The sequence below is a fragment of the Chiloscyllium plagiosum genome, unplaced genomic scaffold (assembly GCF_037043375.1).
Source record: "Chiloscyllium plagiosum isolate Xiang-an unplaced genomic scaffold, Cpla_swu_hap1 HiC_scaffold_14, whole genome shotgun sequence".
NCBI classification, from domain to species: Eukaryota; Metazoa; Chordata; class Chondrichthyes; order Orectolobiformes; family Hemiscylliidae; genus Chiloscyllium; species Chiloscyllium plagiosum.
In genome coordinates, this window is record NW_028270152.1 from 87,549,226 (window position 1) to 87,621,314 (window position 72,089).

General features: G+C 48.4%; 1 protein-coding gene across 1 annotated transcript; it reads left to right on the plus strand.

The window, feature by feature from the left end:
• Positions 1-6,420: 6,420 nt before the first annotated feature.
• LOC148148012 (putative G protein-coupled receptor 139) lies at positions 6,421-37,814 on the plus strand. Its single transcript, XM_087993987.1, has 2 exons — positions 6,421-6,637; positions 36,904-37,814. The coding sequence occupies exons 1-2, from the start codon at positions 6,421-6,423 to the stop codon at positions 37,812-37,814; spliced, it is 1,128 nt and encodes a 375-aa protein (XP_087850113.1).
• Positions 37,815-72,089: the final 34,275 nt, after the last annotated feature.

The window sequence follows — 72,089 nt, forward strand, 5'->3', positions numbered from 1 at the left end:
ACGACATCGTAGCCCCAAGTACTGATCCATGCTCTAAGTTCGTCACTCTTATTTTGGATGTTTCTTGCATTAAAGCAGACACATCTTAACCGATCCCTTTGTTGCATCGCGTGAGAAACCATCCTGATAGATTCAATATATTCTGTCACTATCCCGTCTGCAACTAACCCCCTCTCAGACATGTGGTCTGATTCCTACCTCCCTGACAAACTAGTTTAAACCCGCCCGAGCAAACGACCCACCCAGGACATTTGTGCCCCTCCAGTTCAGGTGCAACCCGTCCTTCATGTACAGGTCCCACCTTCCCGATGGTCTAGGTATCTCAAGCCCTCCCTCCTGCACCAGCCTCTAAGTCACGTGTTAAGCTGCATTCGCTGACTGTTCCTCATCTCACTACCTCGTGGCACTGGCAGCAAACCTGAGATCACTGCTGTACTCGTCCTGCTCTTCAGCTCCCAAACTAACTCTGCAGTCACTTTTCAGATCCTCAGTCCCTTTCCTGGCTATATCATTGGTGCGAAATGATCTGGTTTCCACAGTCTTCTGTGGCAAGGAATTCTAAATTTCAACACTCCTTGGCTAAAGACATTTCATCTTATCTCCGTTCTAATCGGTTTTCCCTTTACTCTAAGCCTGTGCCATCCTGCCAGTGCACACGTCCTCACAATGTTGTGTGTATCCAGGTCATTCAGTATTCTGTAAGTTTCAATTGGATCCCCCCTCATCCTTCAAATCTCCATTGAGTATAAACCCAGAGTTCCTCATGTGTTAAGCTTTTCATTTATGGTGAACCTTCTCTCAATACGCGCCAAGTCTAATACATGCTTCCTGAGGTATGAGGCACAAAATACTGGAAACGTGGTCTGGCCAGAGCCTTCGACAGCCTCAGAATCCCCAACATTATATCCTACTCCTCTCGAGATGAATGACAACATTGTATCTGCCTTCTGAACTGCTGACTCAACCTGCAAGTTTATCTTCGGGAATCCTGGGCTTGGAATCCCAAGTCCCTTTGTTACTCAGATTTCTGATTTTTTTTCCCGTTTAGTAAATAGTCCATGCCTGTATTCTTCATATCAAAGTGCATGACCTCACACTCTCCCACATTGTATTCCATCTGCTACTCCTTTTCCCACTCTCCTAAACTGTCGAAATCTTTCTGCAGGCTCCCTGCCTCCTCAATACTAAATGCCCTCCCACCTGTCTTTGCATCATCTGCAAATGTAGCCAGAATGCCTTCTGTCCCGCCACTCAGATCATTAACCTATAAAGTGAAATGTTGTGGTCCCAGCACTGACTCTTGTGGAACACTGCTAGTCACCGGCTGCCGTCCTGAGAGGGACAATTTTATCCTCATTCTGCATCCTGGCAGAGAGGCAACCTTTTATCGAAGCTACTACCTGGCCTCTGATACCATGGGTCCTTATCTTACTCTGCAGCCTCCTGTGCTGTACCATATCAAAGGCCTTCTGTATGTTCAGATAGGTAACTCTCTCTGGTCCAACCCGTCATTACCTCCTCAATGAATTGTCATTATATTGAAAACAATGTAGGTTATTGAAATGGGGAACAATCAGAAGGCCAGGATCATTTCTACAGACAGAGTGGAGATGTTCCTCAAAGCAGTTTCTAATTGGCTCACTAATGTAAAGGAGACTGCATTATGAGCAGCAATGACAGGAGACTGGATTGAAAGAGTACAAGTGAAATGCTGCTTCATCTGGAAGGTGTGTTAAGGGCCTTGGACAGTGAAGAGGGAAGAGGTGAATGGGCAAATGTTGCAGGTTCTGCATTTACTTGGGAAGGTGCCATGGGGGGTTGGTGGGGAAGTGCTCGGTTGGTGGAGGGTATCACAGAGAGGATTGTCCCTGTGAAATACTGACAATGGACAGGAGGGGAAGATGTGTTTGATGGTGCTGTCCTACTGGAGATGGTGGAAATGGCGGAGGATGATTCTGTGAATGCAGATTCTAGTGCAGTAGGAACTGAGGCCAAGGGAAGTTCTATCATTGTTCTGGGAAAGAGGGGACGGAGTGAGGGCAGAATTGAGGGAGACGGGACAATCACAGCTGAAGGCCCATTAGAGTGAGGGGATTTCTCGTTTGACATGTAGGAAACCTCCTCCTGGAATGTGACATCATCTAACAGAAATCACAGAGCCAGGGAAAATAGGACAATGGAGTCACTCTCAGCTGATCATGCGTTCAGCCAAAAACGTAGGTTCCACCTGAAAGACTGAAAACAGCTAGGCATTTCAAATGCAGATTTATGTCATATATCGGGTCAAATACGGAGTGTGAACATAGACATAGGTGAACTTCAGGGAGACATTTAAACAGGTACTGCTTAGTAATGCTCAGCAATGATTGACTCTGGTAAAAAAAAAATGATATGAAGATGTGAAGATGGCTCCCCATGATGCACAAAGGCTGTGAAGGATGCTAATCAATCACAAACTAAAGAATTCAGATTGGCGAGCACTGGCGTCGGCTACATTTGGGAATTTACTTTTGGAACCAGAAGCAGATTGTCTCAAACAAAATGCAAAGAAAAATGTTCCACAATTGTCAAGAAATATGAAAAAAAAACTAACCACAAGAGTTTTCCCACAGCGAATAAAAACCGTTCATGATGTGTGTGTGAGACAGTTGGAAGAAAGTTAGGAAAGTATATGTGGGACATTTGGAGATTTGGTTTCAGGGAACAGGCAGAGAATTTAAAACAGTATTTTACATCGTTCCTCACAGGGGAAGGCTCAAACAGTTTCAATATGAGAAACAAATGTGTATTCAGATGAAAGTTTTGCACTGTCTCTGACAAAACGAACAAGGCTTTTCTCAAACATAAAAGACCAAGTGTAAACAGCTCATCAGCAGTTATTAGCCAGTTTCAATCGAAGTCATTACAGAGTGACTGGTGGCACTATGTGAAATATTATATACCTCTCGGGATTACAGGAGTGTCCCAGTGAAACTGGCGAAACTCCAATGTGGCGCCTGTCTTCAAGTAGAGAGTGAGTCTTCAAGTGTTTAGGTGCTCCCTTTGTCTGAATAGTGGAGCATATTTGAGAGGCTTAATGGCCTTAAGATGTACGTCCCTCCTAAGTGATTTAAAAACAAGTAAAACTCTGCTCCATCCTCTGATGCGTTATATACTGGGGAAATGAACATTTTGCGAAAGTTAAATTATTTTGAAAATTATCTGGAACATTGTACAAAAGGCATCATCCAGAGAATTCTAGAAACAGCATTCATAAGAACATTTTATAACCATGTGGGGATATTGCGTAAGAGAGAGAGAGAGAGAGAGAGAGAGAGAGAGAGAGAGAGAGAGAGAGAGAGAGAGAGAGAGAGAGAGAAAGAGAGAGAGAGAGAGACAGAGAGAGAGAAAGTGCTTCATTACAATGGTGAGAGTGATGGAGCCTTATTCTAGGGAAGGCGCTATACAGTGAGTGTGAGAGAGCAGAGAGAGTAGTGGGCGGCACGGTAGCACAGCAGTTAGCACTGCTGCCTCACAGTCCTAGGGATTCAGGTTCATTTCCCGACTCAGGCGACTGACAGTATGCAGTTTGCACATTCTCCCCGTGTCTGTGTGGGTTTTCTCGGGGTACTCCGGTATCCTCCCACACTCCAAAAATGTGCATGTCATGTGAATTGGCCATGGTGAATTGGCCATGTTCAATTGCCCGTCGTGTTAGGTGTAGGGGAATGGTTCTGGATGTGGTTGTTCTTTGGAGGGTTGGTGTCGACCTGTTGGGCGAAAGGGCCTGTTTCCACGCTGTTAGTAATCTAATACGGTGACCCTTATCCTGACAGAGCGGGGAAGGTTATTGGTGCTTGTCCTGTACTGCTGGACATTTCTTCAGACCGCAGATACTGCACTGAGCTGGGGGTTGACTCAGACCATGCTGGGTGAGTCTGGTGGTTCGGCTCCCTCTGGGAAGTGGCCTCCCTCTGTACTCGATCATTCACCAGGACCTCCGTGCCCCTCTCGACAAGCTGTGGTGTAATTTCATCTTATCTGCCATGCTCAGGTAAACTATGCAGGGCAACTCCAAACTGAGAAATCTCAACCGTGTGTCCATTGGCCTTTTAAAGATGGCACCAGTGCCAGTGGTAACAGAATATCCAGGGGTAACTGGACGATGGTGAGTACCACCAGCCATGATGGGTGGGAGAATCGGGCTGGCCTAGAATGAGAAGGACACCATGGGGTCGGGTGGATAGTTAATGAGTTGGGTTCGAAAAGATAACACCAGAAAACTAGCTCTGACTGGTGGAGACAATCCTTCTGTCACACTCAATGAAAATGGCACTGAGACAAATTATTGTCAGATTCAGCCCAATGAGTCGAAGACTCTTCTGACCCTACTGCCAGTTACAAAGCTGCAGGACAAATGCTTCTCCAAAACACTCCAACATCTTAACTTACACCGATATCCTGCTCACCCATCATTCCTGTAAACAGTGGCCTACATTCAAGATGCTGTTGAAATGTTTTCATTTCACAATTTTTAAACATACCATCAGATCCTTCTCTGAAATTCTCTCTCAATCTCCCCCTCCCATTTAACAAAGCTCCTCCCATTTGTTGGTATTTAAACTGATTTCCCTACCATCTCTCTCTGGCAGTGCGTTTCACACCCACAGCACCCCTTGTGTCATACCACAATGGAGGTATAGAGCAATAAATGGAGGCGAGCTGCACATCCTGTCATTTCCAGCATGGGTGCAAGTTTCCCCTTGTAGGGCAATAATCTAACGCAGTGTTACTCAACAATACAGTGATTGGTGTACACAGCTGAGTATGCTGGGAAGGTAACGACTCGAAATTAATAGATAAATTCCCGGCTATTCACTGCAAAGCTTCCCATGCTGCACAGATATCCAGTCCGCGTGTATGGAACAATGCCTTTGTGTGTTCTTCACAGCGCCCTGTGCTGAACAGATTATCTAGTCCAAGATTATAGATCAGTGCACAGTTGGACAGATAAGTAGTGAACTGTTGAGCTCTAAACAGTGTTCGATTCTGGATGGATTGCTGAGCAGGACACTAGCCTGGTCTACGCAGTGCTTCATGCTGAGCAGGTATCTCATCTGGGCTCAGACGTGTCCGGGCTGGATCTGTGAGGTGGATTGAGTATCCGATATAATTCCTGACATGATTTTCACTCCTCCAGCTCGGCCCATTCTGCCAATAAATGTGAGGTGCTGTTTTTCAGGTAGAATTTACTTGGTCAAAATATTCGACATTAAGCAAAACGCAATTTATTTGAACACTGTCGATAAAATACATCAAAAGGAAGAAGAAATTGCAATAATGTAATTCTGTTGGAAAACTTGGCAGAACAATAGTTTACTTAACTAGTATACAGTAACTGCTCCAATATGGTATCATCCAATAAGGACATAAGTCAAAAATCAAATGCAGGAAACAGATAGTCTCACATGCAGTTCTCCAATCCAGGAGGAAAGAAAATCAAAAGACAATTCTGAGAGAAATCTCAGAGAGAGTGTGTAGCACCCGGGAGAGATTTACTGCCTTCTAACCCTGCTGAGACCCCAGCAATAACTGGTGAAAGGTATAACTAAGACTCCTGGTTCTGTGAGTGTTTGACCATCACACCACAGGACCAGGCTGCGGCTGCAAGAACACAAGGAATGGACTGCATCTGCACCGTCTATGGCTCTGTAGGTGTCTCCAAAAATGCCGAAACCCACCTAAGCCGTTTAATGCTGGACAGATAAATGTCAAAGTTAAACATAAATAAATACAACGAAAAGATGCAGCAAGCCTGGTGAACAGACACAGACGGCCTCGGGAGTCCAGCAGTGCCTACCCTGCCAAAACACAGCAGATACATCGAGCTAGTTAAAAACAATGATTGCAGGTGCTGGAAACCAGATTCTTGATAGTGGTGCTGGAAGAGCACAGCAGTTCAGGCAGGATCCGAGGAGCAGGAAAATCGACGTTTTGGGCAAAGGACACTTGCCCGAAACGCCGATTTTACTGCTCCTCTGATGCTGCCCGAACTGCTGTGCCCTTCCAGCACCACTAATCCAGATACATCGAGCTTGTGAAGAGAAAACATTATCTCTGTCCCTCACCTCTATGTTTACAATTGGAGATGTGCCATTAGCCCAATAATCAGCGATATCAAAATCCCACCCACACCAAGTATTATTGCGATATATCAGAGTTAACCGGAGCTGTTTGTTCAGTAACTGTGATTAATATCAGTCTTTCTGGACCTAATTGGGTCACTGGAGGACTTCCGTCTTCCATAATTAGGGACTTCTTTCAATTTGCTATGCCATAGTATTCGGGGTGGAGTCAACCTCAACAAGATTGGGATCAGCAGCTACAGAGAAAGAGAGAGAAATCAGAGTCAGAATCTGAGAACATTAGAATGTTCCAACAATGGATTTGAATTTGAGAATATTAGACATGAATCTCCCAACAATGGATCAGAATCTGAGAACATTAGACTGGAATGTTCCAACAATGAGTAAGAGTTTATCCTGGGGTCTTTACTTCCTTTCTCAGGATTGGACATGGTTAGATTTGCGGATAGAAGCCGTATTGATGATTAGTCAAGTTGGGTACTATCCAATCCTCGCTATTATTGGTATTCCTGGTAAGTCTATCTCTGTCAATTCCATAAATGCTGCTGAATTTTATTGCTATTCTGGTTGATTATATTTAACAAATACGTAAACTTTCCGTCACAAACGCCACTTCCTTCTCATGCATTTCCAAACTACTTAATCATAAATATCTGAGAAGGAATAAGACTGTTCAGAACATTGAGATTCCTATTTACCGTCAATTATTTTATGTCTCCATATTCTCTGTGATTAAACCTGCTGACGCCCACCTTCATAATATCCCCAATCTCCAGCTCTGCCTGAGTTCTGTTGCTGATTTCAGCATCATCTACCCCTTCATTAACGACAGATTTTATGGTGTCAGTTCACTTCTGACCTCTCTTCCAGTTACAAATAGTTTGAACACAAACTATTTCTTGTATCTACAGTTACTTCACAACTGGGACTCTTAAACAGGGTAATAATGTCACTAACTGTGTAATTCAGAGGCACAGGTTATGACTCTAAAGGATTGTCTGAAATCCTACCACAGTCAATGACTAAATTTAAATTCCAATGACAAAAATTGGAATGAAACCTAATTTCATGGCAACCAAAAACCATTCGGATTTCTTTTCTTATTTTATTGATAACATTTGGTCAAGAAAGCTAACATGTTTGCCCTGTCTGAACTAAGTGTCATCTCAGATCCCCAACAATAGGTTTGCCTCCATATTGCCTTGACATAGGCCACGTGGTCAAGGGCAGTTAGGATGGACAACAAATGCTGCCCTTGCCAGTGATGCTGGCATCCCGGGAAACAACAACATTAAAGGTGAAATAACCAAGGAACTGTGGCAGCTGGCGATCTGAAATAAAATTCTCCACTGTCTGAAAGAATGTTGGAGAATCTCAGAAGAAACACAAATAACGTTTCGAGTTCAGTGAACCTATCAAAACTGAATGCAACTGAGAAATAATATTATTATATCAGGGATGGTTGGAAGGGTGAGCAGGAGGTTTGCGTTGAGTGGATGATGTCCAGCAAGAGAAAGAGAGAGGAAAAGCAAGCAAATGCATTGCTGATGATGGACCGGAAGGAAAACAGAATGGGAAGTTATTCTAGCGTTTCCCCTTTTCACATATTCCTGAACATCATATTAATTAAGGCATGTCCCTGCTTACCGTGAGTTATGTTCCTCTATCTCTCATCTCTTAGTGTGGTGATCAACTCCATCAGCAATACTTTTAGTCGCTGAGATATAGAAAAACATAATGTTCCATTGTCAACTGCTTCTTTGGAGAGAGGAACTGTTACTGTGCCACTGTGTGGAGATGTAAGAGCTTTCTCAGCCAGGAAGCAAAACTGAAGAGACCGAGGCATTTTCAACACTGAATGGATGCACTATGGGTGTGGGGAATTGACTTGCTGCTGTCATCTAGAAAGTCAGTGAAGGCTCTGTGGATGGTGTTCTCAGGATTGTAATGTCAGCGACTGGTTTCATTCAGGGAGCCCCGAGGGTCTGGGGACCCCACTGTGAATACTGCATTTACATTGTACACAGAGCATAGAACATAGAAGAATACAGCGCAGTACAGGCCATTTGGCCCTCGATGTTGCGCCGATCCAAGCCCACCTAACCTACACTAGCCCACTATCCTCCATATGCCTATCCAATGCCCGTTTAAATGCCCATAAAGAGGGAGAATCCACCACTGCTACTGGCAGGGCATTCCATGAACTCACGACTCGCTGAGTAAAGAACCTACCCTAACATCTGTCCTACCTACCTACCACCCCCTAATTTAAAGCTATGCCCCCTCGTAATAGCTGACTCCATACATGGAAAAAGGTTCTCATGGTCAACCCTATCTAAACCCCTAATCATCTTGTACACCTCTATCAAGTCACCCCTAAACCTTCTTTTCTCCAATGAAAACTGCCCCAAGTGCCTCAGCCTTTCCTCATACGATCTTCCTACCATACCAGGCAACATCCTGGTAAACCTCCTCTGCACCCGTTCCAGTGCCTCCACATCCTTCCTATAGTATGGCGACCAAAACTGCACGCAATACTCCAGATGCGGCTGCACCAGAGTCTTATACATCTGCAACATGACCTCAGGGCTCCAGAACTCAATGCCATATGCCTTCTTCACCGCACTATTTACCTGGGTGGCAACTTTCAAAGATCTGTGTACATGGACACCAAGATCCCTCTGCTCATCCACACTACCAAGTATATGACCATTAGCCCAGTACCCCATCTTTTTGTTACTCTTACCAAAGTGAATCACCTCACACTTACCTGCATTGAACTCCATTTGTCACCTTTCTGCCCAGCTCTGCAGCTTATCTATATCCCGCTGTAACCTGCCACATCCTTCCTCACTGTCAACAACTCCACCGACTTTCGTATAATCCGCAAACTTGATCACCCAACCTTCCAGCCCCTCCTCCGGGTCATTTATAAAAATGACCAACAGCAATGTTCCCAAAACAGATCCTTGCGGAACACCGCTAGTAACTGCACTCCAAGATGCACCTTTACCATCAACTACTACCGTCTGTCTTCTTCCAGCCAGACAATTCCTAATCCAAACCTCCATCTCACCCTCAATGCCAAACCCCCGTATTTTTTGCAGTAGCCTTCCATGGGGAACCTTATCAAACGCCTTACTAAAATCCATATACACCACATCTACCGCTTTACCCTCGTCCACCTCCTTCGTCACCTTTTCGAAGAATTCAATAAGGTTTGTGAGGCACGACCTGCCCTTCACAAAACCATGCTGACTATGCTTGATCACATTATTCCTATCCAGATGTTCATAATTCCTATCCCTTACAATTCTCTCTAAGAATTTGCCCACAACGGAAGTGAGACTCACCGGCCTATAGTTACTAAGATTATCCCTACTCCCCCTCTTGAACAAAGGAACCACATTTGCTATCCTCCAGTCTTCTGGCACTATTCTTGTAGACAACGAGGACATAAAAATCAAGGCTAATGGCTCTGCAATCTCCTCCCTTGCTTCCCAGAGAATCCTAGGATAAATGCCATCAGGTCCAGGGGACTTACCTATTTTCACCCTTTCCAGAATTTCCAACACCTCTTCCCTACATACCTCAAAGCCGTCCATTCTAATTAATTGTGACTCAGTGTTCACATCGGCAACAATGTCCTGTTCCTGAGTGAATACTGACGAAAAGTATTCATTCAATCTCTCCCCAATCTCTTCAGCCTCCACACGCAACCTCCACTACTATCCTTGACTGGACCTATTCCTACCCTAGTCATTCTTTTATTCCTGACACCCCGAAAGAAAGACTTTGGGTTTTCCCAAATCCTACCAGCTAAGGACTTTTCATGTCCCCTCCTTGCTGCTCTTTGCTCTCTCTTCAAATCCTTCCTGGCTACCTTATATCTCTCAAGCGCCCCAATTGAAACTTCACGCCTCATCTTTACATCGGCCGCCCTCTTCCATTTAACAAGGGATTCCAATTCCTTATTAAACCACGGCTCCCTCACACGACCCTTTCCTCCCTGCCTGACAGGTACATACCTATCAAGGACATTCAATAGTTGCTCCTTGAACAAGCTCCACATATCAATTGTGCCCTTGCCTTGAAGCCTACTTTTCCAAGCCATGCATCGTAAGTCGTGCCTCACCGCATCATAATTTCCCTGCCCTCAGCTATAACTCTTGCCTTGCAGTGCACACTTATCCCTCTCCATCACTAGAGTAAAAGTCACCGAATTGTGGTCATTGTCCCCAAAGTGCTCATCTACCTCCAATTCTAACACCTAGCCTGGTTCGTTACCCAGAACCAAATCCAGTATGGCCTCACCTCTTATTGGCCTGTCTACATATTGTGTCAGCAAACCCTCCTGCATACATTGGACAAACACCGACCCATCTAACGAACTCGAGCTATAGCTTTCCCAGTCAATATCTGGAAAGTTAAAGTCCCCAATAACAACCACCCTATTACTTTCACTCTTGTCCTGAATTATCCTCGCGCAATCCTTCCTTCTACGTCTCTAGGAGTATTAGGACGCCTGTAGAAAAATCCTAACAGGGTGACCTCAGCTATCCTATTCCTAACCTCAGCCCAAACTACCTTAGATGGCGAGTCTTCATCCATCGTCTTTTCCAATGCTGTGATACTATCTTTGACAAGCAATGCCACACCTCCCCCTCTTTTACCCCCACCTCTGATCCTACTAAAACATTTCAACCCTGGAACCTGCAACAGCCAATCCTGTCCCTGTTCTACCCATGTTTCCATAATAGCCACAACATCGAAGTCCCAGGTACCAACCCACGCTGCAAGTTCACCTTCCTTATTTCGTATACTTCTTGCATTGAAGTATACACACTTCAAGCCACTTTGCTGTTTACAGGCACCCTCCGTTGAGATTGATGCCATGTTCCTAACCTCCCTACACTCCAGCTCCTGCACCCTAAAGCTACAGTCTAGGTTCCCATGCCCCTGCAGAGTTAGTTTAAATCCCCCCCAAGAGCACTAGCAAACCTCCACCCAAGGATACTGGTGCCCCTCAGGTTCAGGTGTAGACCATCCTGTTTACAGAGGTCCCACCTTCCCCAGAAAGAACCCCAGTTATCCAGATACCGGAATCCCTCCCTCCTGCACCATCCCTGTAGCCACGCATTTAACTGTTCTCTCTCCCTATTCCTCGACTCTCTATCACGTGGCACGGGTAATAAACCAGAGACAACAACTCTGTTTGTTCTAACCTAGAACAACCTAGCTCCCTGAAAGCCTGCCTAACATCCTCAGCCCTCTTCCTACCTATGTCGTTGGTGCCAATGTGGACCACGAATTAGAGCTGCTTCCCCTCCCCCTTAATGACCCGGAAAACACGATCAGAGACATCACGTACCCTTGCACCTGGGAGGCAACATACCAAACGTGAGTCTCTCTCGCCCCCACAAAACCGCCTATCTGTGCCCCGAACTATCGAGTCCCCAATTACTATTGCTCTGCTCGTCTCCACCCTTCCCTTCTGAGCAACGGAGACAGGCTCCGTGCCAGAGGCCTGAACCCCATTGCTTACCCCTGATAAGTCGTCCCACCCCCACAAGTATCCAAAACGGTATACTTGTTCTTGAGGGGAACGGCCGCAGGGGGTCCCTGCAAAGGCTGCTTCCTCCCAGTCCCCCTCACTGTCAGCCATCTGTCTGCAATCTTTGGAGTTACTACTTCCCTAAAGCTCCGTTCTATGACCCCCTCTGCCGCCCGAGTGATCCTAATTTCATCCAACTCCAGCTCCAGTTCCCTAACACGGTCTTGCAGGAGCTGGAGATGGGTGCACTTCCTGCAAATATAATCAGCACGGACGACGATGGCATCCCTCACCTCAAACATGTTGCAAGAGGAACATTGCACTGCCTTCTCTGCCATCCCTCTAAAAGTAACCTTTTAAAAAAAATTAGGTCTAAATAATAGAACAAGCAAAAAACTTACCCAGGTAAGCTTGCGCTACACCAGCTTCCGGGTCCGCTCCGCACATTAAAAAAAAAATAAACTTGCAAATTTAAACTGTTAAACAAACGTCACCGAGCCTTCAAGCAGCCACTGTCAAACAGCCATTACCTGCTCCGCTGAGAGAGTGAGCAGAATAATCATCATAACTTTATCAGAGGGAATGTGGCTCATTAATTCACACCTACCGAATGTGAATTAGTTTGAGGAGGTCGCTTAATTAAGTTTGCAGCAAGGCTTTTAACAACGCTTCACATGGGAAACTGAAAAATAAAGTAAAATCCCATGGAATCAAGGATAACTTGACAAATTACAACTAAAATTGTCTCAGTGGCAGAAGTCAGAGGGTGGTGGGAGAAGGCTGTATGTGTGACTGGAGACCAGTGTCCCTGGTGTACCACAGGGATTAGTGCTGTGTCCCTTATTATTTGTGGTATTCATAAATGGTGCAGATGTGAACGGAGGGGAATGGGTGAAGAGGTGGGGATTGTGATAAGTAAGTTTGTGTTTGCCTGGTTGGTTGGTAGTGAAGAGAAAGGTCTTACGTTACAGAAAGATACACATAGATTGGTCAGATGGGCAGAACAATGTCAGATAGAAAGTAAACCTAATAAATATGATGTGATACACTTTGGAAGAAGAAACCAGGCGGGGAGGACTCAATGAATGGCAGCACGCTAAGAAGCTCAGAGGGTGCTTCTCCACACGTACCTGAATGTGACTGGACAGGGTAATACGTTAGTTAAGAAGTGGACCTTGGGTGCAGCAATTATTAATCGGGGCGTAGATTATAAGAGTTGTACACGGCTTTGGTGAGGCCAATACGGAGTGCTGTGTGTAATTCTGGGAGCCACATTACAGTAAGGACGTGATGGTACTAGAGGGTGTGCTGAGGAGATTCACCAGGATGTTCCCTGGGATTGAAGATATCGGCTATGGAGAGAGGCTGGATAAGCTCGGGTTGTTTAGTTTGGAGCAGAGGAGGCTGAGGGGGATGTGATTCAGAAGGACAGGATGATGAGGGGCATGGAGAAGGTGGATAGACAGCAGCTGTTCCTTTTAGTCAGACGGCCAAGAACAAGGGAGCCCACTTTAAAAGTGAAGGGTTTGAGGTTTAGTGAGGATTTAAAGATAGTTTTCTTTCACCCAGAAGGTGATGGGGTTCGGAATTTAATTCCTGAGAGGAGAGTTATCACGGGCATCCTCACTGCCATTAAAAAGTACTTGGACGAGCAATTGGAAGTGTCATAATATTCCAGGCTATGGGCCTGGTGTAGGAAAGTGGGATTACTGTAGATCGTGCTGTATTTCTGACATTACAGAATATATACTCCTGTGAGTGTATGCCTGTGCAAGGACAGTCATTGAACAGCGTAAGGCAGGAATTGATGGATTTTTGAAGAGTATATTCACAAGAGTTATAAGAGTGAACTGTAATAGTTTGTCAAATTATGCTAATGTGAGAAGTATGAGAAAACAATTGCAGCTTCCTTACAATCTGAATCCAGAGAATGGAGAATGGGAAACAGGGAAATGGCAGAACTATGAAGACACTACCTCAGCTCTGTCTTCACAGAACTTTCTATTAATACTAGGAAAACGAAGTCTGGTGTGGAAAATGATATAGTACATGGAACATAGAACATAGTAAGTACATGGTTTTGAAGGAAATGTTGGGAGTGAAAGTAATGGTCAAAGACAACACTAATATAGATTTATGAAATGGAAATTATGTTTGAGAAGCAGACTGGGAGACAAATGAAACAGAAGCAATTGATGTAAAACATTTGCATTTTTAGAAAAAACATTCGTAAAGCTCCAAGCCCAATTTACAAAAAACTAAATCTTAGTGGATTAGGGTGAAACTATGGCCATGTTTCTAGAATTGGACAGCTGGCAGGAAACAGTAAATATAAATAAACAAACTCGTCAAGCAACAGCCTGATATTATATGAAAGGTACGATTCTGTGAGTATGACCATGTCCCAGACACCGCATCAACTTCCCCAGATATCTCCTAACTCACCAGCAGGACAGCCACAGCAGAAGTGGCGGCACAGTGGGATACAGTTGGAAGGGAATTGCTCTGTGAGTCCTCAACAGTGACTCTATATCCCATGAAGTCTCATGGCGTTAGTTTACACATGGGAAAGGAAATCTCCTGCTGATTACCATGTACCAGCCTCTCTCAATTGATGAATCAGTACTCCTCCATGCTGAACAACACTTGCAGGAAGCATTGAGGGTGGCAAGGGCGCAAAATGTACTCTGTGTGGGGGATTTCAATGTCCACCACCAAGAGTAGCTCTGCAGCAGCATTACGGATTGAGTTTGTCGGGTACTAAAATATATAACTGCTCAACTGGGTCTACGGCAGGTGGTGAAGGAACCAACATGAGGAAAATACATACTTGACCACAGCCTTACTAATCTGTCATTTTCAGAAGTATCTGTCCATGACAGTATCGGTAAGAGTGACCACGCATAGTCATTGTGGAGACAAAGTCCCACCTTCTCATTGAGAATAACCTCCATCATTTTGGGTGGTACTATCACCGTTCTAAATGGGACAGACTTCAAGCAGATCTAGCAGCTCAGGTCTGGGTTTCTATAAGCTGCTGTGGGTCAGCAATAGCAGCAGAATTGTACTCCAGCACGACCTCATGACCTGGCATATTGCCTTCACAACAATTACCATCAAGCCAGAGGATCAACCTTGGATCAATGGAGTGTGCAGGAGGGCAGGATCAGCACCAAGCATAACTGAAAATGAGGTGCCAGCCAGGTGAAGCCACCAACCAGGAAAACGTGTGCTAAACAGCATAAGCAGTAAGTGATAAACAGAGCTTAGTGATCCCACAAGCAATGGTTCAGATCTCTGCTGTCCTTCCACTTCGAGTTGAGAATAGTTGTGGACAATTAGACAAGTCATTGGAGGAGATGTATCCAGAAATATCCCCATCCTTAATGATGGAAGAGCCCAGCACTTCAGTGTATAAGATAAGGCTGATGCATTCGCAACAATCTTCAGTCAGAAGTGCTGAGTATATGATCCATCTCGGCCTCCTCCAGTTGTCCTCAGCAATTCAGCTACCAGTCATCAGCCAATTTGATTCAGTCCATGTGATATCCAGATTCAGTTGGAGACATTGGATACTACAAAGGGTACATACCCTGACAACATTCTGGCAATAGTACTGACAATTTGTGCTCCAGAACTTGTCACTGCCCTAACTAAGCTGTTCCAATATCGTGACAACAATGACATTTCCCGATTATGTGGAAAATTACTCAAGTATCTCCTATACATAAAAAGCAGAACAAATCCAATCCGGCCAATTACCAACCCATCAGTAAAGTGGTGGAAGGTGTCAGTGCTTTCAAGCAGCACCTGCTCAGCAATAACCTGGTCAATGACGCTCAGTTTTGGCTCCACCAGGGCCACTCAGCTCCTGACATCATTACCTTAGTTCAAACATGGACAAAAGAGCTGAATTCCAGAGGTGTGGTGAGAGTGACAACCCTTTAAAATAAGGCTGCCTTCGACCAAGTGTGGTATCAAGGGGCCTGAACAAAACTGGAATCAATGGGTATCCGGGCAAACTCCCCGCTGGTTAGAACCATACCTGACACTTAGGAAGATGGTCATGGTTGATAAAGGTCAGTCAACTCAGCTCCAGGACAAGTCTGTAAGAGTCCCTCGGGCAGTGGTCTAAGCCCAAACATCTTTGAGGCTGCTTCACCAATGACCTTCCCTCCATTTTAGGGTCAGAAGTGGGATGTTGGCCAATGATTGCACAATGCTCAGCAACATTTGTGGCTCCTCAGATACAGAAGCAATCCATGTCCAAATGCGACAAGATCTGGACAGTATCCAGGCTGACAAGTGGCAAGTAATATTCAGGCCACACAAATGCCAGACCGTGACCATCTCCACTAAAATACAATCTAACCACTGCTTCTTGGCGTTCAATGCTATTACCATCACTGAATCCACAGTGGACTGCAGCGGTTCAACAAGGCAGCTCACCACCAACCTCTCAAGAGGCAACCAGGGACAGGCAATAAATGCTGGCCCAGCCAGTCACACCCAGATTCACGATTTTTTTTAAAGAATTAAAAGTGGACGGTTGCTTAGACATCATAGTGATCGGTGCTCAGGCCCCAGCTGTTCACAATAGCCATTAAACATTTGGTTGCTGGAATCAAATACAATATATCCTAACCTGCTGACAGAACTAAAGGATGTTGGATTGTGAGTGGGTGAAGAGGTTGTAAAAAGCTTCAAGGTGACTAAGACAAGTGGAGTGAATGGGCAAATATTTTGCAGATGGAGAGCAAGGTGTGTAGAGGTGACGGTTTGCCCTTCGTTGGGAACAATAGACTGGAAGCATATCGTTTGAAAAGGGATTGTTTGGAACATGTTGATCTACAAAGGGACGCATGCACCTTTTTGTTGTTTCCTTCTGCGCATCCCTCCAAGTTCCCTGCAGCGCAGTGAGGTCTGAACCCAAAAGGCAATACTGGGAATGGAATTGGCACGCTGACCAGTGTACATAGACCCTCCAAGTGGGGAGCTGTAACATTGCAAATGATCATTGCAAAGTGACATTTCCAGAACCTGCACCTGCATGTCTCTTTGTTCGGCAACATTTCACAGGGCACGACACTACTTTAACTTACCAAAATGCAAAACCCCACAAATATCTAAATTAAACTCCATCTGTCAGTCCTTGGCCCTTTCATGGCCAACGGTGCCGTTATATTCTGAGATGATCTTCTTCACTGTCCACTGCACCACTTTGTTCATGTTATATGTAAACTTACTAACCTTGCCTCCAATATTCACGTCCAAGTCGTTGATATACATGATGAAAAGTAATGAGCTCAACACTGATTCTTTCAACACACTGCTGGCCACAGGTTTCCAGTCTGAAAAACAATCCGTTACCTTCAATCCAATTTTTTATCCAATTGGTTAGCTTTCCCTGGATTGCATGTGATCTAACCTTAGTAATCTGGCTATGATGAGGAAACTCATTAAACGCCTTGCTGCAGTCTGTGTAAACAGATGATACCACAGTGCCTTCGTCAATCTTCTTTTTCACCTCGTCGAAATACTCAATCACGTTAATGAGACATGATTTCCATAGCGAAAAGCCATGTTGACTTTACGTAATAAGTCCTTGCCTTTCTAAATGCATGTTAAGTCCTATCCTTCAGAATTCCCTCCAACAAGCTGCCCTCGTCAGACGTTAGGCTCACTGAGTATATAATTTCCTGTGTTTTTCGATCACTTTTCCCTTTTCTAGTCCCATTCCTCCATTGGCCACAAAATTTAAAATATAACTAAGTTGTTGATATGGCCAAACATATCATTCTCAGAGTGTGTCAGGCTCAGTGTTAGGAAAGGGTCAGGCAAATTTCTTTAATCTGCTAAAACAAGGCGTTTACGATGAAAAACACAATTACTCAAACTATGATGGAAAGAAGAATGATGAGAGGATATTGCAAAAATATATATTGACATTTCCCTTTGGTAAATATTGTGGAACACATACACACACACACACACACACACACACACACACACACACACACACACACACACACACGTGGCAGAAGGAAAAATTAACATTTGGATCAGATGATATTTTGCTTGTAGACTCATTTAGTCCTACAGCATGAAGACAGACCCTTTGGCCCAAACTGGTCCATGCTGACTCAAATGTCCATCCACACTAACACCATTTCCTTGCACTTGGCCCATATTGTTCTGAACCTTTCCCACCCATACACTTGTTCAAGTGCCTTTTAAATGTTAATGTAAATGCATCAAATTGTGCAAAAAAGCTGCCACTCTTGTTTCCTTTTGTTCTGTTCTCCTCTAACCTTAAACTGATGCCCTCCAGTCCTCGATTCCCCAACTCTGGGAAAAAAAGACTGTCCTTTCACTAAAACCATGCCTCTCATGATCTTGTACACTTCAAATTAGATACCCTACAGTATGGAAACAGGCCCTTCAGCCAGCAAGTCCACATCAACCCTCCGAATAGTTACCCACCCAGGCCCATTCCTCTAGCCTATGTTTATCCCTGCCGAATGCGTCGAACACTATGTTCGATTTAGTATGGCCAATTCACCTGACCTTCATATCTTCAGACTGTGGGAAGAAACCAGAGTACCCGGAGGAAACCTGCGCAGACATAGGGAGAATGTGCAAACTCTACACAGACACTCGCCCGAGGTGCGAATCGAACCCGGAGCCCTGGCGCTGTGAGGCAGTAGTGCGAACAACTGAGCCACCGTGCTACCCCTTTTATACAGATTATGGAGCTTGTTAATTCCACATCATTTGAGTGAAGCGATAAGGAAAACCTTCTGAATTCACAGGAAAGAAACGGAGATGTCGAAGTGAGGCAAAAGAGTTATTGTGATCAACCCTGAGAGTGTTGCGGAGGCATTATTTCGGGTATGTTGGGCAGATGTTTTCTTCTTTATAAGGAATGATCACCTTACCACAGAGAGAGGGCAATGGGGTTCCACCAGACTAATCCCTGGGATGGTGGTACCATGAGGAGTGAAAAAATAATCCGTAGTGCTGTGAGATAATAAGAGGTGATAGCATTGAAACTTTAGGGGGGTGGATAGTCACCCATCATGTTCTCAACAAACACTAATACGGTGATAGTTTCCATGGCTTGTTATTTTTTCACTCGGGTTACATGATTCGCAATAGTTTAAGAGTCTCTAAGGACATTCCCCTCACCCGACCTTGACTCTACGTGTCGATTGAGAGAGACAGAGGGTCATTCTTTGAATAAACTGTCCGCACATTAATACAGTGTATTTGCTATATGATTCTGCACTGAGTGTCATGTTATCCACAAACATTACAGCAGCCACAATACCTTCATTCTAAAACAGTTAACTATTCCCACCAGCTTCTGACGTCCATGGAAAATATGTTTCTGACTTCTTAGAGATGGAAGGAGTCTCCTTGACACTTGGGATGAAGCATATGGCTTCCTTCCTCACTGTCAGCAAACCGCGTTAAACTGTCATGTGTTGCACAGGTAATGGAGCTACAAGGAACATCGGGGATCCCTCTATGAGTGACGTCTTTGCTCCATTGATTTGTCAGGTTGGAGCATCAAGGATACCCTCCTGTTCCTGTATACGTGACTCAAGGGTCTGAATGGTCTCCTCTTGGTTACATGGAATAGGTTCAAGCGCCTGATTGGGCTCTGCCTGCTCCTATTTAACAGCTCGATGCGCTGACCAGACCCAACCTCTTCCTTGGAACAGGCAGGAGAATTGAATGTGTTGTCCCTCTTCTTGATCAGTAATTTCGATGGGCTGAATAGCTTCCAAATATCAGTGCGTAACAAGCTTGAGATGCTGAATGAGCTTCTCTTTTAACTGTGGAAATATACAGTATCTGTCCGTGCTGTTGTATGAATGCCACAGGCACTTTAACAGCACATGACTGAATTTTGTCCAGGTTTTGCTGCACATGGACACAGATTGGTTCAGGAGCTGAGGGGGTGGGGGGCACATTGTTCTGAACATTGTGTGATCTTCAGTAACCCTCCCAATTTCTGATCTTGTGATGGCGAAAGACATTGATGAAACAGCTGAAGGTGTTTGTGCTAAGGAACTAACCTAAGGATCTCCTCAAGAAATGTCCGGGGACTGAGAAGACTGTCGACCATTGATCACAAGCATCTTTCTTTGTACTCTGAAAGACCCCAACGAGTCGGGAGGTTACACCTAATTCCCATTCAGCTCAAATATATAGGTTGTCCCGATGACACCCTCAGTCAAATATTGCCTTTATATCGAGGCCATTCACTTTTCCCTGAGCCCCTATGTTCAACTCTTGTTCATATCAATAGGTGACGGTGCATATATGGGGATTGTTTTCTTCTCACAGAGGATAATAGCTTTAAATTAAGGTTGTGTAGGTACAGGACAGATGTTAGGGGTAGGTTCTTTACTCAGCGAGTCGTGAGTTCATGGAATGCCCTGCCTGTAGCAGTGGTGGACTCTCCCTCATTATGGGCATTTAAGCGGGCATTGGATAGCCAAAGGAGGATAGTGGGCTAGTGTAGGTAATGTGGGCTTGGATCGGCGCAACATCGAGGGCCGAAGGGCCTGTACTGCGCTGTATTCTTCTATGTTCTATGTTCTATGTAAGCAATGTCTGGAATTATCTGGGCTAGAGAGCTAGGGGAGCTAGATCACTGAAAATATTTAAAGAGGAGGTAGATTAATTTTTGAACTGTCAGTTTTCACATTCTCCCTGTGTCTGCGTGGGTTCCCTCCCACAGTCCAAAAATGTGCAGTTTAGGTGAATTGGTTAATGTTAGTGTTAGGTGAAGGGGTTAATGTAGGGGAATGTTAGCCTTCCTAACCTGCAATCTTCTTCCTGACCTCTCCGCCCCCACCCCACTCTGACCTATCACCCTCACCTTGCCCTCTTTCCACCTATCGCATTTCCAACGCCCCTCCCCCAAGTCCCTCCTCCGTACCTTTTATCTTGGCCTGCTGGACACACTTTCCTCATTCCTGAAGAAGGGCTTATGCCCGAAACGTCGATTCTCCTGTTCCCTGGATGCTGCCTGACCTGCTGCGCTGTTCCAGCAACACATTTTCAGCTCTGATCTCCAGCATCTGCAGACCTCACTTTCTCCTCATAGCATAACACCACACAAGCATGAAAAAAAGAAACAGAATGATGTTATTCGGTCCACCGAGCCTGATATGCCGTTTGATAATTTCTAATATGTTCCTCAACATCATTCTCCTGCCTTCCCCGAGAATCCTTGATCCCCTTATAAAGCAAAAGCATATCTGTTCTGTCTTTTTGGCACTAGTGTCTGTGTGTGTGCGCGTCCATCTGCTTGTGATCCGTGTATTTGTTTGTCTATGTCTGTCTTTCTTTGTATCAGCCTGTGTGTTTGTATCTGTATTTGTGTTTACTTGTGTGTGACTCTATATGTCGCTGTGTGTTTCTAATTGTGTGTATGCATGTCCCCTTGTATATATTGTGTTTGTTCTTATATTGAAGTGTTTACCAATAATTCTGTGTATTTATGCGTCTGCATCTCTGTGCGGTGAGGTATCTGCGTTTTTTTGGGGGAGTGAAAGGACTGTCTTTGGAAATACCACTGGACTTAAAGTGAGAACTGTCTTTTAATTAGCACTGTTCCTTACTCGGTCAGTGGGACATGGACGTTTCAGAAACTCCATGTGAGGCGTCCCAGTCCGCTCCATCTTCTACTAGCGTCCTCCCCACATGGTGGGGGTAGGCGGTTGCCGGAATGGAGATTGGGCACTCTACCAACCTGCTTGGCCCTTTTTGTCCTATTCCAGGCTGTTTCTCTTGGAAAGGGAGAATAGGAGTGAGGGCAGGAGTGGGTGATCCTGCTGTTAGTCCTGGTGGAAGTGGGGCTCGGGGGAATGGTGAGGTGTCTGGAATTAGTCAGTCGACAGTTTTGCATTCACATAGTATTATTGTTTTGTGCGAGTGTGGGGTATTGCGTCGGTGACAAAGAAAGTGTGGGAGGATACTGATTTCAATAGTGACAGTGGTAGTGCGTGAGCTGTATATGGAGATAGAGCGTGAGGATTGTCTGAGAGTAGGTGCTATGGCAGATATACAGTGAGTGTGAGGGAGCAGAGAGAATATGGTGACCTTTATCCTGACAGAGCCGGGAGGATATTGATGCTTGTCCTGTATTGATGGACAGTTCTTCAGATCATGTCAGAGTCGAGGTGAGCCTCCCGAATGTCTTGCCCAAGTCTATCACTAATAATGACACAGACCTTTCCCTCAGCTTCCACAGAATCGGTTTAGTTCGAGCTTACAAATAGCAAGGAGAAGCAAATATTTGTGTGTCATATATCGAAACCAAAATGGTTGCAGAAAGTCTGAGCATCATGTGCTCTGGAAATTAGATATGCAAGTATTGTGAATACTGCAGTCTTATTGGATTGTCTCATTTTGCATCTAAAGTGCATTGACTAAGTGACTGTTCATGCTGTGAAAAATAAGTTCCATAAGTGTATATGAAGTGGATTGAAGAGTGTGTTGTGATGCAAACTAGAGAGCAGGTTATTTCGAATTTGTTGTTGTGTGATCAGACGTACGAATTAATGACCTTGCTCTGAAGCAACTTTCAAGGAATAATGAGATTAATAAGGTGGATTTTACACGGTGTCTGCATACAATATAGAATGATTCAACATTTTTGGTTGAACGTCATGGAAATCTTGTAGCTCGAGGGTCAAAATAGCTTCAGTGAATTGGGAAAGTATAAAATAACATTCAATAAAAAAAAACAATGGTTGTTCGAGCCATAGAGTCGACAGTACGGAGACAGGAGCTTTATCCCAAGCTAAACCCTTCCGACCAAAACGTCCATCCATGCTATTCCCATTTCCCTCCCATTGCCCCGTATCCTTTTAATCATTTCCTGTACGCGTATTTGACCAAATGCATTTTAAATGTTGTTAATGTACCCGCCTCAACCACTTCCACTGGCACCTCATTCCATATGCGTACCAACACCTGTGTAACACGGTTCTGCCTCAGGTTCCCTTGAATTCTTTCTCCTCTGAACTTAAACCAATGCCCTATAGTCTGTGAATGCCCAACCCTGGGAAACAAGACTGAGTGCATTCACTCTGTCCATGCCTGTCATGACCTTATACATTTCCATCAGATCCCCTCAATCTTATAGTGTAAAGTTAAAAGTCGGAGCTTGTCTAATCTCTCCCTTTCACTCAGGCCATTGAGACATCAACATTCTTGTAAATTTCTTCAGCACTCTTTCCAGTTTAATATGATCCTTCCTATAGCAAAATGAACAAAACTAAACATAATGCTACCAGTATGGCCTCATCAGCATCCTGTATAACGGCAACATATCTCCATAATTGCGATACTCATCAATATACACTAATGAAGGCCAGTGTGCCAAAAGCTTTCTTCACTGTCCTGTCTACCTCTTAATCAACTTGCAAAGAACCCTGCACCTGAATTCCAAGATCCTCCTGTTCCACCACATTGCTTAGGACCCAACCATTCACCATAAAACTCCAACCTTGATTTGACTGTCTAAAATGCAAGAAATTACACTGATCTATATCAAAATCCATTTGTTATTCTCAGCCCACTTCCCCAGCTGATCATGGTATTGCTGTAATTTCTGAAATTTATAATAACCTTTCTCACTCTCAATGATGCTGCCTATTTTAGTGTCGTCTTCAAACTTACAGATCATGCCTGTACATTCTCATCTTTATGTATGTAATATATAGTGGTCCCATGCACGAACCGCTGAGGCATTCCACCCGTCACAGGCCTCCAGTCTGACCAGCATTCTTCCAGTATTACGCTCTGCCTCCTAACATCAGGTCAATTTTGTACCTAATTTGCCAGCTCCCCCTCATTTCCATGTGTTCTAACCTTCCAGAGCAGCATACCTTACTGAATGCCTTACGAGAATCCATATGGACTGCATATACCACGTTGCCCTCCTCAATGTTGCTGGTCTCTTCATCAAGGAACGCCAATAAGTTTGTGAGTCATGATTTCCCTTGCGCAAAGACGTGCTGACTTTGATGTCTGGCTTTTGCCCGAAACATCAATTTTCCTGCTCCTCGGATACAGCCTGACCTGCTGTGCTTTTGCAGCACCATTCTAATCTTACTCCGAATGTCACCCTGCCTTTTCAAATGCATATATATCCAATTGCTCCGAATCTTCTGAAGTAACTTACCAAATGAAATTTTAGATTAACTGCTCTTTAGTTCCCAGGTTTATCTTTGTAGCCTTTCTTGAATAAGGGCACAGCATTCACTCCCCTCCAGTCGACAGGGACCTCACTCGTTGGTCAGCAATGATGGAATGGAACCAACCAGGGCTCCAGCAATTTCTTCTCTATCCTTCTGCAGTGTTCCTGAATATATCTGGCCAGGACCAGGAGTTTTTAGAAATACTGCAAAGTTTGAAATATACGTCTGTTTATTTCAGCTACAAACACCGAAGAGTGGGAAAGTGACTCAGTGATGGTTAACATAACAAATTAGAAAATATATTCATCATAGGAAATGACTTCAGAAGATTTCCAGGCTTTGTGGAAACATAAGATTTCTCAGAAATTAACGGTCCAGAAAAGGAAGGCCATGAAACTGGTAAGGAAATCGAAAAGAGAGCGTGAATGCTAACAAACAGGAACACAAAGACTGCATTAATCTGCGATCTATATTTCAAAGGAAACAAAATAAATGCAAGATCAAATGTGGAAATTTGTAATCGGGAGAGTAGAGGTCGTGGAGAACAGGGAAATGGCCAAGAAAATAACCAATCTGTCTTCATAGAGGATGTTCCATAAAACCACCCAGTAATACCAAGTGATCATATCGGATTTCTGGAGCTGAATACATCAATTCAATTCATATCAGTAACAAGGTAGCACGTTATAATGTAGCTGGAATGACCTTTGCTAAGTCTGACAAAACACATATACGTTCTATCAAAATGTCAGAAATAAATCACCAATAGTAGTCTCAACTGCACTGTCGATGACTGTGTTTTATTTTCCTGTACATTCTGCAGAGACCGGAAGCCATTGTAGATAAATACTAGTTAGTAAACGTGATCCAAGCACTATAGACGAATGGAAGGGATCCAAACAGCTACAAAGGGAAGAAGACATCGTGTCGAGAAATGCAGACCAATTAACTTGACATCTGTTGGGAAACTGTTTGAATCTATTACACAGGATGAGATTTTTGATATTTAGAAATTAGCAGCAACAATGGAGAGAATCATCATGCATTTCTGTTAGATAAATCATAGTTGATAAACTCGGAATTGTTTGAAGTTGTTTCTTACAGCATAGATAACGGGGGTCCAGTAGAAGTGGCATATATTGGATTTTCGGAAAGGTTTCTATCAGAACTCAAACAGTCAGTTCGTAAATACAAAGAATATGAAAGGTATGTGGAGGAATATATGTAAGTGGAAAGTTAATGTTTGGTTTGCCTTCATTTTAGACAGTCAGGACATTGACGTTAACACATGTTGAAGCAGTTTCACAGCGTGTTGGTGAGACTGCACCTGGAATATGGTGTACATTTTCGGTGAACGAATCTCAGAAAGAAAATACTGACCACAGAGGAAGTGCAATGGATATTGTAGAGATGAATCCCTCAGATAGCGAAATTGCCTGATGAGGAAACTTGGCCTCTGTTCTCGAGAGATTCAAAGAATGAGAGTTGGGTCAGAGTGAAATTTAGAAAATTCACAAAGCATATGACAAGTTGGAAGTTAACAGAATGATTCCCTGGCTACGTAATTCACATTCAAGGCAAATAATGGCAGTATCTGGGACAGGCCATTTAAGACTGCAATAACGAGGAAACCCTTCACTTGGAGGGGACTGACTAACACAAGGGCATGGAAACATGCTGGCAGTCAAGATGAGGGAGAATCTCCAGATAATCTACCAGTGTGTCAAGCGGAACAGAATAACCAGGGAACAGGTAGGACTCATTAGTGACTTGCCAAGTTGTATCCAAATCAACTTTAGTGGTAGGAGACAGAGGGTGGTGTTCGAAGGCTGTTTGTGTGACTGGAGGCCAGTGTCCAATAGTGCACCACGGGGAGCAATGTTGTGTCCTTTATCATTTATGATTCGGAGGTGCTGGTGTTGGACTGGGGTGGACAAAATTAAAAATCGTATAACACCAGGTTATAGTCTAACAGATTTTTTTCGGTGGCCGCTGCTTCACCAAAGCGCACGACCACCTGTTGAAGAAGCAGCACTTCGAAAGCTAGTGTTTCCGAATAAACCTGTTGAACTATAACCTGATGTTGTGTGATTTTTTAACCTTACTGTTCGTGGTATTCATAAATGATGCAGCTGCGAATATGGTCGAGGGGTGAAGTGGGGTGATAAGTAAGTTTGTGTTTGATACAAAGATTGGCCGGGTGGATGGCAGTGCGGAGGATGGTCTTATGTTACAGTAAGATACAGATGAAATGGACAGATGGGTGGATAAATGACAGATGGAATGTAACCCTGATAGCTCCGAGTTGATGCACGTTGGAAGAAGGAACCAGATAGCGGAATACTCAATGACTGGCAGCACGCTGGGAAGCTCGGAGGGTGCTTCTCCACACCTGGATTGGACTAGACAGGTTAATAACAATTTGGGAAAGCATAGGGGATCGTAAACATAGCCTTTATTCATCGAGGCATAGGTTCTAAGAGCTATGTGGAACTTTGGTGAGTCCAAGATGGAATGCTGTGTATTGTTCTGGGAACCACATTACAGGAAGGATGTGATTGCACTGGAGGGGGTGCAGAAGATATTCACCAGGATGTTCCGTGTGATGGAGCATATCGGCTATGGGGAGAGGCTGAATAAGCTCGTGTTGTATAGTTTGAGGAGAGAAGGCTGAGGGGGCCGTGATTCAGAAGGATGGGATTACAAGGCACATGGACACGGTGGATAGACAGCAGCTGTTCCTTTTTAGTCAAAGGACCACACGTTTAAAGTGAAGGGATTGAGGTTTAGTGAGGATATGAGGATTGCTTCTCACCCAGAGGTATTAGGGTCTGGAGTGCACTTCTTGAGAGCGGTGTTGTCATGGTAACCTCAAAACCATTCGAAAATATATGGATGTGCACTTGAAATGCCATAAGATTCATGGCTACGGGTCTTCTGTCGGAGAGTGGGCCGAATGTAGACCGTGCTGAACTTCTCATGTTACAGGGTCTGTGCTTCTGTAATTTTATGGCTGTAGAAGACCAATCGCTGAGTAGCTGAAAATAGGAATTGTTGTGATTCTGAAGAATACTTTAACAAAGATTATAAGAGTGAACTTGTAATACCTTCTGGAAATATGTTAATGGCAAAGTTAAGAGAAAAAAGGTGCAGCTTTCTTACAGTCTAATACCAGATAATTGATTACAGGGAAATAGCAAATACTTCAGTTATGTCTTTACAGAAGAAAACAAAACAAAAAAGAAAACTCCCAGCAATGCTAGAGAACTTTAGTCTGGTGAGAAAAAAAGAGAATAGAATGAAACAGCAAATAAACACTCTGGAGAAAGTATTGGACTGCAAGTGATGGGCATAGACAAAGTCGACAGAGATTTATCAAATGGGAATCGTATTTGAGAAAGTAGCTTTTAGCAAAATTATGGAGAAGTTATCAATGCAATACGATTGGAATCTCAGAAGGATTTTTGATAAAGTTACAAGCTTATTGTGCAAATTCAAAATCTATGGGACTGGAGCTAATATATAGTCATGACTTTAGAATGGGTGAGTAACAAAACAATGTTATTTAAAATGGAAAGCCTGGAGGATATAGCTAGGACCAAGGCTTGGGCCCCAGCTATTCCTAATAAACATCGCATCTTTGGTTGAGGGGCTCAAATGCATAATTTCCAAGTCTGCTGACAGCACAAAACGATGTCAGCTTGTGAATGAGTAAGGATAATGTAAGAAAGCTCCAAGGAGATTGAGACAATTTGAGTGTCTCGGCAAATACGTGTCTGATAGAGAGCAATGGGAGAAATGAGATGTTGTGTACTTTGATGGGAACAATAGAATGGGAGCCTACTATTTGAAAAGAGATTGGTTGAAAAATGTTGATCTCTTAATGAACTTAATCTGCATTTTTGTTTATTTCTGCGTGGCCCTCCGAGTCCATGTAGGGCAGTGAGTTCTGAATGCAGACGTCAATACTGGAAATGACATTGGCAAGCTTATCAGTGGGTCGCTGTAACATTGAAAATAATCTGGATCTCCCTGCACACCAGTCACTGAAAGCAATATTATAGGAGCATAAAGCAGTTAGGAAGGTAAATGGTGTGTTGACGTTTATTTTAGGGGGATTTGTATACAGGAGGAAGGGTCATTTACTGCAGCTGTACAGGGCCTTGGCGAGACCCCCGTCACAAACATTGTGTAGTATTCTGTGCAGTTTTGGTCTCCTTACCTAATAAAGGACAGACATGATATTGAGGTAGAGCAGTGAAGGATGACCAGACTGATCTCTGGGATGACAGGCGTATTGTGGGAATAGATCAAAGTTTGGAAGAAGATCTGTAGCTCGGGTGCTCATTGTAGTGGTTCTGTTCGCCGACCTGGGAATTTGTGTTGCAGACGTTTCGTCCCCTGTCTAGGTGACATCCTCAGTGCTTGGGGGACTCCTGTGAAGCGCTTCTGTGATGTTTCCTCCGGCATTTATAGTGATTTGTATCTGCCAGGTCCGGTCGTCAGTTCCAGCTGTCCGGTGCTGGAACTGGTATATTGGGTCCAGGTCGACATGGGACGAAACGTCTGCAACACAAATTCCCAGCTGTGGGAGTAGGGTTTGGGCAACTGGGCCTTTATTCCATGGGCTTCAGGAAAATGAGTGGAGATTTCAGTGGAAATCTCAAAACCTCCAACCCTGGCAATATCTTTGTAAATCGTTTCTGAATCCTTTCAGGTTCCATGCATCTTTCCAATATGGGATAGACCGGAATTGCACGAAATATTCAATAGTGGCCTAACCAATGTCCAGTACAGCCACAACATGACCTCCCAACTCCTATATTCAATGTACTGACCAACAACGACAAGTATATCAAACACCTTCTTCGTTATCTTATCTACCTGCGACTCCAATTTCAAAATACAATGAACCTGCACTCAAAGGTCTCATTCTTTAACATAACTCTCCAAGGACTTAACATTAAATGTATAAGTCAAGCCTTGATTTTCCTTTCCAATATGCAGCACCTCATATTTGACCAAATTAAACTCCATCTTCCACTCCTCAGCCCTTGGTCCATCTGATCAAGATCTCGTTATAGTCTGAGGTATATTTTTTTTCTCTGTCCACTGCACCTCCTATTTTGGTGTCAAATATGAACGTACTAACCATAGTTCCTATGTGCACATGCAAATCATTTAGATAAATGACGAACAGCATTGGACCCAGCATCAATCATTGTGGCACTCCACTGGTCACAGGCCTCCAGCCTGAAAAACAGCCCCCCACCACCACTCTCTGTCTTCTACCTATGAGCCAATTCTGTATCCAAATGGCTAGTTCTCCCTGTAGTCCATGTAATCTTACGTTGTTAACCAGTTTCCAATGAGGAACCTTGTCCACCGCCTTACTGAAGTCCATATAGACCACGTCCACTGCTCTGCTCTCATCAATCCTTTTTGTTACTTCTTCAAGAAAAAAAAATCAAGTTCTTGAGACATGATCCCCCACGCACAAAGCCATGTTGACTTTCTCAAATCAGTCCTTGCCTTTCCAAATATGTTTAAATCCTGTCCTTCAGGATTCCCTCCAACAACTTGCCCACCACCGATGTCAGGTTCACTGGTCTATTGTTCCCTGGCTTTTCCTTCCCAGTTTTTTTTTTAATAATAGCACCAGGTTAGTCAGCCTCATGTCTTCCAACATCTCACCTGTGGCTATTGATGATAAGAACATGTCATCAAGATTCCCAGCAATCACTTCTCGAGCTTCGCACAGAGTACTTGTGCATACCTGATCAGGACCTATGAAGTGCATTTCAATTACATATCATTTGGTTCATGTGTGAAATGATCATCCTGAGCAGTGCTAGACGTGTGTAAAGTTACAATGTTTCAAAGACATTTTATTAAGTATAAGAATCAGAGAAGGTTTGTAAAATATGGTCCGAGTACAGGAACATGGAAGTAGTTTAGTTTGAGATTGATGTTACAACTGAGTATACAGGTCATTGGGCCTGTTTATGACCCCCCCCCCCCGTAACTCTATGATTCCATGTGTGCTTGTATGTCTAAGTATGTATCTGCATATTTCTGTCTGCGCTTGTTTATTTGTTTGTGTCTGTATGTGCATCTGTGTATATCTATCTGTCTGTGCATGTTACGTATGTTCCTGTGTTAGTGTGTGCATGTGTGTTTGTATCTCTATCTCTGCATCTGTGTGAAATGGGAACTCTTTTGTTTGGGATGAGTCATTGAAATGGCATTAAAAACCTTCCTCCCTCTCCTTCTCCCTCTGTCTCTCTCTCTCTTTTGCTGGAAGTGATGCAATACCATAATCTTCTGGTGTCTTTAGGAACGTTCAATCCTTTCTCACATATAAGATAATTTGTAAGGGTAAGTCACAAGACATTGCGTTTTGCAGTGTGCGCGTGTGCATGCTTGTGCATTTCTTTGTGTGCCTCTCTCTGTGTGTTTGTGCATGACTGTGTGTATTTGTGTGTGTGTGCATGCGTGTGCATGTGTCTGGGGAATGTGGGTGTCGGTGTATGGGGGGATTGTGGGCATCTGTGTGCCTGTAAGTGTGTGTGTGTGTTTGTCTATGTGTATGTATGTGTGTACGTATATTTTTGCGTGTGTGTTAATGCGTGTGTATGTTTGAGTGTGTGTGCCTGTCTGTGTGTGTCTGTGTTAGCATATGTGTTGGTTTGTGAGGAGTGTGGGTGTTTGTGCGTGTTAGTGTATGCGTCTGTTTGAGTATGCCTGTGTGTGTGTGCCTGTGAGTGTGCGTGTGTGGGAAGTGTGGTTGTCTGTGCATGTGGGGAGTGTGGATGTCTCTGGGTGGGAAGTGTGGCTGTCTGTGTGTTTGTGCGTGTGTGTCGGGGTGTGTGTGTCAGTCTATCTGTCTGTGTCTGTGTGTGTGTTTCTGTGTCTGTGTGTGCGTGTTTGTCTGTGTTGAAGAGTGTGGTGCTAAAAAAACACGGGTTGTTCCGGCAGCATTCAAGGAGCAGGAGAGTCGAAATATCGAGCATCATCCCTTCATTAGGAATGAGGCTTGTGGGCGAAAGGGGCTGAGGGATAAATGGGAGGGAGCGATGCTGGCGGGAAGGTAGCTGAGAAAGTGATCGTTAAATGAAGATGGGGTGAAGGTGATAGGTCGGAGCGGACGGTGGAGTGGATAAGTGGGAACGAAGATGAATAGGTGGTACAGTTCAAGAAGGAGGTGCCGAGTTGAAGGGTTGGACCTGCAATAAGGTGAGGGGGGCGGTGAATGAGGAAACTGGTGAAATCTGTAGCTGTGTGTGCTTTGCATGTGTGTGTGTGTCGGTCGACATGTGTATGTTTGTGTGTCTGTATGTCTCTGCATCTGGGTGTGTGCATGGGGGTTAGGGGTTGCTGTGAATATGTGTGTGTCTGTGTGCAGATGTATGTGTGTCTCTAAGCGTGTCTGTTTCTGCGAGTGTGTGTGCATCTATGTATGTATGTTTCTGCGTGTGTGTCTGCATCTGTGTGTCTGTTTCTGTGAGTGTGTGTCTTTGTGAGAGTGTATGTGTCTGTGTGTGTGTTGACGGTGCTGTCAGTTTGGATGGTGCTGTGAGCTGTTACACTCCCTCTGTCCCTCCCAAACTGAATCCCTGATGATTTTCCCTCTCTATTCCCACCTGTACAGTGGTGTGGGGAGACCAGCAGAGACTGATAGCAACAAAAAGCTCAGCCCGTCTATCAACATTTGAGGATAGAAATGAAAGAACCCTTCCTCAGAACTCGTGTCAGGAGATTATTACATCACGTTAAGCACCACAGAGACTGTCAAACCCGCCCCATAATGATGCACACAGATGGGCACGCACTAATACAGAGACAGAGAGGCAGTCAGAAATACACTGACACGACTACAGACATGGAGAGTCTGTCAGTATTACTCTTGCTCCATGGTAATCTTGTCAATATTTCACTCACTCTGTCTGGTGTGTGTCAGTATTTCAGTCTGTCCTTAGTGAGTGTGTTAGTATTGCACTTGCTCACACCAGTGGATGAGTCAGTATTTAATCTGATTTCCCAACCCATCTCTCTCTGGCAGTGAATTTCACACCCACAGCACCCCCTTGTCATGGCAAAATGGAGATACGGAGCTGTAAGTGGACGGGAAATGCACATCCTGTCACTTCCAGCATGATCTGCAAGATTCCCCACACTGGGCAGTGATCTAATACCGTATAACTTCGCAAGGCACTGGGGGGGGGGGGGGGGTGTAACAGCTCTACATGCGGAGAGGGTAACTGCTCCTGCTTTATAGATCAATGCACTGGGGCGTTGGACACAGCGCTACATGCTGGAGGGTAACTGCTCTGGTTTACAGTTCAATTCACTGGGGTGGTATACACAGTCCTACCTGCTGGGAGGATAACTGTTCCTGGTTTACAGTTCAATGCACTGAGGTGATGTAAACTGCTCTACATGCTGGGAAGGTAACTGCTCCTGGTTTACAGATCAATGCACTGGGGTGGGGTAGATAGCTCTGCATGCTGGGAGGGTAACCGCTCCTGGTTTACAGTTCAATGCACTGGGGTGGTGTAAACTGCTCTACATGCTGGGAGGGCAACTGTTCCTGGTTTAAAGTTCAATGCACTGGGATGGGTGTACAAAGCTTTACATGCTGGGAAGGTAAATGCACCTGGTTTACAATCTATTCACCAGTGAGTACATCATAGCTCTCTGTGCAGGCCAGAATATCTGGTCCGGGTTTACAGATCAATGCATTCTGCAGGCTGCATAACTCCACGTGCTGGACAAATATCCCGTCCGGATTTGTAGATCAATAAACTGCTGTGGCCTGCATAGCTCCCGGTACTGGACAGATTATCTAGTCCGGATTTAAAGATGAACGTTCTGATCTGATCTATGCCGTGTTTCACTCTGGACAGGTTGCTGGATTGTATTTACCAGTGCAATGGATTAATCTGCACACAGTGTTCCACACTGGACTGATTGTTGGCTTGTATTGAGCAGTGCACTTGCCTGATCTACACAGTGTTCCATGGTGAACAAATATCTCCTCTGCGTGTATGGTCTCTGGACTAGTTCTTACAGGTGTATTGAGAATGTGTATATCTAATCATTTCAGCTGATCTGGCAATGTCTTTAGTTCCCATTCTTGTAAATGGACATTCTGACTCTCACCCCAGTAATACTACAGTGTGTCCATACACAGTACATCATGTTGGTGAATACTCACTAATCTGGCAGCAGCCACAGCCTGTTCATTCAGAAGCAGGCAGCCATTCCCATTGTTTTCGGCTCTCCAAGGAGAAAGGAAAGGTGGCCTCCCAAAGAAACGTCGTCTCCTTAGTACACAATCCTCCCCCAACACTCCTCATTACCAAACAACCACATCAAAATATCCCATGTGTGCTAAGAGCAATTGGGCCCCTGGGAACATCAGGGAGCAGACCATCAGGGAGGTGAAACAACACTGCCCATGTCTGAACGGGTCAAAATAAACCCTGCAGTGTTCAGTATTTCATTCTGTCGTGAAATCTCTCTCCATATATGTAATACACAGCCTTTTATTCCTCCTGAAACCAAATCGCTGGTGCACGGTTACCCACGTTATGTTCTATTTACCAAGTTGTTGTCCATTGCTTAGAATCATAGAGATGTACAGCATGGAAACAGACCTTTCGGTTCAACCAGTCCATGCCGACCAGATATCCCAACCCAATCTAGTCCCACCTGGCAGCACCTGGCCCATATCCCTCCAAACACTTCTTATTCATATACGCATCCAAATGCCTCTTAAATGTTGCAATTGTACCAGTCTCCACCATGTCATCTGGCAGCTCATTCCATATACGTGCCATCCTCTGCGTGAAAATGTTGCCCCTTAGGTCTCTTTCATATCTTTTCCCTCTCACCCTAAACCTATGCCCTCTCGTTCTGGACTCCCCGACCCCAGGGAAAAGACTTTGCCTATTTATCCTATCCGTGCCCCTCACAATTTTGTAAACCTCTATAAGGTCACCCCTCAGTCTCCAACGCTCCAGGGAAAACACTCCCAGTCTGTTCAGCCTCTCCCTGTAGCTCAGATCCTCCAACCCTGGCAACATCCTTGAAACTCTTTTCTGAATCCTTTCAAGTTTCACAACATCTTTCACAACATCTTTTTCGATAGGAAGGAGAGCAGAATTGCACGCAATATTCCAACAGTGGCCTAATCAATGTCCTGTACATCTGCAACATGACCGCCCAACTCGTGTACTCAAAACTCTGACCAATAAAGGAAAGCATTCCAAACGCCTTTTTCACTATCCTATCTACCTGCGACTCCACTTTCAAGGAGCTATGAACCTGCACTCTAAGGTCTCTTTGTTCTGCAACACTCCCTAGGACATTACCGTCAAGTGTATAAGTCCTGCTAAGATTTGCTTTCCCAAAATGAAGCACTGCGCATTTATCTGAATTAAACTCCATCTGCCACTTCTCAGCCCATTGGACTGTCTGGACAAGATCCTGCTGTAATCTGAGGTCACCCACTTTGCTGTCCACGACACCTCCAATTTTGGTGTCATCTGCAAACTTAACTAACTCAACCTCTTATGCTCGCATCCAAATCAATTATGTAAATGGCAAAAGGTAGTGGATCGAGCAACGATCCTTGTGGCTCTCCACTGGTCACAGGCCTCCAGTCTGAAAAACAACACCCCACCACCACCCTCTGTCTTCTACCTTTGAATCAGTTCTGCATCCAAATGTCTAGTTCTCACTGTATTCCATGAGATCTAACCTTGCCATCAGTCTCCCATGGGGAACCTTGTCGGACGCCTTACTGAAGTCCATATAGATCACATCTACTGCTCTGACCTCTCAATCTTCTTTGTTACTTCTTCAAAAAACTCAATCAAGTTTGTGAGACATGATTTCCCACACACAGCTTATCAACTTGCAGATTCTCTACCTCCTCATGATAACTTCAGTTCCTGCTTAACTTAGTGTCAGTTTAAATTTAGTTGGAACACGTTTGAGCCATTTCTGGAAACCGTTGATATAGTTGCAAATAGTTAAGGCCCAGCACTGGTCACTGTGTCACTGCAGTCGTTTATTTGCGTTAAATTGATAGAGACTGATTTATCCCTAATTTATCCCTGCTCCTGGTTCCGTAACCAGTCCTCCCGGTATTTCCTGTGTAGCAGCTTTGAAAGGCTGAATGTTCCCTTTCAATTTCTGTGTAACAGGTATGAGTTATTAAAATATCGTCTCCAATTGCTGAGTAACAGCCTCCAATGGCTGAATGGCCTCATTCTGTTCCTGGTTAAAACTCTTGATGGGCTGAATAGCCTGCTTCAGTATCGGTGTAGTTATGAATGGTGTTGACCATTTTGGAACCATCAGTGAAAAGTCCACTTCTGACTGTATGATGTAGGGAAGGCAATTAATTCTGCAGCAGCTGCGAGCCTACAGTGCCTCACGGATTCCCAGTTTCCATTTGCTGTGTCCTTTAGAAGTATGGCCTACTTCACAGGAGAGAGTGCCACATAACGCATTGAGCAGCATCTTCGATATGAGGCTGAGACTTTCCCTCCGCTAGGACTGTGTGCTGGCTGCTCCTACAGATACTGTTAGAGACAGATCCAGCTGGGACAAGGCATTTGGTGAGAATGTTTCGCTCTTGTTGGTTCTCCCATCTCCTTCCCCAGTCTGCTGCTGTGTTTTTGAGGCCCCTCACTGCTCAGTCAGTGGTGGGCCTGTGGATACACTCTTGGTGATGAACATTGAAGTCCCACACCCAGAGAATGTTCAGGGGAACTGAGTTATCACGACGGAGAGGGGTGAGGGGCAGGAGATGTCCATCATAAGGTTATGTCCTAGCCCATCTGTAACCTGTTACCATGAGGTTTCCCGGGTTCTGGAATCAATGCTGTGGAATTGCAGGGTAAATCCTTCCATGACTGTATCCCAGGATGTCCCAAATAAGTGGTGGGTCTGTTCTGCCGGTGCGACAGGATATTCCCAGGGTTGGTTAATGGGGCTTCATGAAACATTACCCATCAGGCCTGATTCTGTGAGCATGATGGCGTCAAACTGTTTCCTTACCGTGCGTATGGTGCTGGAAAAGCACATTAGGTCAGGCAGCATCCAAGGAGCAGGGGAATCGGTTTCAGGCATAAGCCCCTCATCAGGAATGAGGCTTGTATGGTCGTGGGGCTGAGAGATAAATGGGAGGGAGCTGGGGCTGGGGCTGGGATTCGGCGAAAGGTAGCTGAGATTATGATTGATAGATGGAGGAAGGGAAAGTTGATAGGTCAGAGAGGAGAGCGGGATGGATGGGGGAAAGGTGATGGACAAGTCAAGGAGTCTTTCGGAACATTCTGTCCCAACATTCTATAACTGACATTCCCTGGAACATTCTGTCCCCAACATTTTTTACTCGATATTCTCCGAAACATTCCATCCCGAACGTTGTTGTGAAAGACCGGACGTCAGTGAATTGAACAAACGATAAAGGTCCCGAGTGAAGACATCCTGTTCCAAGGAGAAGGAGACACTGTTCCGAAGTCCCCTCAGGCAGTTAAAGGATTGAATAAGTTTTCCATGCGTTTACGTTTCTTCACGACACAGGATCGACCACAATTTAGACCAATAGACAGAAATATCCAAGCTCCGTTTGTCTTCAGGAAACTGGGAGACAATCCTTCAGGACAGCAGCGTTTTCGCCCTCTATATTAGGAACTGGGAAGAACTGACCTGTGTCTGCTCTCGAGTGATCGAGGTTGTGGGAATGTTCCAGAAACCATCTGTTATTATGGATGTGCCTCTGTGTGTTTGGGGTGGGAGGGATTCTCGTGTTTTATGTCAAATTTTTGTCAGTAATTCAGACCATCCCATTTGTTATTCCAGCTCCAATTATTTTAGTGACTATCTGAATGCAGTGACACATTTGAAAACCTCACTGCGTCCCCCATCAAACTGGTCCTTTTGCCTCCAGGCTGATGGATAATGTGTCTGTTTTCCTTCCTCACAGTAAACGTAGTGACAATCTACGTCCTGCTTTATAAAGATTGTGGATTGTCTCCATGTGTCAGACGTTACCTGGGGGCCATGGCAGCTGCGGATCTCCTGGTCATTATCCTTGACTTGATATTGAGACATATTCCCATTGTTTATCGGGAACAGTTTTATTTCCTGAAGGACTCCATCCCCGTGTGTAATATCCACGCCACCCTGCTTTATGCAGCCACTGACTGCTCTGTCTGGTTCACCGTCACTTTCACCTTTGATCGCTTTGTGGCCATTTGTTGCCAGAAGCTGAAAAGTAAATATTGCAGTGAGAAAACGGCGGCTGTAGTTCTGGGAGCAGTGACTGTGCTGAGCTGTATAAAGAACATTTTTTGGTATTTTATGCTCACGGCTCGGTATTGGCTGGTGAACGACCCCTGGTTTTGTGATGTAACAGTCGCCGTTGCATTCTCCAGTGTCTGGGCCACAATCGAGTTCCTCCACCACATTCTAACCCCGACTCTCCCGTTTCTCCTGATCCTGCTGCTCAATGTTCTCACCGTCAGACACATTTTAGTGACCAGCAGAGCCCGCAGGAGACTTCGCTCTCACACCAATGGGGACGCTCAGTCTGACACAGAAATGAGAAACCGAAAAAATTCCATAATTTTACTGTTTGTGATCTCAGCCAATTTCATCCTGTTATGGTTAACGTTAATGGTGTTTTCTATATGGAACCGGTTGTATAATATTGGGTATTACTCTGTATATCTCTATCCCTTTGTGCGGGAATTGGGCTTCATGCTGCAACTCCTCAGTTGCTGCACAAACACCGCGATTTATGTCATAACCCAGACTAAGTTCAAACAGCAGCTGAAGAATGTACTGAAATATCCCTTCACTCAAATCCATCAAGCAATCAAATTCAGTTATTAATCAATCCATCTGGGATGTACTTATTTCAGTTCAGTGTTTCAGCGATGGAGCAGCCTGTCGCTATGGTAACAGACTGAAGGTAGCGCTGATTTGTCCATCCTTATCCCACGGGGGGTTACAGGGACACATTTCAATGTTTCTCACAACTCAGTAGCCAGTGAGAAAATACACCATCCCACTGACTGTATCCATCACTTCAATTTGTAAACTATAAAATGTTCATTAAAACGTGCCGAGCAGCAGACGTTGTTTTGTGTCTTTGTGTTGAAGAAGCTGAGCTGGAGAGAAACATACTCAGCTTGACTGCAGCGGAGAGTGCAGCAGAGTGAGCGTGACCACGAGGGAGTGTGTGTGGGAGATAGTGTGATGATGGGGCAGTGAGTGGGGGAATGAGTCTGATGTTGGGGGAGTGTGTAGGGGAGAGTCTTGGGGAGTGAGTGAGATGGTGGGAGAGTGTGTGGGGGAGTCAGGGAGATGTTGGGGGAGTGTTGGAGGAGTGAAGGTGATGGTGTGGAATTGAGCAGGGCATTGAGGGTGATGGTGGTTTTGTGTGCGGGAAAGTGAATTTGGTGGTGGGGGAGTGTGTGGGGGCGACAGGGTGACGGTGGGGGTGAGTGTGGGGAGTGAGGTTGATCGTTGGGGAGTGTGCAGTGGAGTGAGGGTGACAGGGGGACTGCGTGGGGGAGTGAGGATGACGGTGGGGGAGTGTGTGTGGGAGTGATGGTGATGGTGGGGGAGTGTGCGGGGTGGTGAGAGTGACGATGGAAGAGTGTGAGGATAGTAAGTGTGACAGTGGGGGAGTCTGCTGGGAGTGAGAGTGATGGTGCGGGGTGTGCAGGGGAGTGAGGGTAATGGTGGGGGAGTTTGTGGGGGAGTGAGCGAGATGGTGGGGGTGTGTGGCGGGGAGTCAGGGTGATAGTGGGGGAGTGTGCGGGAGTGAGGGTGATGGTGGGGGAGTGCACGGGGAAGTAAGAGTGACGGTGGATGTGTGTGTATGGGAGTGAGTGTAATGGTGGGTGTGTTTGCGGGGAAATGATTGTGACGGTGGGGGAGTGGGTTGGGGAATGAGTTGGACGGTGTGGGAGTGTGTGGGGCAGGCAGTGTGATGGTAGAGGAGTGTGCGGGGAGTGAGCATGACAGTCGGGAAGTGTGCAGGGGAGTGAGAGTGACAGTGGGAGTTTGCGGGAAAGTGAGAGTGATGGTGTGGGCGTTTGCGGTGCAGTGAGTGACGGTGGGGGAGTGCGGGCAGGGGAGTGAGGGTGATGGTGGGGGAGTGTGCGGAGGAGTAAAGGTGCAGGTGGGTGAGTACGTGGGGTGTGATTTTGTCAATGGGGAGTGTGTGGGGCAGTGAGGGTGATGGTGGCAGCTATGTGTGGGGGAGTGAGTGTGATGCTTGGACAGTGTGTGGGGAGTGAGTGTCACAGTGGGGGTGCGTGTGCATGGGAGTGAGGTTGACGGTGTGAGAGAGTGAGATCAAGTAAAGGTGAAGGTTGGGGAGTGTATGGGGGTGTGAGGTTGACAATGGCGGATTGTGCGGGTGAGTGAGGCTGATGGTGGTGAAGTGTGTGGGGGAGTGAGCGAGATGTTGGCAGAGAGTGGCATGGAGTCAGGGTAACAGTGGGGGATTGTGTGGGACAGTGAGTTTGACATTTGGGGAGAGTGTGGGGGAGAGTGTGATGGTGGGTGAGTGAGTGGGGCAGTGAGTAGGACGGTGGGGAAATGTGTGGGGACTGAGAGTGATGGTGGAGGTTGAGTGTGTGGGAGTGAGTACGATGCTGGTGGAGTGTGTGGGGGTGAGAGAAACGGCGTGGAGGGTGTGGAAGGGAGTGAGGGTGATCGTGGGTGTGTATGTGGGAGTAAGGGTGTTGGTGGAGGAGTGTGTGGGGCAGAGAGGGTGATGGTGCGGGAGTGTGTGGAGTCGTGAGGGTGATGGTGGGGCAGTGTGTTGGAGTGAATTCAATAAGGGGGAATTGAGTGAGTGTGATGTAGGGGAGTGTGTGGAGCAGTGAGGATGATGGTGGAGGAGTGTGGGGGAAGTGAGTGTGTTGCTGGGAAAGTATGTGGGGAGTGAATATGATGGTGGGGACGTGTGCAGGGGAGTGAGGGTGATGGTGGCGGAATGTGTAGGACAGTGAGAGTGATGATGCAGGAGTGTATGTGGCTGTGAATGTGACGCTGGGGGAGTGTTTGGGGTAGTGAGTGTGATGGTGGGGGTGTGTACGGTGAGTGAGGGTGACGGCGGGGGAGCGTGTGGGGAGTGAGGGTGACGGCGGGGGAGTGTGCGGTGGAATGGGTGTGACGGTGGGGAGAGTGTGCAGGTGAGTGAGAGTGACGGTCGAGGAGTGTGCGGGGGAGTGAGTGTGACGCTGGGAGAATTTGCAAGGGAGTGACGGAGATGGTGGGGGAGTGAGAGTAACGATCGAGGAGTGTGTGTGGGAGTGAGTGTGATGCTGGGGAGGTTGTGACGGAGTGAGGGTGACGGTGGGGAGTGTGTGGCAGAGTGAGTGTGACGGTGGGGAGAGTGTGCAGGGGAGTAAGGGTGATGGTGCAGGAGTGTGTGGGGGAGTGAGGGTGATGGAAGGGAGCGTGCGGGGGAGTAAGCGTAATGGTGGGGGTGTGTGGGGGGAGTGCGTGTGATGGTGGGGGAGTGAGGCGGCGGTGGGGGAGTGTGCGGGGTATTAAGTGGAGTGTACGGGGTAATGAGGATGATGTTGGTGAAGCGAGTGGAGTAGTGAGCGTGATGGCGGGGGAGTATATGGGGTAGTGAGCGTGATGGCAGGGGGACTTTGTGGGGTAGTGAGTATTATGTAGGGGGAGTGTGTGGGGTAGTGAGTGTGATGTTGGGGGAGTTTGTGGTTTAGTGAGCCTAATGTTGGGGGAGCATATGCGGTACTGAGGATGATGTTGAGGGAGTGGGTGGGATAGTGCGCATGATGCCAGGTGGAGTGTGTGGGGTAGTGAGTATGATGTAAGGGAGTGTGTGGGGTAGTGAGCGTGATGGCAGGATGAGTGTGTGGAGTAGTGAGCGTGATGGCAGGGGTTAGTGCTGTGGACTGAGCATGACGATTGTGGAATGTGCGGGGGAGTGAGGGTGACAGTGGAGGAATGGGTTGGGAGCGTGTGTAGGGGAGTTAGCGTGGTGTTGGGGGAAGTGTGTGGGGTAGTGAGCGTGATGTTCGGGGAATGTGTGGGCTCGTGAGGCTGACGGTGAGGCAGTCTATGAGCATGGTGTTGGATGACTGCGTGGGTTAGTGAGGGTGATGTGGCAGAGTCTGTGGTATAGTGAGCGTGATGTTGGGGGAGTGTGTGGGTTAGTGAGTGTGATGTTGGGGGAGTGTGTGGGGAAGTGAGCGTGATGGCAGGGGGAGTGTGTGGGGTACTGAGCGTGATGGCAGGTGTTCGTGCTGTGGACTGAACATGACAATTGTGGACCATGCAAGGGAGTGAGTGTGATAGTGGGGGAGTGTGTGGGTGAGAGTGTATGTCTTAGAGGTATGTGCGGGAGAGTAACTGTGAAGTTGAGGTAGCGTGCATCACTCTCTTTGCAGCCCTCCCTTTCACTTCATAGCTCTCTCTTTGACCTCTCTATTTCCATTCCTCTGACTTTATTTCTCACTCCATTCCTCTCTTGTTGTCTATCTCTGTACCACTCTTTCTCGCCCTCGCTGCACCTCTCTCACTCACCCAGTCTCCTCCAATTCACTCTCTCCCTCACTCACTGCTCTCTTCCACCTGCCTCATTCTCTCTTCCTTTGGCATCTATCTCTATCCCCCTCTAGCTCACCATCTCACCCATCACTATCTCTCTACCCCATTTCTGTGCCCTCTCTCTCCCCCTAACTTACTTTCATTCTCTCCCCCTCTGTCTCTCTCCTCTCTGTCCGTGCCAATTCTCCCCACTCGATCTCCCTGAACCTTTACCATCTTCCTGTCAGCTTCTCTATCCCTATCTCTCACCCCCTTCTCTCTCTCACTCTCTCCTGCCACCTCGCTCTTACACTCCTTTCCGTTCTGCCACACTCCTATCTCCGCCCTCCTCTCTCCCCGTCTATCTCCCTCATCTCTCTCCTGCTTCCCTTGCTATAACTCTCAACCCTCATCCCCTTCTACTACCTCTCTCGCTCTCTCTCCTGCTCCTCCTCTCTCCCCGACTCACCCCCTCCCCATCTCCCATTCTCCTCCTCTATCACATTTTCTCCCCGCTCCTCTGTCTCTATCTCGTTCTCTTGTCTCTCCCTCTCCCTGACTCTTCATCTCTCCCTCTCTCTCTCTCTCTCTCTCCCTCTCACTCTCCACCTATTTCTTCCTCCTCAACCACTCTCTCATCCCCCACTTTGGCTGAACTCTCTCTCTTTCCTCCACTGTCCCCTCTCTCCCCACCTCTGTGCTCCTTTCTGTCTCTCTCCTCCCTCTTTCACCTCTTACTAACATCCCTATCTCCCCTCAGTATGCGTCTCCCTGTCCCTCCCACTTTGTCCACCTCCCACCTCACTCACCCCTTCGTCTCTCCTTCCTCTCCCCGTCTGTCTCTCCCCTACTCTTCATTTTCCTGATCTCCGCTCTCACTCTGAACACATCGCCATCTCTCTCTGTTATTTTCTCCCATTTTCTCTCTCCCTCACTCTCCCAACTCCTGTACCCAGTCCTCCCTCTCTCTCACACATCTATCGCTCCCTTCTCCCGTAATCTACCCCCTCCCCCTCAATTTCTCTCTCTCTATCTCTCCACCTCCCACTTCCCTCTCAACACCTTTTTGTCACCGTCTCTCCCCGAGCCTGTTCTCACTCCCCACTCTCTCTCTCCCCTTCTCCGTCTCTGACTCTTTTCCCCTCTGTCTCCATCTCTCCTCTCCCTCCTTTGGCTCTCCCATTCCCCCTTCACATCTCTCACTCGTCACTTCTCTCTTTAACCTTTCACTTGCCACTTGTTCTCTCTCTCCATTCTCTCTCCCCTTTCTCTCTCCCCAACTCTCTTCCACTCCGCTCTTTGTTTCCTATCTCTCTGCCCTCTCTCAGTATCTCTCTTATCCTCCAACTTTCTCTGATCCCGCTCTCTCTGTGAATAACCACTCTCTATCTCTGCTCTCTCTCTCCTTCTCTCCCTCCCCCTGAAATGTGTGCACAAAGCTTGACTCACTGCACCAAGTCACCCTTTATTTACTAGATTAAAAATCACACAGCACCAGGTTATAGTACAACTGGTTTAATTCGAAATACACTAGCTTCCAATTTTTATTTACTAGTGCATAGTACAATGGTGGGCACCAACAAATTTGGATTCAGTTCTCAGCTGAGGAAATTGTAATCTCATGATCTTTTATCTTGTGTGCGTTTGGTGCAAAACACAACCATAACACCAGGTGAGTAAATAAATTCACAAATAATACATCATCAGGAAAAACACCGACAGGGCCAAGGAACCAATGGAAAACTCTAAGGAGCACACCGCTTACTTCCCATCACAAAGGACTGAGAAGATCTCTAAACAGCGTCATGACTCCATGATGCCATTGATGAGGCTGGCTGGGGTAGTCTTAATTGTCAGCAGTAGTGGACAACCACCACCAATTAACCAGAAAAACATCCCCTACTGGGAGGACATGGAAAGGGCATACAGCTCTGACCCCGTCTCACTGAATGCATCAAGTAACTTCCTAATCCAGCACTGCTCATTCTGGATCAGGCCGGATGTGTAGGCGACTGCCTGGGTGTGTGAGTTGACAACCTGACTGTGTGGGTGGACAGCCGGGGTTGTGTCGGTCAGCGAGGATGAGTGAAGGGACAGCCCGGGTGTGTGGGGTGACAGTCCGGGTGAATGGTGGGAAAGCCCGGGTGAGCGGCAAGAAATCCCGGGAGAGTGGCAGGACAGCCGGGGGTGTGGGTGGACAACCCGGGTGTGTGGGCGGACAGCCCTGGTGTGTGGCAAGACAGCCCGGGTGTGTGGAGGGTCAGCCCGGGAGTGTGCCGTACAGCCCGTGTGTGTGTGGACTCACCGGGTGTGTGGGGGTACAGCCTGGTTGTGACGAGCGACAGCCCGGGTGTGTTGGAGTACCGACCAGATGGGTGGGTGGACTGCCCGGGTGTGTGGCAGTGAGAATGGGTGTGAGGAGGGCAGCCCAGGTGCGTGTTTGGACATCCCAGGTGTGTGGTCGGTCAGACCAGTTGTGTGGCAGGACTGCCCGGGTGTGTGTGTGGACTAACTGGGTGTGTGTCGTGAGACAACTGGGATGAGAAGAGAGACAGCCGGGTGTGTTGGGATACATACCGGGTTGGTGGGTGCACAGCCCGGGTGTGTGTGGAGAGCCCGGGTGTGACGAGGGACAGTCGGGTGTGTTGGGGTACCGACCGGGTGGGTGGGTGCACCGCCTGGGTGTGTGACAGGACAAGCCGTGTGTTGGGGGGGGGGGCAGCCTGGGTGTGAGGAGACAGCCCAGGTGTGTGCAAGCATAGCCCGAGTGTATGGGGTTACAGCCTGGGGATGAGCGGGGGCAGCCCAGTTGTGTGGCAGGACAGCTCGGGCGTGTTTGGGGCAGCCCGTGTGTGGAACACAGAACATAGAACAGTACAGCACAGAACAGGCCCGTCAGCCCACGATGTTGTGCCGACCATTGATCCTCATGTAACTTAAACCGAATGTACGAACCCTCAAATTTCTGTAACCATATGCACGTCCAGCAGTCTCTTAAATATCCCCAATGACCTCGCTTCCACAACTACTGCTGGCAACGCATTCCATGCTCTCACAACTCTGCGTAAAGAACCCACCTCTGACATCTCCTCTATACTTTCCGCCAAACAAACAGCTTAAAACTGTGACCCCTCATGTTAACACTTTCTGCCCTGGGAAAAAAGTATCTGGCTATCAACTTTATCTGTGCCTCTCATTTAGGTCCCTCTCTTCCTTCTTTTTCCCAATGAAAAAAGTCCGAGCTCAGTCAACCTCTCTTCGTTAGATAAACTCTCCATTCCAGGCAGCATCCTGGCAAACCTCCTCTGAACTCTCTCCAAAGCATTCACATCTTTCCTATAATAGGGCGACCGGAAGTGGACACAGTATTCCAAGTGCGGTCTAGCCAAAGTTTTATAGAGCTGCAACAAGATCTCACGGCTCTTAAACTCAATCCCCAGTTAATGTTAGCCAAAACACCATATGTTTTCTTACAACCCTGTCCACTTGGTTGGCAATTTTAAGGGATCTATGTACCTGCACACACAAAGATCTCGCTTTTCCTCCACACTGCCAAGAATCCTGTTTGAATCCTATACTCAACTTTCAAGTTCGACTTTCCAAAATGCATCACTTCGCATTTATCCAGGTTGAACTCCATCTGCCACCTCTCAGCCCATCTCTGCATCCTGTCAATGTCACGCTGCAGCGTACAACAGTACTCCATACTGTCAACGACACCTCCAACCTTTGTGTCATCTGCAATTTACTAATCCATCCTTCAATATCCACATCCAAGTTATTAATAAAAATTACAAAATGTTGAGACCCAAGAACAGAGCCCTGTGGAACACCACTCACCACTGACTTCCAGGCAGAATACTTTCCATCCACTACCATTCGCTGTCTTCTGTCGACCAGCCAATTCTGTATCCAGACAGCTAAATTTCCGTGTATTCCATTCCTCCTGACCTTCTGAACAAGCCTATCATGGGGAACCTTTTCAAATGCTTTGGTGAAGTCCATATGCACCACATCCACCGCTCGACCCTCATCAACGTGTCAATAACATCCTCAAAGAACTCAATAAGATTTGTGAGGTATGACCTGCCCCTCACAAAGCAGTGCTGACTGCATTTTAACAAGCCATGCTCTTCCAGACATCATAAATCCTATCCCTCAGAATCCTTTCTGACACCTTGCAGACGACACACGTGAGACTGACTGGTCTGTAATTGCCAGGGATTTCCCTATTTCCTTTCTTGAAGAGAGGAATTACATTTGCCTCCCTCCAGTCCTCAGATTTGACTCCGGTGGAGAGTGAGGATGCAAAGATCTTCGCAAGCGGCGATGCAATCACATTTCTCTCTTCCCAAAGCATCGAAGGACAAATCTGGTCTGGCCTAGCGACTTTTCAATCTTAATGTTTGTGAAAATTTTTCAGCACGTCAGCTTCCTCAGTCTCTATCCGTTCCAGCAATCTTACCTGCTCCGCAATGGTTTTATTCAGTACAAGGTCCTTTTATTTCGTGAAGTCAGAAGCAAAACGCTCATTTAGGGCTTCCCCATCTCCTCAGACTCTATACACAATTTCCCTATGCTACCCCTGATAGGCCCTACTCTTTCTTTGATCATTCTCTTATTCCTCACATACGCGTAAAACGCCTTTGGATTCTCCCTAATCCTTCCTGCCAAGCCTTTTTTTGAGCTCCTTCCTCGCCTTCCTGCAACCTCTAGAGCTGAGCAAGACCGTTGCTTCCTCCATCTTACGTAAACTGCCTTCTTTCTTTTGACGAGAAGCTCCTCCGCTCTCGTCATCCAAGAATCCTTTATCTTACCCCTTCTTGCCTGTCTCAGAGGGACATATTTATTCCTCACTCGCAACAACTGTTCCTTAAACAGTCTGCACATGTCTATAGTGCCCTTTCCATGGAGTAATTGTTCTGAGTCCATGTTTCCCAACTCACGTCTGATAGCATCATAGCTTCCTTTTCCCCAATTAAATATCCTCCCATTGTGCCTGCTTCTCTCCTTCTCCATCGTTATGTAGAATGCGAGGCCGTTGTGGTCACCAAGATGCTCTCCCACAGCAAGATCTGACACCGCCCCGGCTCATTGCCGAGCACCAAATCCAAAATGGCCTCTCTCCTCGTTGGCCTGTCAACGTACTGAGTTAGAAAACCCTCCTGAACCTCACAGAAACAGCTCCTTCCAAACCATCTGCTCGAAGGAGGTTCCAATCAATATTGGGAAAGTTAATGTCACCCATTACAACAACCCTACTACATTCACACTTTTCCAAAATCTGCTGCCCTATGCTTTCTTCAATCTCCCTGCTGCTATTGGGGGACCTAATGAGGTGACTGCTCCCTTACTGTTCCTAATTTCCACCCATACTGACTCAGTCAGCATACCCTCCTCGACAATGGTAACTTCTGTAGCTGAGATAACCTCTCCGATTAGCGGTGCTACCCCCTCCTCTTCCCCCCCCCCTCCCTGTTCTTATTAAATACTCTAAACCCTGAAATATCCAGCAAACAATCCTGCTCCTGAGAAACCCATATCTCTGTTATGGCCAGAACATCACAGCACCAAGTACTGATCCATGCTCCAAGCTCATCACTTTTATACCTGATAATCCTTGCATTAAAGCAAACACACTTTAACTGATCCCTTGGTTCTTTCCCAGGAAATTCCTTCCCACTGGCTGCGCTACCTCTTGCTATTGCCTTATCTCTATCAACTCTCACCACTGGTATATTGCTCAGGTTCCCAACCCCCTGTCATACTAGTTTTAAACCCTCCTGAACCACTCGAACAAACCTTCCACCCAGGACATTGGTCGCCTTCCTATTCAGGTGCAACTAGTCCTTCACTTACAGGTTCCCACCCTTCTGTCATACTAGTTTAAAACCTACAGAACCACCAAAGAAAACCTTCCACCCAGGACATTGGTCACCTTCCAGTTCAGGTGCAACCCGTCCTTCATGTACAAGTCCCACCTTCCCCAGAAGGCATCCCAATTATTTACATATCTGAAGCCCTCCGTCCTCCACCAGCTGCGTAGCCACATGTTAAGCTGCTCCCGCTCCCTGTTCCTCGCCTCGCTATCTCGTGGCTCCGGTAGTAAACCCAAGAACACTAATCTGTTCGTCCTGCTCTGCAGCTTCCACCCTAACTCCCTGTAATCACTTATTATATCCTCAATCCTTTTCCTGGCTATATCATTGGTCCCAATATGTAACACGAATTCTGGCTGTTCGCCCTCCCCTTTCAGAATCTTATACACTGATCGGAATCGTCCCAGACCCCGGCACCAGGGAGGCAACATACCTTCCGGGAATCCCGATCCTGACCACAAAATCTGGCGTCAATTCTCCTAACAATCGAGTCTCCAACCACTAGCGCTTTTCTATTCTGCCCCCTTCCCTTCTGGTCCACAGTGAGAGGCTCAGTGCCAGAGAACTGACCACTATAGCTTTCCTCTGGGTAGGTCATCCCCCCAGCAGTATCTAAAGCGATATAATTATTGATGAGGGGAATGTCCACAGGGGATCTTTGCACTGTCTGTCTGTCCACTTTCCTCCGCTTGTCTGTAACCCATCTATCCTTATCCTGAGACTCAGGAGTGTCCAACTGCCGGAAACTTCTCTCAATTACTCCCTCATCCTCCCGAATGATCCACAGTTCATCCAGCTCCAGCTCCAATTCTGTAACACTGTTTTCAAGGAGCTGGAGTTGGGTGCACTTCCCGCAGATGTAGCCAGCGGAGACTGCGTCATGTCTCTCACCTGCCACATTCTGCAGGAGGAGCAAGCAACTGCCCGAACATCCATACCCCACTTATCTGAACGCCCACACAATACTAAACAAGAATGCTTAATTCAATTGCTATAAAAGCAAGCAACAAACTTATTATCAATAAAGGAATTTTAGAAATGAACTGCACCTTATTAACTTGGTTAGAGGAGGAGGGCGGATGGGAGACACTACAGTAGTACTGCCTGGGTTTAGCCGCCATGCTAATTTATATGAACACTTACTTCCTTCCCGACAGCCCCACTGGTCGGCGTCACTTCCACCCCTGCTCCCACTCCTACTGTGGAGGAAAAACACCTCTGGCCACTACCGGTAAGTAATTTTACAAATCTCCCTTCCATTAGCTGTAGACTTCCTGGTTCGACTTACCTCCGCTGCTGCTACAACTCAAAAAGGTATGTAGGGCTCAGCCTGTGGTGGGACAGCAAGGGTATGTGAAGGATTAGCCTGGGTGTGTCGCGGGACAGCAAAGATGTATAGCGGGACAGTCAGAATGTGGGGGGAAAGCCTGGGTGATTGGGGTGGACTTGGTGGGGTGTGTGGGTGACACTCTGTGTGTGTTGGGAGGACAGGTCAGATGTATGGGGGAACAGCTCGGGTGAGTTGGGGGAGAGGTCGTGTGTGTGGGGTAGAGTCTAGATGTGTAGCAGGTCAGCCCGGGTGTGTGGCGGGACAGCCTGAGTGCGTTGGGGCAGCCCAGGTGTGAGGACGACAGCCTGGGTGTGAAGGGGACAGCCCTGGTGTGTGGGGGACAGCCCCGATGTGTTGGGGGACAGACTGGATGTCTGGGGCGAGAGCCCAGGTATGTGCGGGGACAGCTCGGGTGTGTGGAGGAACTGCCCGGTTATGTGCGGAGGCAGCCCAGCAGTGTGAGGGAATAGTCTGGGTGTGTAGCGGGACAGCGCGGCTGAGTGGCAGGACAGCCCGGGTGAGTGCAGGGATAGCCTGGGTGTGTGTGGGTCAGACAGGGTGAGTGCGGGGATATCCCGGGTGTGTGGGGGCAATCCCTGCTGTGTGACAGGACGCCCACCTGTGTGACAGGACCGCCTGGCTTTGTGAGGGGCGCAGCCCAAGTGTGTGAGTGTATACCCTTGGGGTGTGGCGGGAAATCCCGGGTGTGTCTGTGAACCGCCCGTGTCTGTGTGGGGACAGCCCGAGTGTGCGGGTTGGCAGCCCGGATGTGTGGCATGAGAGCCCGGGTTTGTGGCGGGAAAGCACAGTTGTGTAGATGCTGGATTAGTGGTGCTGGAAGAGCACAGCAGTTCAGGCAGCATCCGAGGACCAGTAAAATCGACGTTTCGGGCAAACGCCCTTCATCAGGAATAAAAGCTGGTCAGACTTGGTGTGTGGGGCACAGCCCAGGTGTGTGTGTGAACAGACCAGGCATGTGCGAGGACAGCACTGGTGGGATGGCGTGCCGACCGGGTGTGTGGATGGACCTTCCGGGTTAGTTGGTGGGACTGGCTGAGTGTGTGTGGAGTCAGCCCATGTGTGTGACTGGACAGCCCGAGTGTGGGTGGGACAGCCCGGGTGTGGGGGAGACAGCCGGTGCTGTGTGGAAGGACAGCCGGGGTGTGTGCGGGGCAGCCTGGTTGTGTGCAGTGATAGCCCGGGTGTGTGTCAGGATAGCCAGGGAGTGTGGGGGGACAGCCCGTGTGTGTGTCAGGATAGCCCGGGTGTGTGGGTGTCAGCTGTAGTGTGTGGGGGGACAGCCTGTGTGTGTGCAGTGTCAGCCAGGATGTGTGTCAGGATAGTCTGGGTGTGTGGGTGGACAGCCCGGTTGTATAGCGGGAAACCCCGGGTGTGATGCAGGACAGCCCGTGAGTGTAGAGGGTCTGCCTGGGTGTGTGCGGTACAGCATGGAATGTGTTGTGGTTGCGACCGGGTGGGTGGGTGGACTTCCCGGTTAAGTTGGGGGCAGGCCACGTGTGTGGGGGACAGCCTGGGTGTGAGAGGGTGACACCCCGGTTTTGTGGTCGGACACCCCGATTGTATGGTCGGTCAGCCCGGGTGTGTGGGGGGGCAGCCCGGGTGAGTGATAGGACAGGCCGGATGTGGGAGTCAGCCTTGGTGTGTGTAGGAACGGCCCTGGTGTGTTCGAACAGCCCAGGTATGTGGGGACACAGACACACCTGGGCTGTCCTGCAACACACCTGGGCTATTCTCACACATAGCCGAGCTGTCCCAGCACACACTTGGTCTGTTCTGCCACACACGTGGGCTGTCCCTTGTCTCACCCAGGCTATCCCCGCACAAACCCAGGGTGTCCACCTACAGATCTGGCCCGACCTTCCAAAAACCCGGCCTGTTCACCCACCCTCCTGGGCTGTCTCCCCACCCACCCGGGAAGTCCCCCCACACATCAGTGCTGTCCCCTGACACACCAGAGCTGTCCCCCTACACACCCGGGCTGTCCCCCCCCCACATCCGGGCTGCCCCGCGACCCACACACGGGCTGCGCCCCCGAACCACACCCGGGCTGCCCCCCATCCACACCCAGGCTGCCCCCCACCCACGCCCGGGCTGTCCTCCCCGACTCACACCCGGGCTGATCCCCCCTACCCACACCCGGTCTGTACCTCCACCCTACCCACACCCGGGCTGTACCTCGCTACCCACACCTCCAGGCTGAATTGCACACACTGGGCTGACCAACCACAGACCTGGGATGTCCAGCCGCACACTTAGGCGTGCCAGAGACACACCCGGGCTTCCCCCTTCACACCAGGGCTGTCTCACTACACAACCAGCCTGTCTCCCCCAACTAACATGGGAAGTACACACACGCACGCGGTTAGCACCCCAACCCACACGGGCTGTACCATGCAGACATGGGCTGACCCTCCACACACACTGTCTGCCTTGCCACATTAAGGACTGCCTTTCCCCACCCCTAATGCGACAGCAAAGGATGTGTGGCAGAGACAACCGGTTGTGTGCAGGGATAGCCAGGGTGCATGGGGGGCAGCCCGAGTGTGTGGGGGGACAGCCTGGGTGTGAGCGGTGGCTGTCCAGATGTATGGGGGGACAGTCCGGGTATGTGTGGGGACAGCCAAGGTGTGTGGTGAGACAGCCAGAATGTGTGATGAGACAGCTTGGGTGTGTGTGGGAATAAACCGGGTGTGTAGTGGGACAAACAGGATGTGTGGCGGTACAGACTGTGCGCGAGGGGGACAGCCCTGTATGTGTCCAGACACCCAGGTGTCGGGGGGGTCTGACCGAGTGTGCGGTGGGACAGTCCGGGAGGGTTGTGGGTACAGGCCGGGTGCATGGGGCACAGCCCTGGTGTGTGGGGATCAGCCCGGGTGTGGGGGCAGACTGCCCGGGTGAGGGGTGCAGCCAGGGAGAGTGGCAGGACAGGCCAGGTGTGTAGGGAAATAGCCCGGGTGCGTGGGGGACAGCCCTGGGGTGTGAGAGAACAGCCCTGTAGTGTGTGCAACAGCCCAGGTGTGTGCGTTCCAGCCCGGGTATGTGGTAGGTCAGCCTGGAAGTGTGGCAGGTCAGCACGGGAGTGTGTGGGGACAGCCTGGGTTTGTGGCAGTTCAAGCCAAGTGTGTTCGTGGATAGCCCGGATGTGTGGGGGGACAGCCAAGCAATGTGTGAGCACAACCCGGGTGTGTGGCTGGACATCCCGGATGTGTGAGCGACAGCTGTGGGGTGTGGAGGAAAAGCCCTGGTGTTTGGAGGGAAAGCCTTGGTGTGTGGCGGAAAGCCCTGGAGTATGGGGGAACAGCCTTGGTGTGAGGAGGACAGCGCGGGTGTGTGGAAGGACAGCCCTGGGGAATGGCAGGACAGTCCGGTTGTGTGGCGGGCAAGCCCAGGTTGTGACTGGACATCCCAGGTGTGTGATCAGTCAGCCCAGGTGTCAGGCAGGACAGCACGTTTGTTGAAGGACAGCTTGTGTGTGTGGTCGGTCAGCCCCGGTGTGTGGCAGGAAGCCTGGGTGGGCGGCACAACAGCGCGTGTGTGGGGGACAGCTTGGGTGTGTTTGGGGACAGCCCGGTTATGTGGCAGGACAGCCCGTGTTTTGGGGGGACAGCCCTGGTGCGTGGGGAGCAGCCCGGTTTGGGGAAGGGCTGCCCGGGTGAGGGGTGCAGCCAGGGTGAGTGGCAGGACAGGCCGGGTGTGTAGGGGGATAGCCTGGGTCTGTGGGCGACAGCACTGGGGTGTGAGAGAACAGCCCTGGAGTGTGTGCGACAGCCCGGGTGTGTGCGTTCCAGCTCTGGTATGTGGGGCACAGCCAGAGTATGCGGAAGGACAGTCCAGGTGTGTGGGGAGACAGCCCAGATGTGTTTGGGGGCAACCGAGGTATGTGGGGTGGACAGTCCAGGTGGGTGGGGGGCAGTCCGGTTGTGTAGCGAGCAGCCTGATTGAGTGGGGGTCAGCCCTGGTGTGTGATGAACAGCCCAGTTGTATGTTGTACAGCCGGGGTATGTGGAAGGACGTCCAGATCTCTCGGGGAGAGTGAGAGTGTTTAGGGGGACAGCCTGGGAGTGAGAATGGGCAGCCTGGGTATGTGGTGGAACAGCCCGGTGTGTGTGGGGACAGCTTGGGTGTGTGGGGTGTCAGCCCGAGTGTGTTCGGGGATAGCCCAGGTATGTGGGGGGACAGCCAAGCAATGTGCGGGGACAACCCAGGTGTGTGGCCGGACATCCCGGGTGTGTGAGGGACAGCTGTGGGGTGTGGCGGACTGCCCTGCGGCATGGGGGAACAGCATTGGTGTGAGGCGGACAGCATGAGTGTGTGGAAGGACAGCCCTGGGGTATGGCAGGACAGTCCGGGTGTGTGGCGGGTCAGCCGTGGTGTGTGGGGGAAGAGCCCTGGTGAGTGGGGTGCAGCTCGGGACCCCGCACACAACCGGGCAGACCCCACACATCAGGGCTGCCCCACCACACATGGGCTGTCCACCCTCACGTCCCAAGGACGTCCCAAATCTATGAAAGGAGAGCCCTGGAGTGTAGGGGAGAGGCCTGGTGTGTGGAAGTATTGTCCGGATCTCAGGGTGGAGAGCCCGGGTGTTTGGAAGGAGAATCTGGGTGTGACAAGGGACAGCTCCGGTTTGTGTCAGAATAGCCTGGAGTGTGTGTGGACAGAGCAGTGTGTGGGGGAGTCCGGCCAGGTGTGTTCTGGGATATTCCGGGTATATGGGAATCAGATGGGTGTGTGAGTGGCAGTCTGGGTGTGAGAATGAGCAGACTGGGTATTTGCCAGAGCAGCCTAGTGTCTGTGTGGACAGCCCAGGTGTGTGGTGTGTCAGCCTGGGTGTGTTGGGGGATAGCCCGGGTGTGTGGGGTGACAGCCCAGCAATGTGCGGGGACAACTCGGGTATATGGTGGGAACAGCCCTGGTTTGTGGAGGGACAGCCCTGGTGTGTGGTGCACAACCCTGGGGTATGGGGGAACATACTGGAGTGAGGGGGAAAGCCCTTGTGTATGAAAGGACATCATGGGGTATGGCAGGACAGTCCAGATGTGTGGGGAGACAGCCCTCGTCTGTGGGGGAAGAGCCCTGGTGCGTGCGGGACAGCTCTGGTGTGTGGACGGACATCCCAAATCTCTGGAAGGAGACCCCGGGTGTTTGGAATGAGAACCTGGGTGTGAGTAGGGGCAGCCAGGGTTTGTGGCAGAACAACCTGGATTGTGCGAAAACAGCCCGGTGTGTGGGGGTTTGCCGGGTGTTTGGGTAACAGCTCAGGTGTGTGGAAGGACAACACAGGTGTGTGGGGGAAAATCTCTGGTGTGTGGGCGACCGGCAAGGGTGTACGGCCGGAATACCTGTGTGTGGCAGGACAGCTGTGTGTGTGGTGGACAGCTCGGGTGTGTGGGGGTGTGTCTGGGTGTGTGGTAGGACAGTGAGGATGTATGGTGGGAAAGCCTGAGTGTGTGCGGGAATACCTGGGTGAGTAGTGAGACAGCGAGGATATGTGTGGGAAAGCGTCTGTGAGGGGGTCCTCCCAGGGTGTGAGGGTGGACAGCCCATGTGTGGTGGGGCAGCCCTGATGTGTGGGGTCTGCCCGGTTGTGTGCGGGGTCTGCCCGGGTGTGTGCCAGGACAGCCAATGTGTGCAGGGATCGCCCAGGTGTGTGGTGGGAACAGCCGGGGTGTGTGGTGGGAACAGGCGGGGCGTGCGTGGGGGGCGACAGCCCAGGTAAGTGTGGGGACTGCCCACGTGCGTGCAGGGATAGCCCGGGTGTGTGGGGGGACAGCCCGGGTGTGTTGGGCGAGCCCAGGTGTGTGTCAGGAGAGCCCGGATGTGTGGTGGGACAGTGAGGGTGTGTGGCCAGACAGCCCATGTGTTGTGGTTCAGCCGGGTGTGTGGGGGATCGGATGGTGGTGTGTTGGGACAGCCCGTGTGTTTGGGGGACAGCCCGTTTGTGTGGTGGGACAGCATGGGTGCGTTGGGAGTACAGGCCGGGTGTGTGGGGGACAACCTGAGTGAGACAACAGTGAGCCCAGGTTTTTGGTTTGCAGACCGGGTGTGTGGGGGTAAAGCCCAGCAGTGTGGGGGGACAGCCCGGCTGAGTTGGGGGTACAAGCTGGGTGTGTTGTTGGGACAGTCCAGGTGAGCGGGGTGACAGCCTGGGAGTTGCGTGAACAACCTGGGTATGTGCGAGATCAGACTGAGTGTGTTGCAGGAGTGCCTGTGTGTGAAGTGGGAAGCCCCGGTGTGTGGTGGGACAGAGAGGATGTGTGGCGGGGAAGCCTATGTGTGAGGGGACCAGCCCTGGGTTTGTGTCCAGACAGCCCGTGTGAGTGGGGTCATCCTGGATCTGAGGTGGGCATCCCGGGTGTGTGGCAGGAAAGCCTGGGTGTGTGGCTGGATATCCCCAGTGGGAGGTCAGTCAGCCCGGTGTGTGGGGGGACAGCCAGCTCGTTTGGGGGGACACCCCGGTTGTGTGGTCGATCAGCCCGAGTGTATGGTAGGAAGCGTGTGCTTTGGGGGACAGTATTTGGTGGGACAGACCGTGTGTGTTACGAAATATACGGGTGTGGAGCGGGACAGATCGTGTGTGTGTCAGGACAATCCGGGTGTGAAAGTGAACAGCCCGGGTATGTGGAGGAGGGACACCCCGGTTGTGTAGAGAGAGAGCCTGGGTGTGTGGGTGGGGCAGACCTGGTAGGTGGGGGGACAGCCCGGGTGTATACCAGACAGCAAATCTGTGGAGGGTCAACCCGGGTAAGTGCCGGGAAAGACCATGTGTGTTGTGGGACAGACCGGTTCAATGGGGGAACAGCCCAGGTAGATTAGATTAGATTAGTTACAATGTGGAAACAGGCCCTTCGGCCCAACAAGTCCACACCGACCCGCCGAAGCGCAAACCATCCAGACGCATTCCCCTACATTTACCCCTTCATCTAACACTACAGGCAATTAAGCATGGCCGATTCACCTAACCTGCATATTTTTGGACTGTGGGAGGAAACTGGAGCACCCGAAGGGTGCCCACACAGACACGGGGAGAATGTGCAAACTCCACACAGTCAGTCGCCTGAGGCGGGAATTGAACCCGGGTCTCTGGCGCTATGAGGATTCAGTGCTAACCACTGTGCTACCGTGCCGCCCACACGTACATGCAGTGACAGCCTGGGTGTGTGCATGGACAGCCCAGGTGCGTGGGGGGACAGACTGGCTATGTTCGGGGACTACCCGGGTGTGTAGTTGGACAGCCTGTGTGTGTGCAGGGATAGCTGGGGTGTGTGGGAGGATCAGCCCGGGTGTATGGGGGAACAGCCCAGGTGTGCAGCGGGAGAGACCGGTTGTTTGGTGGGACAGCGAGAATGTGTTGTGGGACAGACCGGTTGAAAGGGGGAACTGCCAGGTATGTGCGGTGACAGCCTGGGTGTGTGCATGGACAGCCCAAGTGTGTGGGGGCGACAGACTGGCTATGTTCAGGGATTGCCTGGGTGTGTTGCGGGACAGCCCAGGTGTGTGCAGGGATATCCCGGGTGTGTGTGGGAACAGCCCGGGTGTGTGACGTGTCAGCTCGTGTATGTGCATGGATAGCCCAGGTGGATGGGGGAAAAGCCCGGGTGTGTGGGGGCATCCCAAGTGTCTGGCGAGAGAGACTGGTTGTGTGGTGGGATAGCCTGGGTGTGTGTGTGTGAATAGACCAGGTGTGTAGTGGGATAGCGAGGATGTGTGGCGGGCCAGCCCGTGCGTGAGGGGGTCAGCCCGGGTGTGTCTGGACAGCCTGTGTTTTAGGGTTCAGCCCGGGTGTGTGGGGGACCGGCTGGTCGTGTGGTGGGACAGCCTGCATGTGTGGCGGGACAGACCAGGTATGTGGGGCGACAGACCGGGTGTGTGTGGATACAGCCCAGATGTCACAGAGTCATAGAGATGTACAGCATGGAAACAGATCCTTCGGGCCAACCAGTCCATGCCGAAAAGATATCCCAACCCAATCTAGTCCCACCCAGCACCCAGCCCATAATCCTCCAAACACTTCCTATTCATATACCCATCCAAATGCCTTTTAAATGTTGCAATTGTACCAGCCTCCACCACATCCTCTGGCAGCTCATTCCATACACGTACCCACCGTCTGCACGAAAACGTTGCCCCTTAGGTCTCTTTTATATCTTTCCCCTCTCACCCTAAACCTATGTCCTCTCGTTCTGGACTCCCCAACCACAGGGAGAAGACTTTGCCTATTTATCAAATGCATGCCCCTCATAATTTTGTAAACCTCTATAAGGTCACCCCTCAGCTTCCGACCCTCCAAGGAAAACAGTCCCAGTCTGTTCAGCCTCTCCCTGTAGCTCAGATCCTCCAATCCTGGCAACATCCTTGTAAATCTTTTCTGAACCTTTTCAAGTTTCACGAAAGGAAGGAGACCAGAATTGCACGCAATATTCCAACAGTGACCTAACCAATGTCCTGTACAGCCATAACATGACCTCCCAACTCCTGTACTCAATACACTGACTAATAAAGGAACGCATACCAAACGCCTTCTTCACTATCCTATCTACCTGCGACTCCACATTCAAGGAGCTATGAACCTGCACTCCAAGGTCTCTTTGTTCAGCAACATTCCCCAGGGCCTTCCCATTAAGTGTATAAGTCCTGCTAAGATTTGCTTTCCCAAAATGCAGCACCTCGCATCTATCTGAATTAAACTCCATCTGCCACTTCTCAGCCCATTGGCCCGTCTGGTCAAGATCCTGTTGTAATCTGAGGTAATCCTCTTTGCTGTCCACGACACCTCCAATTTTGGTGTCATCTGCAAACTTACGAACTGTTCCTCTTATGCTCGCATCCAAATCATTTATGTAAATGACAAAAAGTAGAGGGCCCAGCACCGATCCTTGTGGCACTCCACTGGTCACAGGCCTCCAGTCTGAAAAACAACCCTCCACCAGTTCCCTCTGTATGGGAGGACAGGCCATGTGTGATAAGGGACAGCCCGTCTGTGCGTGTGGACTGCCCGGTGTGTGGGTGCCAACCGGGGTGTTTGTGGATACAGCCCGTGTGTGTGACGTGGGACAGCCAGGGTGTTGTATGTTGACGGCCCGGGTGTGTCGGGGGACAGGACGGGAATATGCGGGGACAGCCCAGGTGTGTGCAGAGGCAGCCTTGGTGCATAGCGGGACAGCGTGTTTGTGTGGCGGGACTGCCAGGATGTGTGGCGGGTAATCCTGGGGTTTGGGGGAACAGCCTTGGTGTGAGGGGGACAGCCCGGGTGTGTGGAAGGACAGTCCTGGTGTATGGCAAGACAGTCCGGCTGTGTGGGTGGACAGCCCCGGTGTATGGGGAACAGGCCTGGTGTGTGGGGGACAGCCCTGGGGTGTGGGGAGAGCCAGGGTATGTGGAAGGACAGCCGGGATCTCGGTGCAGAGCCCGGATGTTTGGATGGAGAGCCTTGGTGTGACATGAGGCAGCCCGGGTTGTGGCAGAACAGCCTGGAGTGTGTGTGCACAGCCCGGAGTGTTGGGTGGGGGGGACCAGCCGGGTGTGTTCCGGGACATCCCGGATGTGTTGGAGGCAGATGGGTGTGTGGGTGGTAGCCCGGGTGCATGGGTGACAGGTCAGGTGTTTGGAGGGATAGCACAGCTATGTGCATTTATAGTCAGGGTGCGTAGCAAGAGACCAATGATGCGTGCGGGACAGCCCTGGTGCGTGGGGATACAGCTCTGGTGTGTGGGGGACCAGACCGGGTATGTTGAAGGACGGCCCGGGTGTGTGGCCGGCCACCCGGGTGTGTGGTGGACAGCTCGGGTGTGTGATGGTTTGCCTGGGTGTGTGGTGGGATAGCCAGGATGTGTGGCGGGACAGCACGAGTGTGTGTGGAAATACCCGGGTGTGTAGTGGGACAGCGAGGATATGTGTGGGAAAGCGTCTGTGAGAGGCAGTGTCCTGGGTGTGTGGCCGGACAGTCCGTGTTTGGGAGTCCGCCCAGGTATGTGGGGGGATAGCCTATGTGTGACAATGGAGAGCCCGAGGGTGTGGATGTACAGACTGAGTGTGTGGACAGAACGCCCGAATGTGTGTGGAGGGAACGCCCGAATGTGTGTGTGGGGAAAAGTCCGGGTGTGTGGGGGGACAACCCGTGTGTGTGCAGAGATCGCCCCGGTGTGTGTGGGAGCAGCCCGAGTGTGTGGGGGGGTACCCAGGTGTGTGGCGGGAGAGCCCGGGAGTTTGGTGGGACAGCGAGGATGTGTGATGGGACAGCACGGGTGTATGCGGGAATAGACCGGGTGTGTAGTGGGACAGCAAGGATGTGTGGCGGGACAGCCCTTGTGTGAGGGGGTCATACGGATGTGTGGCCAGACAGCCCGTGTGTTGTGGTTCAGCCCGGGTATGTGGGGGGACCGGCCTCAGGTGTGGTGGGACAGATCAGGAGTGTGAGGGGACAGACTGGATGTGTGTGAGGACAGCCTGGGTGTGTGTGGGGCAGCCCGGGTATGTGGCGGGACAGACTAGCTGTGTAGCAGGATTGCACTGGTGTGTGGGGCACAGCCCGGTGTGTGTGTGGACAGCCCAGGTTTGTGGGGTGGAGCCTGCATATGTGGGGAGAGCCCGGGTGTGTGTGTGGGCAAAACGGGTGTGCGGGGAGTAACCCAGGTTTGTGGGGGAACAGCCCAGATGTGTGGGGGGATCGATCAGGTGTGACAAGAAACAGCACGGCTGTGTGTTTGGACAGCCCGGGTGTGTGCGGGGGATAGCTCCGGAGTGTCGGGCAGACTGTATGTGGCGGAGACAGCTCTGGCGTGTGGTGGGACACCACTGTTCTGAGGCGACAGCATGAGTGTGTGTGTGCATAGCCCAGGTGTATGGGGGGACAGCCCAGGTGTGCCGAGGGACAGCCTAGGTCTGTGGGGGTCAGATCGGGTGCGTGTGAGGACTGTCTGGGTGATTGAGAGGACAGCAGTGGTGTGTGGGGACTGCCCAGGTGTGAGGAGGCAACTCGGGTGTGTTGCAGGAAAGCCCAGGTTTGGGGGGGCAGGGCCGGTATATGCGGGGACAGCCCAGATGTTTACAGGAAAACCCAGTTGTGTGGGGGGAAGACTGGGTGCATAGCGGAACAGCCTGGGTGTGTGCGGTTTTGCCCCTGTGTGTGTGGGACAGCCCGGGTGTGTGGGGATGGACAGCCCGGGTGTATGCCAAAACAGTAGGTGTGTGGCAGGATAGCCCGGGTGTGTGGTGGGACAGCCCGGGTATGTGGCAGGACAGACACTGTTGGTTGCGGGACGGACCTGTTGAATGGGGGGACAGAACGACCATGGGGGGACAGCCCGGCTGTGTGCAAGGAAAGCCTGCGGTTGCGGCAGGACAGACCGGGTGAGTAGGGGCACGGCCCGGGTGTGGGAGGAAACAGCCTGGGTGTGTGGCAGGACAGACTGGCTGTGTGGCAAGACAGCCCAGCTGTCTGCAGCGCACTTCATGTGTGCGCGGGGACAACCAGGGGCTTTGTGGACAACCCAGGTGTTTGGAGTGCAGCACGGGTGTGTGTGTGGAGACAGCCAGGGTGTGTGACGGGGACAGACCGTGTGTGACGGGGGACAGACCGGCTGTGTGTGTGGACAGCCCGCGTGTGTTTGGGACAGCCCGTGTGTGTGGTGTGACAGACCGGGTGTGACATTGGAAAGCACGGATATGTGTGTGGACTGCCCGGGAGTGTGGAGGGACAGGGCGGGTATATGCGGGGACAACCCCGGTGTGTGCAGGGACAGTCGGGTGCGTGGGGGGAACCTGAGTGCATAGCAGGAGAGCCAGGGTGTGCGCGGGAATTGTCTGTATGTGTGGGACAGCCCGGTGTGTGGGGGGAAACCCCAGGTGCATGCCAGGACAGCAGGTGTGTGGCGGGATAGCCCGGGTGTGTTGTGGGACAGCCCGCGTATGTGGTAGGACAGACCATGTATGTTGTGGGACAGACCGGTTCAATGAGGGGACAGCCAGGGCGTGGGGTGACAGTCTGGGTGTGTGGAAGGACAGCCTGGGATTGCGGCAGCACTGCCCGGGTGTGTGGGTGCACAGCCCTGGTGTGTGAGGAGACAGCCTGGGTGTGTGGCAGGACAGCCCGAATGTGTGTGGGTACAGCCGGGTTTGCGGCGGTACAGCCCAGGTGTGTGGCAGGACAGCCCGGGTGTGTGGAGGTTACAGCCCGGGTGTGTGGTAGGACAGACTGGTTGCTTGGCAGGACAGCCCGCGCACGTGTGTGTGTGTGTGTGTGTGTGTGGACAGTCCAGATGTGCGGAGCGCAGCCTGGGTGTGTGTGTGGACAAACCTTTTGCTTGTGGTGCAGCTCGGGTGTGTGTGGGGACAGCCTGGGTGTGTAGGGGGCCTGACCGCGTGTGACGAGGGACAGCATGGCTTTGTATGTGGACTGACCAGTTGTGTGGATGGCAGGCCGGGTCTGTGTGGAGACAGCCAGTGGGGGTGACAGCCCGGATGTATGGAAGTATTAACACTGAGTTAATGGCGGTTAGGAAGCAGTGACACAAAATCGGTTAGTACCAGACATGCTGACGGACTAGAGAGGGGGCGTCTGCAAAACTAGGTACCTCATGCTGTTTTAATATTCCTGATGAGTCCCAAAATATTACTAGTGCAATAAATGATATGAAGGCAGCTATATGACCGCCTCCGCTAGCAGATGACTGCTGCTCCCGATGGCTCACCTCCCTTATGGAGGATGGGGTTATTGGACCCAACATGTTCTACTAGTTGTAGGACTGGTCTTAATCATACTGCTTTGAATAAGACCCTGGTTGTATTACCTGCCTACACCACTTACTTATTCATGCAGTAGGATACGAAATGGCAAAACTATCAGTGGCCCCAAAAAAGGAAGATCCGATTGCTTGTCGGCACCCTACAGCGACGTTGACGAATGTGACATATGAAGATGGGCTGTATATTGGGTAAACCAGGGAAGTGACAATACCACCACAAAGCTTTGGTAGAGTTAGGCGGTGTCTGAGGAAAGGCCTGGTGTTCACAATTTTTTTTTTGATATATAGCTATCCGGCTTTTTTTTTGTGGTTGTTGTCCTTGTTGTAAAATGACATAAATTGGGAAAATGCAATGGAAAATTAGCAAAACTCACATTTACTGTGAATTCTGACAGAGAATGATTTGCAAAATTTAATACTTCGCTAAAATATGCAAGCACTTTGCTGAATTCTGCGTCGAGGAGTCAGCTTGTCTTTGCAGAAATTTGCAAACATTCAACCTGGCCTTGCGAGCAGCAAAGTTTGGAAAAAAGCTTCGGTAAACATCAAGGCAATTATGTCCACGGCATGGGAATGCGAAAATATGAGCTCGAATGTTTCCCAACAATTGTCCTTGAGCATGTGATAAGAATAGTATAAAAAGATTACGTGAATTTTGTTAAAAGCACTTACATAAGGCACTTTTGCCGAGTGTATTGGCTGCCCTGAATGCAGAGGTTAAAAAATAAAGCCTTTCTTTGCTCTTGCTAGCAGTTGATTCGAGTCGATTAAATTTCCACGACAGGTGTCAGGGTGTCAGGAAGTGGGAGAATTATTGGGTATCAGTAAATGGGAGAATTGGTGCACAGTGTCATTACATTGGAAAATTAGTACAAATTGCCAATTCATTAAAGAATTTGAGCAGTACACCTCTAATTGGAAGAATAGGGGCAGGGAATCAGTGAAAAAGAACAATTTTTCAAGCAGCTGTAAAGTCGAGATTCGAGTCCGTCCACCAGGAAATGACAAAAAACTTTTGAGCAGAGAAGACATACGTGGATGAAGTGTATCAGGAAACAACACAATGGGTCAATTAATGCAGGGCATCAATAATGGGAGAGTTGGTGCCGATGTCACAAAAGTAGAGACTTGGTGGAAGACGTGGGAGAACTGGTGCTGAATAATATTAAATGTGGTGGAGGTGCACTTGCTGACGAAAAGAAGATCCGTGCAGGATTTGTAAATGGGAGAATGGTGCACGGAAGTGAATCTGCATTTGGGACAATTGTTGCACGAACCACAAAATGGAAGAATTGCGCAGTGGAACTTAAACAGCGAATTGGGGTATGGCACCACTAACTTAGAGAGTCAGAGTGGCGTTCCCCTCACTGGGAGAATTTAGTTTGGGTATTAATGAACATGAGAATTGTTGCAGGGCAATATTGAATTCGAGAATTGGTGTGGGGTGCTTAAAGCATGCAAACTTGGAACAGAGCATATGTAAATGGGAGAGCACGGGCAGGAATCAGTAAGTCGGAGATATGTTGTAAAGTGCAGGAAAGTGGCCATCCGATGCAGGGCGCCAATAATGAAAAAAACTTTGAGCAGTGCACCATTATGTGGAAGATGTATGTCAGGAAACTACAAAACTGAAGAGTTGGGACAAGGCAATACTCAGTGGGAGAGTTTGTTCAGTTCATGATGAAAGGGAGGATGAGTGCAGGATTGGCAATTTGAGAATTTGATGCAGTCAACGCCAAAATTGGAAAATCCCTCAGTGGACCACTACATGGGAGAATCATTGCAGAAGAAGAGGTGCAGAGTGGACTAACTTAGATGTTTGGTGCAAGTCACCATTAAAAGAGTATAGTTGTATGAAAAAGCAGGAGAATTTAGTATCGGAGTATGAGGAAATGGGAGAATAAGTATGAGGGTATGAGAAAATGGGACAATCCGTGAGTGAGAGATTAGAAAATTGGTGGGAGTGCCAAGATATCAGAGAATTGGAGCAGACCACATCTAAATAGGTGAATCGGGGCAGGGAATCAGTGTAAAGGAGAAATGTTGCAAGCAACAGCAAAATAGGTATTCGGGTCAGTGCACCACGAAATGAAAATAAAAAATGAGCAGGGAACCCATACGTGGAAGAAGTGTACAGAGAATAACTGAATGGAATGAATTGATACACGGCATCAATAATTGGAGAATTCACGCAGGTGCTATTAAATTCTAAGTGGGAGAACTGGGGCTGGATAATATTAAATGGAAGAGTTGACGCTTTTCCAGAATTTGTGTAGGATTGATAAATGGGAGAAAGTGTGCAGTGTAGTGAAACACTAAATATGATGAGGGAGATTCGCTGCACAGAAACAGACACTTCCGTACAACTTGTGCATTCCTAATGTTTATGAACTTAACAGTGCACCACTGAATGAGACATTAATTGCAAGGAATGACGAAATGGAACCACAACCAAGTGTTTATCTCAGTAAGAACATTTGCAACAGGGCATCAGATAATGGGGGAAACGGTTAGGTACAGCAGCGAATGGGAGATTTGATTCAGTGCAGGAGAAAATCGGAGAGTTGGGGCAGTGCAGCAGTAAATGGAGCAGGACATACTGCATGGGAGAATTAAAGGAGGGAACCCATTGGGGACTAGGGCGCTCCACCAGTTCTCAGACAATACAACAGCACTGAATGTGTGACAAGTCACTTACTCAGGACTCAATCTCAGACAATAAGACACGTACTCACCTCTAACCCTCCTAAAAGGAAGCATTCCCGGGATCAAACCTCCCAGCGTCTCAGAATACTTCAGTACTGCTCCCCCCCCCCCCCAACTTCAGTGAAAAGACCCACTGGCTGTGTATTGACTCTTTGTTAATAATTCAGTCCCGCAGTTGCATAGTCCAATCAGACCAGAAACGAGGGATGTCATACTACTGGAGTGTGAGGTCAGAGGCAGAACAAAATCGCCATCAAACGGCCAGTATCGTGTGAGTAACCCCTCGCTTTCAGATGGCGAGAACTGAGGAAGTGCACTATTCCTGGAGATTCTGTCTAACACTTTAGTGTGAAAGGAGTCACTCAAAATGAGAGGATCAGCACGGTGGTTATTGCAGCTCGACAATGAGGTCACTGCTGAAGGAGGACTGCAATTTCAGACCTGACGCGGTGTCTTGCCGTCAAAGAGCCAGCCTGAGGCAGTGTCTGTGTGCCTCACCATCAGAGTTGCAGCCTGAGGCAATGCCACACCGTCGGAATTTCAGTTCTCGCCATCTGAAAGCGAGGGGTTACTCACACGATACTGGCCTCACGATCAAATACCGGCCTGAGGCAACGCAGCACCGTCCGAGGGTCAGCGTGAGGCAGTGCCACACGGTCAGATGGTCAGCATGAGGCAATGCCACTTTGTCAGAGGGTTAGCCTGAGAGTGCCTCAAAGTCAGATGAAGTGCCTCAATATCAAAGGGGCAGTGTAGCATTAAACGGGAATATTGGTGCAGTGTCGAACTAAATGGGAGAATTTGGGCCGACTAGGTCTGAAAGGGAGAATTGGGGAAGTGTTACTCGAAATTGGAAAACACGGCAAGGACAAAACCAAAAGATATAATTGGGGCAGAGAATGCTGAATAATAAAATTGGACAGGGGCACCAGTAAATGTGAGAATTGTACAGGGCAACATTGAGTGAAGAACCTCTTCCAGATATCAGTAAATGGGGGAAATGGTATTGGACAACACTGAACTGGAGAATTAATGCAGGGCATCAATAAATGACCGAATTGGCGCAAGGCACTAATATCTTCGAGACATTCAGCAAATTGATGAACAGAGGCACTGAATCAGGAAATCGGAAAAATGCCAGGGGTTAGTGGTGGAGATTAACTAAAGAAAAAAAATGGACCGTCCAGACTCAATTTTAATAAACCTGTTATGATGCATTATGATACAGTACTCTACAAATGGTAGAGTTGGTGCAGTTCACCACTGAAGGGGGAATTTGTATAAGACTGGTAATTTGGAATTTGATACAGGAAACAAATAGACATTTCTGGCAGGGGACCACGAAATGGGAGAATTGTTGCAGGGAAATTCTGAATGGAAAAGCTGGTGCACAATGGAACTCAATTAGAGAAGTGGGGCGTGGTACCAGTGAATGGGAGTATTAGAGTAGGGCACACCTAAATAGGAAATACGAGCTAGGACATCAGTATATGGGAGTATGAATGTCAAGCTGTCAGCAAGAGAAAAAAATGATGGGTGTCAGGAAACGGGAAAATTGGTGCACAGTGCCATTACATTCGAAAAATGATACAAATTGCGAATTCATTACAGAATTGGTGCAGAACACGTCTATGAGGGAGAATAGTGGGAGGGAAACGGTGAAAAGAAGCAATGTTGCAAGCATCAATAAATTAGAGATTCGAGTCCGTCCACCACGAAATGAAAAAAAAACTTTTAGCAGGGCCGCCATACGTGGAGAAAGTGCATCAGGAAACAACTCAATGGGACAATTGATGGAGAACGTCAGTAATAGGAGAATTAGTGACAGTGTCACTAAATTAGGGAATTGGTGCAGGAAGTGGGAGAAATGGTGCTTGATCATACTCAATGCAGCTGGAGGTGCAGTTGCTGACTGAAATAGGGTTTCGAGGAGAAAGTGAGGACTGCTGGCCGGCTGGGTACACTTTCCTCATTCCTGAAGAAGGGCTTATGCCCGAAACGTCGATTCTCCTATTCCTTGGATGCTGCCTGACCTGCTGCGCTTTTCCAGCAACACATTTTCAGCTCTGAAATAGGGTTTCTGCAGGATTCGAAAATGGGACAATCGTGCATGGAAGTGAAGCTGTATTTGGGAGAATTGTTGCATGAACCACGAGATGGAAAAACTGCGCAGTGGAAGGTTTACAGCGAATTGGAGTACGGCACCACTAACTCAGCGAGTCACAGTACGGCACCCCTCACTAGGAGAATTTGGTTTGATTATCAGTGCATGTGAGAATTGTTTCGGGCAACATTGAATGGGAGAATTGGTGTGGGATATTCACAACATAGAGCATTGGAACAGAGCATTTGTAAATAGGAGAACACGGGCAGGGAATCAGTAAGTCAGAGATATGTTGTAAAGAGCAGGAAAATGGAGATTCGATTCTGGCAACACGAAATGAATAGAATTTGAGCATGGCACTATTATGTGGAAGATGTATGTCAGGAAACAACCAAATGGGAGACAGGGACAAGACAATACTCAATGGGAGAGTTTGTGCAGTTCATGATTAAAGTCAGGATTTGTGCAGGCTTGGCAATTTGGAGATTTAATGCAGAAAAGTACAAAATTGGAGAACTCTGTCAGTGGACCACCACATGGGAGATTCATTGCAGAGAAATAGTTAATGGAAGAAACGGTGCAGAGTGGAACTAAATCAGAAAATTCGTGCAAGGCACCTTTAAATGCGAGAATGAGAGTTGGGCGCCCTTAATAGGGAAATTTGGACGTGGGCAACAGGAAATTAGGGAATTTGTATCGGGGTATGAGGAAGTGGGAGAATTATTATTGCGGTATGAGGAAGGACTTAGTATCGCAGTGTGAGGAAGTGGGATGATTAGTGTAGGGATGTGCATAAATTGATGAATTGGTGGGCATCAGTTAATAGGGAGATTAGAAAATTGGTGGGAGTGCCAATACGTGAGAGAAATGGAGCAGAGCACATCCAAATGCAAAATCGGGACAGGGAATCAGTGAAAAATAGAAACGCTGCAAGCATCAGTAAAATCGACAATCGGGTCAGTGCACTACGAAATGAAAAAGAAATGAGAAGGGCATAAGTGGAAGAGTTGTATCAGGGAACAACTAAATAGAATGAATTGATGCACGACATCAACAGTTGGAGAATTCAGGCAGGTGCTATTAAATGCTAAATGGAAGAACTGGGTCAGGATGATACTTAATAGGAGAGTTGGTGCAGTTCCAGGATTTGTGCAGGATTGATAATTGGCAGAATTGGTGCAGAGCAGTGAAACACGAAATAGAATCATAGAGACGTGCTCCACAGTTACAAATGCAACTTGTCAATACTTAAAATTTAAGGATTTAACAGCGCACCAATGAATGGGAGAATCATTGCAAGGAATGACGAAATGGAAGAATTGTGCAAGGGTTTATCTCACTGAGAGAATTTGGAACAGGGCATCAAATAATGGGGGGATTGGTGCAGTGTAGAAGTAAATGGGAGATTTGGTGAAGTGTAGCAGTAAACGAGGTAAGGCAATACTGGATGGGAGAATTAGAAGAGGGCACTCGAAATGGGAGAATGGAGCTGGCGCAGTCCGTCAGTTCTCAGACAATGCAACTTCACTGACTCCGTGAAAAGTCACTCCCGCAGGACTGAATCACAGACAATAAGACATTTGCCCACCTCTGACCCTCCCAACAAGGAAGCCCTCACCCGTACCAACATTCTGACAGTGTTCGAATACCACAGCACTGCTCCCCCCACCTTCAGTACAAAGAGTCACGGGCTTAATATTGCCGCTCTGTTCCTAATGCAGTCCCGTAGTGCCTCAGTGCAGTGAGGCAAAAACCGAGGGCTGCCACATTACTGCAGGGTGAGAACGGAGGTCTTACAAAAACCTTCTCAGAAGGCCATGAACGAATGTTAAGCACCCTCCTGCCAGATGGCCAGAACCGAAGAAGTGCCCCATTCCTGGTTATACTGCCCGCCGCTAGAGAATTAAAGGAGGTCCTCACGATGAGCGATCAGCACTGTGGGTATTGCAGCTCGACGATAAGGATTCTCCTGAAGAACGATGGCAATTTCAGTCCTGAGGCAATGACTCACCATCAGACCGTCATCCTGAGGCACTGCCTCACCGTCAGATAGTCAGCTTAAGGCAATGCCTGACCGTGAAAGGGTCAGCCAGAGGCAGTGCCTCTTTGTCAGGAAGTCAGCTTGAGACCGTGTCTCATCGTCATAGTGTCAGCCTGAGGCAGTGTCACATCGTCAGAGGACATTTCACAATGTCAAAGAGGCAGTGTAGCACTAAAGGGAGAACTAGGGCAATGTAGCGGAAAATGGGAGAGTTGAGCCAGTGTCGCTCTAAATGGGAAAACAAGGGAAATACAAATCTGAATGGGAGAATTGGGGCAGGACAACACTGAAATGGAGATTGAGCTTGTGAACCAGTAAATCTGAGAATTGGTACTGGGCGTCACTGAGTGGAGAACCTCTCACAGATATCAGTAAATGGGGGAATTGGTATTGCAAAACCCTGAACTGGAAAACTGGCACAGGGCATCAGGAAATGAAAGAATTGGAACAGATTGCTAATATCTTCGAGAATTGGAAGAAATTGGAGAACATGGGATGTGAATCTGGAAATAGGAAAAATGTTACAAAAGAGTAATGATGGAGATTCAATAAAGGGAACAACTGACCGTCCAGGTTTAATTTTAATCAATCTGTTCTGATATATTATGACACACCGTGTCTGAGCAGCGCACCCCTCACTGGGAGGATTGGGTTTGGGCATTATTGAATATAAGAATTCGTTTACGGCGACACTGAATGGGAGAATTAGTGTGGAGTGCAAACAACACAGGGAATTTGAATAGAGCATATATGAACGAGAGAACACGGGCAGAGAATCAGTTCGTAGGAGAATGTTGGAAAGAGCAGGAAAGTGGTGATTCGATACAGGGCACGACTAGATGAAAATAATTTGGGCAGGGTACCGTTATGTGGAAGATGTATACCAGGAAACAACCAAATGGGAGAGCTGGAGCAAGACAACACCCAATGTGCAAATTTGTTTCGTTCATGACGAGAAGTAGCATTTGTGCAGGTTTGCAGATTTGATGCAGAAAACGCCAAAATTGGAGAATTCCAGCAGTGGACCACTATATGGAGGAATCATTGTAGAGACGTAGGTAATGGAAGAATTGGTGTAGAGTGCATCCAAATTAGAAAATTCGTGCTTGAGAGAATTACATTAGGGCACCCCTAAATGGGACATTTGGGCTAGGGCATCAGGAAATGAGAGAATTCATGTTAGAGTATGTGGAAATGGGAGAATTATTATTGTCGTATGAGGAAGTGGGAGAATTAGTATTCGGGTATTAGGGAATGGGAAAACTGCATGGAGTTACCAGGAAATGGGCGAATTAGTTTGCATTATTTATTGTAAGATTATAAAATTGTTGGAAGTGCCAATATGTTATAGAATTGGAGCAGATCACATCTTCATGGGAGAATCGGTGCAGGGAATTAGTGAAAACAAGAAATGTTGGAAGCATAAGGAAGTTAGAGATTCGGATTAGTGCACCACGAAAGGAAATCAAAAATGAGCAGGGCACCCACATGTGGAAAAGAACAATTAAATGGAATGAACGGATACAGAAGGTCAATAATTGGAGAATTCAGGGAGTTGCTACTGAATTTTAAATGGGAGAACTGGGGTATGTTAATACTTAATGGGATAGTTGATGCAGCTTCAGGATTTGTGCAGGATTGATAAATGGGAGAGTTGTTTCAGGGCAGTGAAGCCCTCAATAGAATCAGAGAGATGTGCTGCACAGAAACATACCTTTCGTTCTACCTTATCCATGCCTACGTTTAAGAATTCAACAGAGCAGCAATGAATTAGAGAATCATTGCAAGGAATGATGAAATTGAGGAATTTGGCAAGAGTTTATCTCAGTAAGAGCATTTGGAACAGTGCATCAGATAATGTAGTAATTTGTGTAGTATAGCAGTAAATGGGAGAAATGGGACAGTGTATCATTAAATGGATGAGAGAATTAGAGGAGCGCACCCCTAAGTAGGAGAATGGGGCTAGGGCACTCTCTCACTTCTCAGATAATCCCACAGCACTGACCTTGTGACAACTCGCTGGCTCAGGTGTGAATCTCAGACAATAAGACACTTCCTCATTTCTGACCCTCCAAAACGGAAGCACTCGTCCGTACCAACCCTCCGAAATGGTCTGAATACATTAGTACTGCTCCCCCAAGTACATTACAAAGACCACTGGCTGAATATTCATCCTTTGTTACTAATGCATTCCCCCAGTGCCTCAGTGCAATGAGGCCAGAACCGAGGGCTGCCACACTACTGGAGGGTGAGGACAGAGGTAGCACAGAAGCTCTGTCCGAAGACCTATACCGACTGAGTAACATCCTCCTGGCAGATGGCCAGAACCGAGAAAGTGCCCCATGCCTGGAGATCTTGTCTGGCATTAGATAATTAAAGTAGGCCCTCACGATGAGAGGATCAGCACTGTGGGTATTGCAGCTCGATGATTAGCGCACTCCTGAAAGAGCACTGCAATTTTAGTCCTTAAGCAATGTCTCACCGTCAGAGGGTCAGCCTGAGGCAGTGCCTCACCGTGAAAGGATCAGCCTGAAGCAGTGCCACACCTTCAGAGGGTAAGCAGGAGGTAGTGCCTCATCATCAGAGGTTCAGCCTGAGGCAGTGCTGCACCATCAAATGAGGTATCTCAATGTTTAATGGGCAGTGCTTCATGAAACGCGAATATTGGGCCATGCAGAACTAAATGGGAGAATTTGGGCAGTGTAGCTCTCAACGGCGTAATTGGGCAGCGTTTCACAAATTGGGAGCGTTTGCGCAGTGTAGCATTAAATGGGGACTTAGGACAGAGTAGAACTAAATGGGACAATCGGGGCAGTGTAGCAATAATTGAGATATTTGAGGCAGTGTGGCACTAAATGGGAGTTTGGGGGCAGAGTAGCAGTAAACGGGAGATTTGTGGCGGTGTACATCTTAAAGGGAGATTTGGAGATGTGTCACGCTAAATTGGAGATACGGGATAGTGTTGCACTAAATGCGAGATTTGGGGGAGTATAGATCTGAAAGGGAGAGCTGAGACGGTGCAACTCTAAATGGGAGAAATGGGACAGTGCAGTACTAATGGGGGAACTGTAGCAGTGTAGAACAATGGTAGAATTGGGGCAGTGTAGAACTAAATGGAGGAGTTGGAGGCGTGCAGTACTAAGTGGGAGAATTGGTGCAATGTAGTACAAAGAAATCTTCGTACAAGTGCAGATTCATAGCACTTTAGAAATGGACTTGCCGGTACCTAGAAGAGTGAGAAGGCGATTATTATGCTTGCCTGCATTGTTCAGTCCATTGTGCTTCGAAGTTCAGAGGACATGTTGCGGCTGTTCAAGACATTAATTCGACCACTTTTCGAATACTGCGTGCAATTCTGGTGACCCTGCAACCCTGTTGTGAATATTGAAATTTCTCATGTAAGCTTTACAAGGATGCCGCAGCGACTGGAGGATGTGAGCTACAGGTAGAGGCTAAATAGGTTAAGGCTATTTCCCTGAAAAATGTGATGCTGAGAGGTGACATCGTTGAAATTTTTGAAGTCATGAGGGATGGGTAGGATAAATAGAGACGGCCTTTCCTCGGACTTGGGGAAGTCCAAGACTTCAGGGCATAAGTGTACGTTGATATGGTAAAGATTTAAAAGGGACATAAGGAACATTTTCACACAGATGAAGATGCGTGCATGGAATAAGCTGTCAGAGAAAGTGTTCACGAGAGCCACATGTGCCTAGCTTGCCTATCGCCCCTCCCCCATTTATATGTTCCAGCTCTTCTGTGATATG

What these genes read in the sequence shown, in the direction of transcription:
- LOC148148012 (XM_087993987.1), top strand. Translation starts at nt 6,421, where the DNA reads ATGGATTTGAATTTGAGAATATTAGACATGAATCTCCCAACAATGGAT. An exon ending in CGCTATTATTGGTATTCCTG is followed by an intron (nt 6,638 to 36,903) that starts GTAAGTCTATCT and finishes CCTTCCTCACAG; the next exon opens with TAAACGTAGTGACAATCTAC.